At 38.3% G+C, this 72089-nt stretch overlaps 1 long non-coding RNA gene across 1 annotated transcript; it reads left to right on the forward strand.

Annotated features, from left to right (window-relative positions):
* Positions 1–26420: 26420 nt before the first annotated feature.
* On the forward strand, positions 26421–29880 carry LOC134529043 (uncharacterized). Its single transcript, XR_010074448.1, has 2 exons — positions 26421–26903; positions 29618–29880. It is a non-coding gene; the product is annotated as an uncharacterized LOC134529043 (long non-coding RNA).
* The last annotated feature ends 42209 nt before the right edge of the window (positions 29881–72089 follow it).

Raw genomic sequence — 72089 nt, forward strand, 5'->3', positions numbered from 1 at the left:
CACGGATCTAATCAGGCTCATGGCTTCTCCAGGGGTTACTCCAATTGAACCATGTACAGTATGGTTAATAACACATTCCACATAACGCAGTTTATCTCGCCATGATTGCTGCGAGTTGTGGCATAGTGTACCTAGTAGACTCCCTATTGACCCCATGAGTCTTTCTACAGGATTACTTTGTGGATGTCGCACACTGATAGTAGTAGGTATTACACCTAATTTTCTGACTCCTGTTTGCCATAAGTCACTGGTAAACTGGGTTCCTCTGTCTGATAATACCACTTTAGGCATACCAATTTCTTCAATGCAAAATTTTAATTTCTGCAATACTGCTTTTGCAGTTGGGTTCACTATTGCATACAATTTAGTGAATTTTGTGAAAACATCTTGCATCACAAAAATATACTTTAACCTCCCTTTGACTGTGGTAGGGGGCCAAATAAATCTAGATAAAAATTCCAATGGTGCTGTTGGAATAATGGGCTGAAACTCTCCATGCAGGTGTTGTCCAGGTGGCTTCACTTTCTGGCATAGGTCACAGGCACTTGTGACCTTACTCACATAATATGACATGTTAGGCCAATACACTTGCCTCTTTAATGCCTCAATGAGCTTCTTGCTCCCTACATGTCCCAATGCTACATGTATTTCCCAGGTGACTGGCTGTCTCATGTCAACTGGTATCACTGGTTTCCAGTGATCTTCAAATATGCCTTTTATCTTGGACTGGCAAACAAAACATTATCTTTGGATAGGCAGAAGTGCTGATGAATTTTATTGTCAGCTGACTGTTTCTGCAGCTGTGTTATGGTGCTCTTGCAGTATTCATCTGCTTGCTGTTTAATCTGTAGATCCTTCAGGATTCTCGGAGCTTAGAATTGGTTTTAAATACTTCTGTGGATACTGGTGCCACTAGAAATTCCTTCTGACGTTTGGCAGTTGATGTTGAACATTCTTGCAGTTCATGCAGGCTACTTAGGTAATCTGCAGTGGTTTTGACAGATTCCTTAATATGATGTATATGTATATCATATTCCTGCAATAGCAAAAACTATCTGGTAAGGCGGCTCCCAAATAGCTTGCCTGCCTTAAGGCATGTTAACGTTTGGTGATCAGTTAACAGTTTCACCGTTTCTCCAAGTAACTGATCCCTGTACGTCTGGAGTGCCCAAATAATGGCAAGAGCTTCTCGCTCTGTAACTTTATAGTTCCTCTCTGCCTGGTTGAGGGTGCGACGAGCCATAGCAACAGTCTTCTCAACTCCATATTCCTCCTGTGCTAACTTGCATCCTAGGGCTGTGTCTGAGGCATCTGTGTACAACAGAAATTCCTTCCCTTGGGTTGGATGTTAGATGACGTGTTCAGTCAGGAACAAGTTCTTCAGACTGATGAAGGCTTGCTCGTGCTCTTCACTCCACATCCATGATTGACCTTTCTTCAATAGGCTGAACAGAGGAACTGCACACTGTGCAACTTGGTTGGAGTATATCCTGTAAAAAGCAATTATGCCTAGAAATGCTCTCAGCTGTTTCACATTCCTTGGTGTAGGAAATTTTTGGATGTTCTGCAATTTGTCGGGGGCTGTCTTGATGCCTTCAGGAGTGAGGATGTGTCCTAGAAAAGGCAATTTCTCTCTGCAGAAAACAGATTTTCGAATTTTCAATAGTCATGCCTGCCTCTTGCAGTCTGTGCAGTACTGTGGCAACATGTGTATGTGTTCTTCAAAACTTGATGATGTTATCAATATGTCATCGACATATGCCCTTGAAAATCCCTGACACTCGGGTCCTAAGGTTGCGTATAACATATTGTGAAGTCAGCCACTGCGTTACACAGACCAAATGGCATGACTGTTAACCCATACTGTTGATTTCTAAATAGAAATGAGGTATATTGGCAGGAGATAGGCTTTAATGGTATCTGCCAATAGCCTGACACCTGGTCCATGGTAGTGAGATACTTCACACCTTGATACAATCTCAAAATTTCTGCAATTTGTACAGGACTCTCTCTGTTCTTCACTGTAATTTTGTTTAGCTCCCTAGCATCAAGACGGTCTCACTGTTCAGTTTCGTTTACTCACACTTACTATGGGTTTAACATAGGGGCTTGCTTCTCTCCTGATCACATTCCAATCAATCATAAGGTGCAGGTAGGCTGTGGCTTCCTGTACGTACTTCACCAGAATGGGATAACATTTGCAGTGGTACGGTGCCTCCTCATTTATCTTGATTCTAGCCTGGTAAAATTGGTTTCTGCCTGGTTTATCAGAAAATTTTTTTTACTGGAAGTTTGTCAGTACACTAAACAGTTGTTGCAGCTGGCTGGGTGATGCACTTCTCACCTCTTGCAGTGACTGCCTGATATCTTCAAGTGATGCTTGAAGTTGCTCACTTGCTTGAACATTGTATATGTGCCTGCGCATAGGCTCACTGTACAAGATCCCTACAAAATTTTCTCTCACATGCCACTTGCCAGTGAGTGAGACTGGAGTTTCACAGTCACTCGAGTGAATAGCACACAATTTAAAATCTATCACTACACCAAATTGTGATATAAAATCAGTACCTATGCTAAGTGGTTTTGCTAGGCCTTTCACAACTAATGCAGTCATGTCGTTTGGTTTGCCTAGGCCATGTACTGTTATCAGTACTTGTCTATTTACAATAGGGCTTGCCCTTGATGTCACTCTTATAATCTTGAGGGCTGGTACTGGAATCTTGGGTAATCTTATTCCCTGTTGCTCGAGGTAGTTAACCAACTCCTCGCTGATACATGTGACTTTAGCGCCACTGTCTATCAATGCATCTTTATTGCATTCTCCTATTTTTAGTGTCACATGTGGACAAACTGTACATACTTGATGAACTCTGTTTTCATCGTTCTCGTTACAGAAAAAATCCCTTTCACTTTCTCTTAACATTACAGTGCATATAAATTTATCGTAGCTGATGCAACTGTAAACTGGAGTTTTGTCGTCCTGTACCCCTGAGCCTGAATAGTGGGTATCTGTTTGGGGCGATCTCACGGAAACCCGTTCTAGTTTAACGTGCCCTGGTTGGCACGTCCACCTTGGACATGTTGTTGTCCCTGGTGGTTCCATGGTCTTGGTCCTGCTACGCTGGACACTGCAGCCTTCAACTTAGCTGCTACTGGGTTCACTTCCCCTCGGTAGTATGCAGCCTGATGTCCTGCATGTTCCTTGAATGGTGGCGGAAACGTCGCGTTCTGGTATCTTCGGTTGTTTCCAGGGAAATGGCTGTTGTAGGCATGGCCGTCATGGTTCTCTGATGTCTGTGGGGAATAGTGGTGTGGCATTCGGGTTTCTTCGTGCCGACCCTGGTAACGAGGCTCCTTCGTATTGCGGTACTTCCTCGCGTACTCTCGTTCGTCTTCAGACGATGACCTTGGGCGTCGATCACGGAATTCCCTGGGAGGCCGTACTTCTGGCGAGTAGGAACGGCGACGGTTGTCTTTGCGGTCGTCTTGCTTCTTGTGCTGGTATGCTTCCTCGTCGCTATGGTAGTTCCGCGAGCTCGACCACCAGGTCTTCTTCTTGCTGTACGGGCCCTTGCGCTGTCTAGTTGCGTATCTCCCATAGGAGCTCTGCTCCCTCCCCTTCGGTTGCCAGCTCATCATGTGGACAGCCACTTGACTGTTGTCCATGGGGTGGTTGTCCCTGTTCTGCTCCAGCTTGTCGTAGTTCAGGAGCCTCTCCCTGAACTCGGTGATGTCTCTGTATGGTAGGCCGGACAACTACTTTTGATATTTGAGCGGCAGCTGTGTTAATATTGCCGCTACGAATTCCTTGTCCGTCATGGGCAGGTCGAGGTACCGTGTCTTCTCGAACATGGTGGACAGATGGGCTTCCAGCATTGTGCCCTTACTGGGATCATACCTCTCGTTGTGGAGCTGGGAACGCAGATTACTCTGGATGCGCAGACTCCAATACTGCTGGCGGAACATGGCCTGGAAGTGGGTGTAGCTGTTGGTGGTTGCACTTAGCATTCCCCACCAGTTGAACGCCTGCCCTTTCAGCGCGCTGTTGAGGCACTTAAACACCTCAGCCTTGCTGAGATTGAAGCTGGCAGTGTATTCTTCGAATCGCTTCAGGAATCTGATCGGGATCTCGGTCACCCTCCCTGAAAACGTGGGCATGGCTTCTGCCCAATGATTGTACAGGTGGTGCATTATCGTAGCAGGGTCCAAGCTTGACATGTTTACAAACGTCATGGTAACTGGCCTGTGCGTGATGGGGGTAGCCTGTGGTTGTTCATGGGGCTGGTGTTTAGTGTAGCACTCTGTGCCGCCCTGTTACTTGCCTGTGGTGTGAAGTGTGGAAACAGTAGGCTCCTGGCACTCGCTTGCCTGGGCCTGACCTCGGCTACCAGCTGACTCAGCTGTAGGGCTCGGTTGGACAGACATGTTCTCGGACCTGTCCCTCAGGGTTGCTGTGGCCACTTCAATGTCACCTAGCCTACTCTCCAGGTGCTGGATGTGATCACGCACCTTTTCCCTCGCATTGGCCTGCCCTAGGTGCTCATGGGCCATCATGTTTCTGAGCGATGTGACATGGGATCTACTCCGCTGATGTATAGGGAGACCTGTTCTGTAATTTGCTGCATCTCCTCGTGCTGCTGCGTGAGCCTAATCTCGATACTGTGCTCGAGATTTTTGATGCTAGCACTGGTCTGCTCCATGGCGGTATTGGTCTGATCTAATTTTGCCTTCAGACTTGTGTTGTTTTGTTCTAACTTCTCAGTAAGAGCAGTGTTGTTTTGCTCTAACTTCTCAGTAAGAGCAGTGTTGTTTTGCTCTAACTCAGCTTTCAATTCAGACATGTTAGATGCTAGGTGGATACTGGTTTGGTCCATTTTGCATTGTTCAGCAGAAAAATTTGCATTAATGTTTCCAGGGTCACTGGGGGTGCTGGAGTACTGTCCTGGTGTGATTTTGTGTGTAGGACAGTGCTATTCATGTCTGGCCGCTCCATGGCCATGGGAGACATGGGCCGCCCTAACCTTTCCTCACATGTAACTACAGGCGAATTCTCTGCAGATGACGTAGGCTGGGATTCACTGCCTGAACCTTGTGCAGTTAGATATTCATCGTTGCCTACACTGAGAGATCTTTTCCTGATAAAGTATGAGTTTTGTTCGCTGGCCATTGTGGTGTATTATAATGTAGTACTAGACATAAATAACTTAGATACAAATAGTGCACTTGCACACAACACTGGTATTGTACAGGATTTACACACAAAATGTTTAGGTGTCCCTTCCTAACCTCAATATTCGGCCCCACCGTATGGGCTCCAAAATCTCTGTAGGGGAACTTGTCACACTTTGTATACACTTATGTGGATGGCCCCACTTCTATGGAGACTAAAATATAACACGTTGGGCTGTGTTAAACTGTGTAAAATCAGTATTATTTGTGTGGCTCTCCGATGGTATGTGTTGATAGTATCTAGGCCACAGTTAGGTGCTAATTTAGTAAACACACAAATATACATAAACATACACTGGGACAAATGAGATTAGAAAAAAAATATCACAACACTCACAATTAAAAAATATATAATCATTTATTGAAACGAAAAATGGTTCAAAATTTACTCTTATTAATATTATTTAATTACTTATTATATTAAAATTATTAACTGGTCCTTGACATCACATATCACATATAAATTCCAACCATCAGGAGTTACGATGCGCACATTTAAATCACAAGCAATAGTCTTTATTTTGGAGTTCAGCGAAATTACACAATTTTTATTCGTTGTTTTAGGGATCTTAATTATTTTCCTCGGCTAGTAAGGTTCAAAATATAGTCGGTAGAGCTCAGAGTCTCTCTCTCGATAGGACTTCTGAGTTAATGTAGTAGTGTGTAAAAAAAAAATTAAATTCGTATCACAATATCAGTTTTTCCGTAGATAATGTCAAATTACTTCATATATTGGATGTTAAGTTAGTTTAGGCGGCAATGTGACGAATTACGGGAGTTATGTGACGATGTGCATGAAGTGGAGGATACAAATTTTTGCACTTTTTAATTACTCACGTTTTACACTTATAGGCCCTTTATCTTTCTAGATAAAGCCTAAATTAGTATCTAGACTCCCTAAGATACATAATTATCCATCCTCGGTTCGGGATGCCTACCGCTAATTAGCTAATTTGTAGGATTAATTATCGCCGACGTCACAAAGTTCAGCTTTCTTAGCTGGCCATTACAGAACTCTCTCTAGCTTCTTAAATTAAGCCATTTAACTTAATTTCAAATGGCGGGCCGTGATTGGCCGAAAACCAAAATCAGTTAAATTATTTCATAAAACGTGAAATCCGCAAGCAACAATAGCGCGGAATACAAAATTTCACGTAAAATTTAAATAAACAATTATTAAAACAATAATTTATATTACAAAATAACGGTGTTAACTTTACCGTTTGCCGTCTTAAAGCTCAATTATTCCTTAGAGGGGTCTCAAAAATGTTCAATTTCAAATTATCCAAATAATTCCATAGAGTCACATTCTCATAGATATACATAAAAATAATTTACCGTTTCGGAAAATAAATCACATATTAGACATAGAGCAAACATTAAATAAAAATAAAAATAATAATAATTAATCTGTCAAAACAATAACATGTTGCAGTACAATATTTTCGGTATTTCGCTCTATACGTACTAGAATAGGTAGTGCTTAAGTATCCCTTTATGATACCTAGGAAGTTTAATTCATAGAAAATATAATAAACCATCAAAATATACAGATATGGTATCTCATAATATACTAAATCAGATGGTACTGTAATATAGAATATGGCATGGAAAATAATATATGTTCAGAATTGTAGTATATACTGGAATAGGTAGGGCTATAGTATAATTTAGAATACTTTGAATGTTAAATCAATTTAAAAATGAAAAATGAAAATATAAAATGTGTAGGTATTGAAAAATATACTAAACATGAAAAGTTAGTTATATTAGGAAACAGTTTTAGTGCTAAACAAGCAGGTGAATGTAACCAGTGGCGAGGCGTGAGGTTTACGTGAGGGGAAGCATCAATTCCGTTCACACCTAAACGTCGGGGTTGTTGGGTGGTGGGGGGGTGGGGGGGTCCGGGGGCCCTCCTCCGGGAAAATATGGATTTCAAGGTACAAAATGGTGCTATTTCAGCAGTTTTCTTAACTGAACATTGACTATTCCACAGGTAGAAAAATTAACATTTTTTTTTTAAATAAATTATTTTTGTAAAATAAGGTTTGACTTACATTATTCTGATAGTAAAATACCTACTCTACATTACTTAAATACTAATTGGGAGTGTAGTATCATAGATATCTGGTACAACATATATGAACATAAAACACATGGCAGAGTAAGAACTTAAAATAAAGAGAAGAACCTCATAAAAATGTACTAGAATAGTAAATAAAATCTTGGTATTTTTCGTACCAACACAAAAGAACATATCTTCATACGTGATCAGAAACTCTGTTAACTGGTACGTGTGCCAAGAAACTGGCACGTCAATCATTCCTGAAACGCCACGATTTTTTTTCCTAGCCTAAATTATTCTAAGTGTGTAGGGGAGGGTCCAGGTTAGGGGAGGATCTAAGTGTGTCTCAGGCCGAAGCCTATACACTCTACCATGCGGGGTATTAACCATGCAGGACAAGGGCGCGTGCATCGTGTGCTATTGGGGTTTACTGGCCAGCCATGGCAGCGATTGGCGCCATGGCTGACGCCCCATTGGTTGTCTAGCTTAAAAGCTAACTAATGTGACCCAGGTAAAACCTGCATACACAGGGAAAACCCTGGGCCGGGTCATGCGGGGATCAAATAACATGCATTAAGCAAGCAGGTAACTACTGGACAAGAGGGAAGAAGGGTCCAGGTAAGAAGAGTTGGAGGGGCTGAAAAATCAACCATGCTGGAGTTGGGTGCTTGGGCCTTGCGGCCCGCATTTAAATGTTGGGTACTCCTGGGTTATTATTAGCCAGGGGCGCATGCGCCCCCAGGGGCGGGCGACTTCACTCGTCAGCCCAGCCCAGCTGCCCAGGCAGCCGCAGTTAAAACAGATGTGGGCAGACGAGCCAGTAAACCGGCTCGAACTGCGGGCGCACGGGGCGAAAGGCAGCCTGACATTGCGCCATCTTCATCTTCCTTCTTCCAGTCAACAGCCAACAACCTTTCAAGCCAGGGTGGGGGTTAGTCGTTCAGGCGAATGAAGTATCTTGCGAGTCGGACCATCTTGTCCTCCAAAATCCCGGGACGGTTGAAGGTCGCGCCGCCCAGGCTACCACTGGCTCCAACAGGGCCCCGACTTGAAGGCGCCGCCATATCTTCCTTCAGAGTTACGATGCTGTTCAGTTCCGTTCAGTTTCCGCAAGAAAGCGTTACCTTCGTAGCTTCTACCACGTATTTTTACAGCCAATCCCCTCCCTGAACATTTGTACCATGCCACCCCCCTTTCCGAAAGGAAACTACTGCGGCAGCCTTCCTGCTGAAAGCGGTCCTAACCAGCGCTTCTAAACTTAGCAACGCTTATAAAACAGCATGTTTTGTGTGTCAACGAGTTAAGTGGTAATGATATCAGTGGTGCTATGATGGTAACATCATCATTAACATGGTATCTGGATCCACACTACTACAGGCATATTTATTACAAATGTGATCTCTTGAGAAAGTTCGGCCTGGTTAGGTTAGAAACAATAAAAATACTTTATAATTGTGTGGATGGAGTGTTAGGCTATGTTAGCTGAATTAAAATACCTTTAGAGTGTGTTATAGATTAAAAAAAAAGAACTCGATGCTTCCTGGAAAAACTTTAATGCACAATGTTAACATAGTATATTAAAGTAAACATTTTGATTTACAAGCTATTAAAACACATTTGTTCCATTTTTCACAGGTTTATGATGGCTGTATCTCTGTATTACTACACCAGCTTTGATAACTTGAAGCTCTTTTATGAGCTAGGACTAATATGGACTACTTCAGGTGGAGCAGGTGATGGTGTATATTTAACTGAAATGCCCCCTAGGATTGGGAGATTGACGATAGCCGAACACCTGTATGAGAACCCTCAAGATAAATATGCCATGACAGAAGTGTGCTTGGAAACTGTCTCCGTTGCAGTACCCGTTGAAAAGTTACCAGGGCAACCCGAAGAAAACCTTTGGATGGTTTGGATGGCCAAGACTCATATTGGTCTTTCTTCTTTTTCTGTTCTTTACTCTGCGGTTTCAGATACAGATTGGACAAAGATTGAAGTCAAAAGCTTTATTAAAAAGCCGCACTTTTCTTTACATCCAACCACTGAGTCATATATCTCGTGTTTGCAAGAGATGGCTGTAGAATCTTGTATGAAGCCGTTGTACAGAAAATCACCTAATTGCACTCATTTTGTGTCCGAGATTTGCGTACCATCATTGAGTGCAGTAGGTGTGGGCTACACGGAACGAATGGCAAAGTCTGAAGCCGTAAAGCAACTATTTGGTAAGCTAATTCTGGTTTTGAGTGAAAATACATCAGAAATGAGACCGGACGATAAAAATAACATTAGTGAAACGGTAAAAGCAGATGAAAAAGAAACAGCTTTATGTACTGCAGTAGGCAACATGCTGATCACTGAAAAAATCTCAAAAAATTCCGAAAGCACAGGAGAAGTACTGACGAGCAATGAAGCGCTACTTAACCATACATTCACATCAGAGCTGCCTTTGAAGAGCAACAGTGACGATTCTAGTTCTGCTTTAGACACAATCAATCCTGTTGTAACACTGAGAGAGTTGTGTATATACAATAACTTGCCTCTGCCTATTTACGAAGAATATCCACTCTTGGAAAACGAGGACCACAATACTGTCACCATGGTTGTGAAAGTAGGCGTAGTTGTGACCAGAGTAATTTGCTTGACAAAAAGTATGGCAGAGAAGACTGCTGCAAGTATTATGCTGCAAAAGTTGAGCATACTCAACCGTGAAGAGATACTAGGGAATGAGGAACTCTGTCCTAACACACCGTTGTTGACAGACGATGCTGTTGAAGAACAGGGCGAGTGTTTGAGGAGTGAGGTACCCTCAAACCCTGTGGAAAGTCTTCAAGAATTTTGTGCTGCCAGGGGATGGACATTCCCCATCTACTATAATGCAGGTGAACAGGGACCACCTCATGCAAGGGCATTCGTGTTTCACTGCTGCTTCTTCAACTTAACTGTAAGTGGAATGGGTGTAACTAAGAAGGATGCCATGGACGCTGCTGCCTTGAAGATGTGGAGAGCACTTACGAGCAATTGAAATTTTCTGCATATACATTCTTGTTTGTTTTGATGCGTATAAAGATTGGGAAGTTAAGAAAGTTTTACCCCCTTTTTTATAATAAACTTGAGTTCTTTTAAAAATGTTTTAAATTAATTTTTTTTCAATCACAGCTAATAAATAATATAAAAAAAATTTTCAATTTAAATATAAGTTTATACAAATATATCATTCCAAATATTACTAAAATTAAAATTCATTGCATTTTTTAAAAATGTATTACCATAAATGTTAACTTTTGAAAGTATTTAGACAAAAATTGTTTAAATTGGATGTCAAAAAAATTAAGTCATGTAGTGTTTTGATCCATGTTATGTCTTGAAAGAAAAAATTGTTAAAATTTTTGGAATTTTTTGTATTCATTTGATATGTTTGAATAAAATAAAAAATCTCTTTCGGCTTATTGCAATTTAAAACATTTATGATTTTTATAGTTTCAAAGCGTTCAGTTATTTATTAGAATAATTACCTAACCTCTTACATACAATCTTTTTAAAGAAATTTTTTTCTGGAGGTTTTTCTTTCCTTTGTCAAAAACAACTGAAATCATTTTTACCATTTAAAGAGCATTCATCTTTCCTACATTAGTATAAGCTATGTAATAAAGTCTAAATACAAGCAGTAATTTACATTCAGATTTAGTCAAATTTTTTTTAAATAATGGTAACTTGTTCAGACATTTTTCAAGTAGCTATGTATATGATAATTTGTTGACAGTGTATATTTAAAAAATGTTCCTCCTCAGGAGTAAATTTAATAACAAGTTTTTAATTTAATTGTAAATCTCCATGATACTGTTAGTTCGGAATACTGCCATAAATATAGAGAATCCTTAAGCTGAAACATGAAATCATTACAAATTTGCCTTTTTTTGTCGCTGCTGAAAAACTGTAGCCCCTTGCCACAGTGGCCATGAATCCAAGTGATGCTGGCATTATCCAAGTCCAGCATTCCGTACTCTCGAGAAGAAAATAATTCAACACCACAATGTTTTGTTTATATCTTAAAGTACTATGTTTTTGAAAGTAAAGAATATATGCATTAAAATGAATAAATTATATAAATTCTGTGTTGAACGAACTCCTAAATAAAGTTGTTGTTTAAAATTTAAGTGTAATTCCTAAAAAAAAAAAAATTTTAGCTGTTAGTTTTGTTGCATTCTGTTGATGTGTAAAATGCTTTTTAACTTAGATCTTACAACAAAAAGGGAAACTAAACTTTATTATAGCTACTACTATAAATCTCAAAACCATGAAACTAAAATGCTAAATTAAACAAAATTAATGTTTGTAGCTTTTGCACCAACTTGTGAGATTCAGAAAGTGGTTAAATAAAATAGCACATGAGCTATGTAGGACAAACCCTTTTTTACAATTTATTTTTTTTACCACCTGAAATTTTAATAGTTTTCTTCAAATAACAATTTTTTAATTTTTAAGATATTTAAAACAATATATTTCATATCCAAATGGTATTGTGTCATAATTAGGAAGAACCACTCTTTATAATATTGAAATGGACACTGTTTTGTTACATTTTTGCTAACAAAAATTTTGGTTTTATAACATCTTATTTGAATATATTGTGGCGGAAGCCCCTCGGACTCCGTCAAGATCTGCAAAATGTCACTCGAAATAAAAATAATAAAATAACATCTTAAAATTTCAAAATCATTGAAAAAAAATGGGGCCGGGGGGGGGGGGGGGGGGGGGGAAGGGTAGCAATAGAGCTGGTACAGGAATGTCTAACCTCCTTGGGACAGGGGGTGTAGGGTGTTGACTGAAATAAAAGTATTATTCATCCCACATTGTTTCGGGTTTATTTCCGGTAAATTATGACCAACACATAAATAAGTAATGTAATTAATGTCAAACTACTCTGTTCACAATAAATAAATAAATAAATAAATACTCCTTTGAAATAAATAAACAATAATTTATCCTCTTCTTAGTACGAGTATTAACTTTTAAAAAGAAATCAGTAATGTTTGCAAACACCTCGACCCATCCTCCAGCTAAACTAACGAAAGGAATTTAACATTTATGGATACCAAACTGCCTGCCCTCCTGGAAAGAAACAAAAAGTTAAGCCGTCCTAACATGATTAAAATTACACCCACATGCTTTATTTTACTCTAGCTGAAAAGCTAATTATGAGTTCGCCATTACTTACAACACCTTCTCCGAGTGGCAGCACGCAGCTACCAGCCAGGTGGGAGGGACCGACAGTCCTCAAACACCTCACCGAGAAGAACCACCCCCGGGCACACCCAGGGTGGCCCATTTATTAATTCCCCCCCCCCTCAAACATCGTCATCAGTCGAGAACACACCAAGCGAAAGCAGAAATCCTGGCCGCGATTTCACAACACAACCGCCATGCACCAACCGATGCTATCCCCTCTTCACCGGTCGTGCCAGACTCGCATTTCTTCCGCCAGATTGCGACACCAACACCCGCGCGAAAACAACCAGGGCGGCCAATGCTCCCGGAGATTCCAGGCCACGATGTCGAAACCACCCGCATAGCTGGCCAGGCCCTCGGGCGGCGAATCACGCCACGTCCCAGAAAAACAGAGAGCGTTAGCAATCTACCGCGCCGGGAAGACAAAATACAACACCCGAGTGTCGCAAGCAAGAGTCAGGCACTCAAGCGGACTCACAAAGCACTACTTGTGCAAAGCCAAGTTCAATAAACCCTTCACGTAAAAGTTTACCGCGTGACATCACTCCGGACGACGAGGGCTTGTGCCCCACAAGCCAAGAACAACAACTTTAAATTTACATACAATGGATTCAAAGAAAATTTTGCAATGTTAACAATTTAGATTACAAAAGAAGCCTGAGAGGCACGAGCCAATTCCGAAAAGTCATAGCAAGACCGGAAAGAGGAGAATCGATGACATAAAAAACGAAGCAAAGCTTAAAGATGGGTTCGAGGTATCCAAAAATTTATCCTATTGCTCACAAGATAAAATAACAATTGTTGTATCTCCATTTATGAGTATACATAGTCAGGGGCGCAACAACTAAATTTCCAAAGGGGGGCCAATATACCTTTTTATAAAGAATCATCGATCCCTCCCAGGGGTCCAGGGGTCCTCCCGCAGGAAAATTTGTTTTTTCAAGGTGGAAAATGGTGCTATTTAAGCAGTTTTATTATCTAAAATTGATTACACAGCACTTTCTTTGTCCCTGTTTGCCACTACTTTAAGGTTTCGGGTTTTAAGGTTGTTGCGCCCCTGTACATAGTTGTATTGAGTAAAAAGGAATCTTGAGGTTTTTCACTTAAACTGTGTACAAGCACATTCAAGTCTAACTTGACTGGCATACAGCCGAGAGAGGCGGGGCATGGGAGACAGATCAGCTCGAAGTAGAAGCTGGAGCAATGATCCCGGAGAGCGATCCGCAGTTCGTCTCCAAGCCCAGGGTTTAACCATCGGAACAGCGCCCCTCACCTCCAGCCATCTCTACTGCATGTCGCCAGTAGTGCCATCTGTCAATACTGTAAAACTTTCATACCCAGCATCAGATTCACCAACAAAAAAACAAAAAAAAATATTCTTAGGTGATCGAAAACACAAACTCTCATAGGGGTAGCAACATACTTTAACAATAGAAAATAACAAAATTGTAAATTTAACATTTCATTAATGTCATTTAACAGTGTCTAACATAGGCAAATCTCAAACAATGTAGGTATGTGAAACCAAAAAGCCTAACCATTGATGAAGCTAGGTGCCTATTTACCCCACAGATTCAATAATTATGATACAAAATTCATAACCTACAAATAAAGGGTAACCCGAGCAAAACAAGTAATTTGCAACAAATATTCTTCCCCTTCTTAAGAGGATCGAGGACAAAAGAGGATATGCCTCTAGGTAGGAACCAGAAGGTAGTTCGAAGGGGACAAAGGTTAGCTGAAGTCCAAAATCTTCACAGAGTCGTAATGGCAGCAACCAGCTGCAGGATAGAACGTTCACCAAAATCACTAGTACAGAAATACAGCACTGGATTCTCAACATAGCAATGCAATGATAACGACGAACCTCACTGTGACCAAACATTATCTTCTCTTCTAGAAACTGAGAGTCCACACATACATGTCGCAATCAACTGGGGTCATCGGACGAATTCACTTCCACAGGAGTAATGCACAGCTCACAACAATTCCTGGAAGAGAAAACAGTTACTTTTCCCCACCACCAGGTACAGGCTGTATGGTACCAGATCCTCGGTAATGAGGATGAACGCGATGAATGATGCTAATAACAGTTCATCTTCTTCACTAACACCACATGCCGAGTTTGAAGATGGTTCTGGCTCTCCGAGTCCATGGGAATCTGGTTAATATGCACAGTACAAGACACTGGGAGGAGTAGTGATGGAAGGTAAAGGAGATAAGGCACTCCCTCTTAGCTTAACCTCCAACCCAACATAACCTATCAAAATACAAGACACCTAGTGTCATCCCTGGTTAACAAGCAAAATCTAGATCTTTATAAACAATACACCAATTTGCCCAAGTAGTTTGTCGTAACTTACTTTGTTTTAAAATCATAGCTAATTCTTCATTAAACAACAAATACCATCTTTAAATAATTATTACAAACCGCGATAACAATAAGCAAATAGGAAGAGTACATGAATCAAAGAAAATTTACATCATGGTTCGATAAGCGTGATGTTTACAAGAAATTCATCACCAGTGTGTCGGCACAATTTGGCTTTTATTACATTTTCATTACGTAATCTTTCTCGTAAGTCCATAGTCTCTCCTCGTGGATGCCACAACAGGCGTGACTGGGGAAGATATCTCCAAATTTTTCTGCGCACTTCGTTTAAGTTCAATACACTTCCAGATAAGAATAGCCAACATATCAATTACAATTCCTAATATAAAAACCATAACAATAAATTCCACATTTAACATAGTAGTCTCATCCAGAGCAGCTACACGCAGAAATGTTAATACCCACAAGGTATGGATTTCTAAAAATAATCAAAAATAGAGTCCCCCTATCACAAATAATGCAATACTCTGAACAGGTCTGACCATGAAACTTAATACTTCAAACGGTTTATTCAAAGAAATGGGGTCCAATCTAGTGAACCGAGTAACCGTAAAATTCAAATGAGGAATGGTAGAGGGCAAGTCATCATCTAAACAATCCTCCAACGAGGGAAAAACTGTGTGGCTGGAAGCAGTCCGTGGGAAAATCTTTAATTTCTTTAGCTTAGTCCAGTCTGCTGTAATCACATGAAGTAGTTGAAACTTTGACTTAGAACTATAATAACAAGGGTACAATTCATTAATTTTCAATTCACTATTCAAATACAATCGACAGTCACATGGAACTTCTATGTCCACAGCACCTGGTCGTTCTTCGTCATCTATAAACAAAGTTTGGTTAGGATTCTTGGCACACTGTAACTCCACCTTGCCCCTAAGGTGAGTCAAAAAATAGCGTTCCGGTCCAGCCTGCATGATCATGAGGTGAGTTCCGGAACGGCATTGAAAAGTACAAAGTTCTGCAAGTCTTTTGATCGTAACCCCTTGAAACAAAGCTTTGGGACACAACTCACTTCCCAATTCACTTCCTGAAAATCTAGGCACAAAACTCAATTTTTCCTCCAAAGGCCGGCAGTCCAACAAATTACGTCCTTGGATCGTCACTAGGTGGTCACCATCCACCACTAAAAAGTTTGGTTCATGTTCTAGGTGACATGTGTTATTCTTCCAACGAAATGGTATATACCAACGAACTGAAACAACTTCCAATTAGAGTTATAACGTACAATAGGGATTTTGACTGACACATACAAACTTTCTTTAAATGCATTACATCTACAAATAGGCAAATGGAAATAAGCCTGTACTTGAGTACTACTAATTGCTAATCTATAACCATCTTTAGTAAGGATAGCTTCCAAATCCTGCAATTTTTCCTGTAAAAGAGCCGGTGTAATCAAAACAGAAGGAATCTTATGTGAGCGGCATTGATCCAAAACTTCAATACGAGTTAGAGTGTGAGCTTGCTTAGCTAACTGAGATGCTAACAATAATTGTAACTGAAAAGAGTGACCGATTTCTTGTACCATCCCTGAAAAACGAACTGTCGTTGCCTCTTTAAAATTTCTCAGGTAATCAGTAAGGTTAGTGAATTTAGTTTGAACTCGTTTCAAAACACTTAACATGGCTTCATTAACAACACTAATAGGATTACTCAAATTGGCAAGCGCCTCATGGTCATCTATGATTTGTGCTTCCATCTGATCAATATGCAGAGAAATCTGTTGCTGATTTAAAAATAAACTTTCTAATTGACTAGTCACTCCCACATCACAACACCATCTTACATAATCTCCAATAAAGGATAAGCCTCGCTTTTCTCTATTAACCACACTGTCATACTCCAAAACCTCACCAGCTGCATCATTTAGTTTATTCATCAACATATCTGAGTAAAACATAACCTGTTTTAATTCCCGGAAAACTGAACACCGGTCAGAGGATGCATTAGAGGAACTCAAAAGTGTTAAACCTTCATGAATTTCTGACAATTGCAATGGCCAGGGGACCTTAAAATTTAATGGTAGAGATGAGGTATACACCACCTTTGGTAAAGGTTCGAAATGGGCGCCAGCGATGACCCCCACTGTCTCAGGTTGGAACGGCAAATTAGACGCGTCATCCCCTCGAGACAGCACCAGCATGCCCGTCAGTAGCCACCAGCCAGTAGTCTTCATTATGAGGGCCCGAGTGGCTTTGAGGGTATCTGAAACACTCTTACAGGCTACTTGAAAACCAAATATCGAACTGATAAATCACTATTAAACAAAATTACCCAGGACCTAAATGAAATGTATCACACGTTAAAATACACAACAAATGAATCCCAAAACTGCAAAAAAAAAAAACACAAAATAAACTCAGGCAACAAAGAATGGTTTCATTATTTCCACATAAGTTACCTCATAGCTAACTTTATCACATTAACCCTTTTTGAACCGATATAGGTTATCGGATATTTTTTTCTCAACAATAAAAGGACCAAACCACCGATGAAACAACTTCTCCGAAAGCCCCTTTTCCCGGATAGGAGTAAACACCAACACTTCCTGCCCCACCTTATAACTTACTGCTCGTCTTCGCAGTGATGCCAACTCCTACAAAATGTTCCCCCTAGGACCAACTTCAAATACCCCTAACTGTCGATCAAAAACCTTTTAAGTTTTTGTTGTACACTTAGTTTGAGAGGTAATTTCAAATATGAATTAAAAATACCTTGAAGTATTAAAAAATAGCTGTTGTATTTATGTGAGTACATTTTACATATTTATATATGTTAATCAATGATTGATATATGTTAATCAAATCAAACGAGACAGAATTAAAATAAAAAACGAATTGCTTCAATGTCTATTTTTTTCCTTCTAACACAATATTATTAAATGTCATTGGGATAAGCTTCTAATATTTCGTCGAAGGCATCGGCCTGGATATCGCGCTGCGTTTTGCTGTTGCTGATATTTTTGAAATCGTACATATTGACGTTAAATGATTTGATCATACGGTCAGAAGGAACAAATTTGACAAATGAGCCGCCGTCTCTTTGCAAAGTGAATCTCACCATCATTATGCTTTGCAGCAATTCGAGAGATAATCTATTCCGTAATTTATTTTTAATTACGTTATAAGTTGAAAAAGCACGTTCAACACTTGCGTTTGACATTGGAAGTGTGAGAAGAGCCATCGAAAATTTGGCGATATTTTCAAAACGTTTGTGTCCACCAGAATCACAATCTTCGAAAACGTCTGAATAAAATTCCACTGAATTATTCAAATTTGGCCACGATTTCACATATTTACGAATTAAATTTTGATAAAAGGAATACATGTTTACTAACCTTGAAGCTCGGGATCGGTCTCCCAACATTTTGTATATTTTTGTTGATATTTTTTGTTCTTTTCTTTTGTCATTCTGAAAAAGATTCGAACACGAATAATTTATTATTATTCATCTTTTTTGTTATTTCTTTGGACCACAGAAAAACTTAAACGACTTACTTTGCACCTCAATAGAACTCGCCAATAGATAAACGGACACAAGACACAACCTCAACTTGTCAACGTGAAAACGTCGAACAGCGAATAGCAAAAGCGCGGTGAGAGTAAAAAAAATGTTCTCTTGACTTGAGCAGTAAGTTGTTATTGGTACATTCAGCCACCAGCGCCACCTGCGTCTTGCTTAGCACAAGACACGAAGTACGGCATTGGTTTAAACATATTTTCAAGGCAACCGATGATAATTGAGCAAAAAGTGTGTTTGTTGAGAAAAAAATTCTTGAATAAAGTACCCCCTAAAAAATCCCGCTAAATAAATATACCCCCTAAAAAAACCCTGGACATCTTGTTTCCCCCTAAATTTAGGGGGGGGGGGGGGAAACCGCCAAGTTGGCATCACTGCGTCTTCGTTTATCATAGCTGTGTCTCTCTTTACCATCTGGATTGGAATTTTTACGGTAGGACACATCATTAAGCAAAGAAAATTTTTCAGTCCGTCTACCTAATTTTGTGTTATGTCCTGAAAGTTGCCTAACTTCATTGTTCAAAGGTGTTAAACTGGGGTCAGACTGTTGCAGCTTAGTCACCTCAACATCTTGCACAACAAAAACTGGTAATTCTAATGTTTTCTCTTTGCCCCTTAGGGTTTCACTGCTAACTTCAACTGCTAAATCATTACCTTCAAAACACACTGGAATTAGTTGATGCATCCTAGCCTCGTTGCGTGAATGTTCTTTTAACCTGACACAACCTAACCTCAAAGTAGGTTCTGATTCAATTTTGTTTAAACTAAGTGGATCATCTTAGATTACTGATTTTCTAACATGGTTATCACAAGGGGGTAAGTTAACTTTATCATGTCTTCTGTGTCTGTCCTTGGTTTGGTGAATGGGCTTAGCTGCCCTCACTTCTGCAACTTGGATTTGAATGCTCGCAGTGGGATGGTTTATTGTAAATAAAGCATTTCTGTTTCCCTGACATGAAAATGTAGAATGTAATCGCCAAAACCCAGGTTACTGGGGACGTTTTGAGGGAAAGGAGTTGTGTTGTCAGGTTGGTAAAAGGAAAAAGGATGTGTTTTTTTTTTTGGTATTTTTTGGAGGAAAAAAGAGGTGGAGAGTGTGCGGGGGTGAAGGATATAAGATGGAAGTAGTATGCATTTTGTGAAAGGAAATGTGAAAGAAAATTAAGGTGATATAGTTTGAGAAACTGTGGTAGTTATTTGAAATAACAGGATATGGGCCCAGCAGGAAGAGACTACAAAACGAAACAAGGTATTTGACTGAACTCCGTGTGATTGAAAAAAAAATGGCTTCTGCGAACAAAAATGGTCATAATGTGGAGCCATTGAATAGGACTAATTATTTCAATTGGAAGTTAAGGATGAAAGTTTTGATGGTAGAATATGATGTTTTAGAATGTGTTCAAAATAAAATTCCTGAAGACAAAATTAAAACCGAGAAGGAAAGAGATGCATATCGAAAGAAAGAAAACCGCGCAGTATCTTTACTTGTTCAATGTATTGCTGACAGTCAACTTGAAAATATCCGGGACAAGGAAATGGCATACGAAATGTGGACAAGTCTTGAAACCATCTTTGAAAAAAGGGGACTTCCAGGACAGCTATTCTTGAAAAGACAACTACATTTTATGAGATTGAAGGAAGGTGAAGATTTCGATAAATTTATTTACAAATTTGAGGAAATAGTTCGCCAACTTAAATCGACAGGAGCAGAAGCTAAAGAGGAAGATGTAGTGTGTACACTGCTCTTAAGTCTACCAGAATCATTTGAGACTGTTGTAACAGTATTAGAAAACTTGCCTGCGGAAACACTTACTATGGAATTTGTAAAAGGAAAACTACGGGCTGAGGATGAAAAACTAAAAGTCAAGATCTGTGGCACCGACAAAATTGAAGGACCAGATTGCTCGTCTAGCTCAGCCTTTATATCAGTGTCTAAAATAATCTGTCATAAGTGTGGAAAAACTGTACATTTACATAGAAATTGTTCAGAAATTAATGTTGCGGGACCTAGGGTGAGACCCAGAATCGTGTGCTATGGGTGTGGAAAGAGTGGACATATTAGCCGGAACTGTAACCAGTTGGACCCAACTGTTTCTCATTATGGTGGGAACTCCAGTGAACAAGGTCGACCAGGACGTTCTCAGCAACGAAACTTCATCTACAAGCGGGACCATCAGTATAGACATCAGGAAAATGAATTTCAGTTTGTGAATAATGAGAGTAGTGATGACAATGTCAACAGGTGTACAAATGTAAATAATACAGGTAGGCCAAGCAATATAAGTGAGAAAAGTGTGCGTTTTATGGGTAATGAACAATGTGAGGATAGGGGCGTTGAGCCAGGAACTTTAACATTTGTTGTGGACTCGGGGTGTACTAAACATATAGTAAATGACAAAATGTATATTTATAAGTACCTAGAGCTGAAAAACACTTCTAAGATTGCAATAGCAAAAAGTGGAAACTATATGGAGGCTATTGGAGTGGGTAACATTAAAGTTGGTATAAGGGAAGGAAACATGATAGCAAACTGCACAATTAAGAATGTCCTCTTTGTACCTAATCTCAGAAGAAATTTGCTGTCTGTAACATGCTTAGAAAAGGTGGGTATAAGGGTAGTTTTTCAAGACCAGAAGGTAGAATTGTATGATGGGGAAGACAGTTTGATTGCAACAGGAAAAAGACATAATTTGTTTGAAATTAGTTTCAACTTGCAGCAAATAGAATGCTGCCAGGCTGGAAGTGAAAGTAAATCTTCAGAATTGTGGCATAAGAGATTTGGCCATATTAGCTATAGCGGTTTGGAAAAATTGGTCTCTAAAAATATAGTTCATGGTATAAAAGAAGTTATTAACGTGAACAATGTTGGTTTCTGTAAATCATGTGTAGTTAGAAAAATTACTAGGTTACCATTTTCCACTCGGAAAAGAAGTAATAGAATCTTAGGGATAGTCCACTCGGACGTATGTGGTCCTATATCACCAGTAACCTTTGAGTGTTGTCAGTATTTTGTTTATTTATTGATGACTTCTCAAATTTTGTGATAGTGTAAGTAGTATAGGAATGACGGTCCTGAAACAGGGTCCAGGGTGAGGATTGAGGAGTGGGATTGTCGGTCCGCCATATTGGATTGTGACGTCACGGCGGCCATCTTGGATGAGTGTAACGGGACACAGCGTAACGGGACAAGTTTGACCTTGACCTTTGACCCTCAAAATTCGCCAAAATTGGGCAAAAATTGCCCAAAATTCCTCAAAATTCGTCAAAATTTACATTTCTGTGAAAAAAAATTCCGCCAAAAAATCTCAAAAAATTCCACAAATTAAAAATTTCTCTTTTCGAGGGAAAAATTCCCGTTTCGAGGGAAAATTTCTCGTTTTTAGTCCTTAAAAATCCCGGCGGCTAGAAATGTCCATATGTAGGCTTAAGCATCCATGTCGACAGCCTCCGATAAGCCTCACGTCATCATGGAATATGTCATCTTGGATAATGACGTCACCGTTGCAATTTCCGTTACGGTCGCCATCTTTAACTTTTTTATTTATTATCCGATTTTAATGAATTTTTTTTTAAATTAATAAAAAAATTAACTTAATAAAATTAAATGAAAAATATTTAAAAAACATACATTTACGACACGGAGTGACGTCACCGTTGCAATTTCCGTTACGGTCGCCATCTTTAACTTTTTTATTTATTATCCGATTTTAATGAAATTTTTTTTTAAAATTAATAAAAAAATTAACTTAATAAAATTAAATGAAAAATATTTAAAAAACATACATTTACGACACGGAGCTCGGAGTCCTCGGTTCGAACCCGACGAGTGCAAAAAAATAAAAATGACGACCGATCCTTCCCCTGTGGTGGGTGCTGGCATACTGACTCCCACCACTTATATCAAAGCATATATATATATATATTGTCACCTAGTATGACGTCATGTCCGCCATCTTGTCTTCGATGCTGGAAGCCATCATCATTGCATCGTCGGCTAGAGTGCGCTGATGACATGTTAGTTTAGTTCTTATCCGCTAGAGTGCAATAATCAATTATTGCTGTGACACTCGCCATCTTGACATTCGGCCGCCATCTTGAAAATCCGTAATTATTTAGCAAGAAATTCGGGAAAAGTTCCAAAATTCATTAAATAAATCACTCATTAACTTACATATTGATTCGATGGATTCCCGTATTTGGTTCGATACCCGATCGATGCAATAATGTTTGATTTTATGTAAAAAATAATAATTTCAATATACCATGTTCAACATTCGTAAAGAGTCTCTAAATCCTCTACGACCATCATCCTATCAGACATCAAGACCAACATATTGGTAATTCGTAATTGTAATGCTAGAGATTCGGGAAAAAAATTCAAAATTCATTAAATAAATTGACAATAAATATACTGATTGATTAGATCGACTAAGATCCTTGGTTCGATCCCTGGCCGATACAAAACAACATTAATATTTTAAAAAAGTACCACTAAAGTGTAAGGTTTGAGAAAATAAAAAACACCGCAAGTTCTTTTACAAACATAATATTTATTACATAATTTCTATTTTACTACAGGATCACCTGCGAAGGTTAGCAATCTTACAAACATTTAGGTCCACATTGGCGTGAAATGACTAATTCTTAGCTCCAATCGGTTTATACAAGACAGAGTCCAACCAGATCCTTTACAGACATAGTCCTCCTCTTCTTGACAGAGTTTCTGGATACCTTGTTTAACAGTTTGCTTGACATCGTCAGAAATGTAAATTACTGCAGCCGATGTCTTGAATGCACACTTCTTCACTTTGTCATCGAATGGATAAGGCTTTCCATAAATACAGTCCAACCACAAGTTATATTTCAAAGGTCCGTTTGTTGCTACGTCATCAGTAAGCTGATTGATTATGTCCTGTCTGATATCATCAAGAAAATTACAAATGTCCTTCCACTCACTTAACGTACTTGGATAATAGTAGTCTTTCAATGTTCCACGAAATGCAGACTGCGCCAAGTAGAAGCCATTATCGTTCACTTGTAATGCTCCGATCACAGTCTTAGGTTTATTTTCATGTTCAGATGCCACAGTAATCGGTTGCTGCACATCGGTTTTTTTACTTGTACGCTCACGAGTCACCAATCTAAACTCAGGAGTCGTAATTGCTGCAGGTAGTTCTGCAGTAGGCGCACGGACTTCGCCTTTACAGTTTATCACATGTCGGCGCAAATTATCAATTCGGGTAAACCATTTATGACACTCGTCACAGCGAAACTTCATGCGAGAAGGATTCTTCGTACATTTACTCCTCTCATGTCTCCGTACATCATGTGCAAATGCAAACGTCATGTCGCAGTAGCCACAAGGATGCCTAGTTGAAGACAAACCCGAACCAGATGTCGCTGTTACTGCAACTGTACCATTTCCAGGCATACTCTTATGCACATCAATGCATCGTTGTTGTATAGAAACCTTTACTTTCTGCCGCACTGCAGGACCTTTACATGTCTCCAAGTGATGCTGCAAATTAACATTTCTTGTAAATTGCTTGCGACACTTAATACAACCAAACATTTTACGATAAGGGTTCTTGGCACATTCTCTCTTATCGTGTCGACGAGCATTACTGACGTTTGAGAAAATCTTGTCACAGTAACGACATCGATGTTCGTTAGTTGTTGACGATTCGCCATCCATTGAAGTCTCCATCGAGGGCGAAACAGCGTTCGTCGAGGGTTCCTGTACAGCCAGCACTACCGGCATTAAAGTCTCTTCTTTTGGTGGTATCATGTCTGTTGAAATCTCCTCCAGTGTTGTCGTCGTCGTTGCCAACGGGATCTGCAACTTCTCCGTCGTAGCTGTCGTCAAGGTTCCCGTAGTCGACGGTACAACCTCCGAGTTCAACGTTAAAGTCGGTAAAGATGCCATCGAGTTCGCAAGAACAGGTAATTACGCGATTTATGCACCAGAAGAAACAAACTAGGTGATCCTTACACCGCCGACGTCAGTAACAAACTGAGCGTCCTGCTGTCTAGGACTCGCTTATATACATGCACCGTATGGAATAATACACTAGTCAAATCAAGAACCATGTACAATAATACTAGAGTCAAATCTACAAATTAAAAAAGAGAATCATTTGATCGAAAAAAAAATTCGATCTCTCCAATATACACCAGGCTCCAAGAGCTACAATTCACGTCATCAGATCCATCTACATTTTGCTCCTATGCTTCAATTGACCATTAGCTGCAAGTGCTCCAACAGCTCCATCAGCTCCAACACGTAATGTACGCAATGTACGCGCAATACATGCAATTTACACGCAATAAATGTAATGATTACACAGTACACACAGGAAACGGAACGTACACACAGTACACACAGGAAACGGAACGCACACACAGTACACACAGGAAACTAAACGGACACACAGTACACACAGGAAACTAAACGGACACACAGTACACACACAGGAAACGGAACGTACACACAGTACACACAGGAAACTGAACGTACACACAGGAAACTGAACGTACACACAGTACACACAGGAAACGGAACGTACACACAGTACACACACAGGAAACGAAACGTACACACACAGTACACACATGAAACGTAATGATCACACATACAGTAGCGGAAACACACACAGGCTTAGTTGGAAATCAGAATACAAGAAATAAAAACATTAAATTTTTACTTTCAATATTTTATTACTTCTCAACATTACACAAATACAAGTAAAAGAAACCATTATTGTATGTAGCCAGCTTTCCTCAGTTCTTTGAGTATGAAGGATATTTCTTTGATGCACGGATAGTTTCCTGCACAAAGCGAGCCATGTAGAAGTCTTAGCCGGTCAACCAATATGTTTGGATCTTTCCATGATGTGTAATCAATCTCTTCTACCACCATCTTACTTGCTTGTTTATTATAAATACTTTTAATATCACAATCGTCCCAGTGATCATAATAAGCATTATCAGATTTATTTATTATAACACGACGTTTCCATCGTTTCGGTCTCAGGACATCGCCACATTCTTCGATCTTGTCAGCTCTAGGTGCTTCATCACAGTCTATGCCTTTGTCAACAGCCTCAGAGACACTGTAACAATCACTGTAGAAGACATCCTCTTCACCCAGATTACCGTATGAATTCGCTATCGATGATGTCGAAGTGTCTTCATCGTCTTCATGCTTCCTTTTTAGGAGTCCATCATTTTTACAAAGAATGGAGGATCTACTGAAGATATAGGCTTGAATGCATTCTCACTTTTCACGGTGTTGATACTTCCATTAGTTTCAGTCTTCCCGAAGCCATTAGCATCCTTCAATTTATGTTCTTCCTCACGATCGGGTGAGCTAATACCATCACGCTCAGGACAAGGAAAATTATTGTCATAATGCAGATCACTCTTCTTTAGTCTAGTGGATCCATCAGTGTCCTCTATGCCGTAACTAGTCTTGACTTTACATGTTCTACCATGTCTTTTTAAGCTGTCAATTCGTGTTAACAACCTGCTACAACGATTACAGCTTAACATGTTGCGTAGTGGGTTTCTAGCACAATCATTCTTCTCATGACGTCTAGCATTCCTTCTCATGACAAAATCTTTGCCACAGTATCTACAGCGGCTTCCTTCCGATTCAGCTATAGATAACAAACCACGATCCATGGTAGCTTCTGTGACTAATGTTAGATACAAACTGTCAGTTTTCTCCAATTGGAACCATTTCTTAAATAGAGTTTTTGAAATATTTCATCAGTGAGAGTTAAGTTATCTAATGCAAAGCAAATTGATGCAAGTAGTTCCGGCTGTCGTTAACAGATGGCGCCACGTGTTGCTTGCAGGTAAATAAAATATATTTCATTAATGTGGGATGCGGAACGCTCACTATCGATCGCAAAGGGAGGTTGGCTTCGATAGTATCCAAGGAGAAAAAAAGTTCGTCCTTCCTGCTAGTGCTTCTCAGATGGACAGCCTAAGTTTCACCCCCATAGATCGACATGCCCTTCGGGCTGGTTCGTACATGTTCGGGTTTTTTTTATTTGTACGTTCAAAACAAACATTGCATTATTGATCAAAAAATTGTTGACTAATGTTATTTTATATTTTTTTAAGAGTAAAACACATGTACACAAATATTTCCTTGTTACTAATTATGAGATTTTCAGGTAAGTAATTGAGCTATTTCTGTTTGATTTGTTAGGAGATATGTTTTGTCCGTTTACAAGTTAACATTGCTTGTGTTATTCTTGGCAAGTAATCATTTCTTATATAAATTTTTGTACACTTTAGGCTTATCTTTTTTAAATTTTAGGTAGCGTGTGGAGATTTCATCTTATGTTCATGAGCGCACAACGTTTAAAATCATAAGAAATGTTTTCTGGTGGTGTGTAGCAGTTAACCGCATTTAAGTAAAAATATTTTAAATAATTGTTACCAGAGCTGAATTACATTCAGGTGAATGCACTTAATATAATTTGGGGTATTGCAGGAAAAATTATAAATTCCTAAAGTGTTTTTTACTTCCTGACATGTTTAAAATTATTATTCTCTATGAGGGTTGTTTGATACTGCAAGTAGTTTATCATGTTTAACATGCGGATATGTTAGGATTATTTATTACAAATCTGTAATATTGAGATACTGCCCTTGGGTTAGCTGGATTAAAAATACAGTGAAATTTGTTAGGTTAGTAACATTATACGTACACTGATTCTAAGTACAGTGGAATTTACATTTGGTTAGCTTAGGATAGCGCCAATTAAAAATTCTGTAAAATCAATTGAACGGTTGGATGTTACTAACATTATCTAACCAACCAATATACATTTTACAGTGTTTTTTTAGGTTATTATCTCACGTTGCTGCTTTTTGTATGCAAAATAAACTTTGGACACTTTTTTTTTTAACTTTAAATATGTACCTGTATTTACTCTGAAAAAAGTTTTTCTAAATTCAGACTGGTTTTTGAGAAATCACTGTTTATAGGTTACATTACATTACCTGTGCAGTAAAGGGCCTGTAACCATGTTGTTCTTTAATTGAGTTGCAGATCCTGTTGTTTTTCATACACAAATTGTATATTTTTTATTTGGATATTGCAATGCAGTAACGTAAATTAACACTTTAAAAAAGTTATGTGACTCCTTATTGTGCATTCCAAACCCAAAGCATCAGTCCTTGAGAGCGATATTTTTTAGCAGTTGATAGGTGCAAAATTCTGATTTTTTACGTGAGACAACACATAACCTGACATATAAAATAAATTTTCATTTTGTAATAAATGATTCCTTTTATAACGTCAGGTTACATGCTATTGCAGGTAACTAATCTGCACTTTGCGCCTCCATACTGCTATAAAAAATCCCTGTCAAGGGTTGGCGTTTTGGTTTGGATATACATTAGAGACTCGTAACTTTTTTAAAACTATTATTTACGTTTCATCAGGTTATAATATTCAAATAAAAAATATATAAATTCTTATATATATGGAAAACCACAGGATCTGCAATGCAATTAGAGGGAAAAATGGCTACAGCTGCTTCACTGCATAAGCTATCTAGTGTGCAAAATGTGATTTCTTGAAAACCAGTATAAATTAAGAAAAGCTGTTTACAGTTTTAATAGAGGAAGGTTTTTAGTGTCTGAAAAGGTATTTTCAAAATTTTATAATTTTTTTTATGGATAAGCAGCAACAAAAGAAAATTACCTTTTTTTAAATTTAGCTAACCAACCATTCACATGATTTTACAAATTTTGTATTGTTTATACTTACCTGCTTTAACATTAAACTACTGTTAAACAATTTATTTCAATTTTTTAAAAATATCTTTGGGAATTAGCGCAGTATAATCGAAGACGTTTACTGTATTGATGATTGATTTACTTTATTGATGCACAACAAAGTTGTATAATTGTTAGATTGGTTAAGCAAATTCAAGCATCAAGGGTACTGATCAATGGTTTTTAACATTATATTTTCTTAATGAGTGCATTGGTAAAATGTAAAAACACTGGAATGGCTAAATTTTCATCGACTGCTTATGTTTTTTTCCGCATGCTCACTTGAAAACAATTACAGGGTTATACTGTAGTTCACAGTTGCAATACTTGGTTAGGTTAGTTACATAAGTGCTGTTAAATCATGAAAATGGTTAGGGAAAGGTAACTTCTTTATAACTACTGTAAAATGGTGTAAGCTATTATTCTTTAGGTAAGTTTACCTAGACTTTAAAAATAATTTATTTGGCGAAGTACATAGTACTAAGAATTACTATTTATCAAATTTGGTTTGTGTGGAAAAGTTGTTACTCTAGGAAATTTCTGAATCCATCTTTGTAGGAATATAAACTAATATTATTAGAAACAAAAAAAAAAACAATGTGTGGTATATTTTAATTTTCTAACACCCTCTGAACTCTGCAGTTATGCGATTACCGATAATAATTGTAAATCATTGCAATATACATCCAACACATTTTGTAGTGATTTCACAACTGTACTATGAAGTAATGCCATCGACTGCTGCAAAATAACATGCTGACATCTTTTCTCGTGTAGGCATTTTGTTGATACAACTAAAATATGAGCATATAGGATATATATAGAATCTTACAAATTTTGGTACCTACTAATACTCTCCCCAAAGACTTTGGTTTGATACTTAAAAAAAAAAAAAAAAAAAAAAAATGAACTGCTCATGTAACATGCATTACGTGAAATTAATTCTTTTTGTAAACATTTTGCTTGAGTCAAAGCCTAGATTTGCTTAAGCTAATAACAAGCAATTACATCACTTGAGGCCCTGAGAAACATACTTCTAAAATTGTGTAGTTACTTGGATTGTTAAATACCTAGTTTTTCTGCAATAATGGGCACAAGAGCAATAGAATTATGTTTTTCATATAATTTTTTTTCACATAAATGAGTTTTTGTCAAAAAGTATTTGGAAAAAAATTACTGTTTGAAAGGACAAAGAAAAATGTTAATTGTAGTACATAAATGAGAATTTACCAAAATATTGAATGTATCAAATTTCTAACTAAAATGGTTTTGAAATTAATTTATCATTCTGGTATGCATAACTTTTTTCTTTGATACATTTATTTATCAGTTTCATTTCTCTTTAGTACAATATAAATCATTTAACTTTGATTTCTTTTTTGTTTCAGGCTTGTGGAGAACAGCTTTTTTTTTATCTACTCTGTGGCTGGCCAATGTAAATAAGCAATGATTTCATGAATGCAGCGAGAGAGTTTATTTGATGTATTTTAAAATCACTGATAATATTTATTGATGTATTTTAAAATCACTGATAATATTTATTGATGTATTTTAAAATTACTGATAATATTTGTTTTGTGGCTGGAAGATGGTAACCATGGTGACTTGTGAATTTTTATGAAGATTAATAAAAAGCAGTAAAAATTATTAATGGTTGTCAGAAGGAATTTTTTTTTCAATGATCAATCAATCATCTACATTCTACAGTAACAATTTTCCTTAACTCAAATAATATTTCAATACATATCTTATAAAGTATTCATATATGTACAATATAGACCAATTTTGAGCTAGTCTGATATCAGTATATTAGTTATTATGAACATATACTATCAGAACTACCATTTGCATATAGTGCACGTACATACATAACACTAGCCAACAACCATTAAAAAAAACACTACTATATACACTTACATAAAAAAAAATCATAGACAAGTAAAGATTATTCACTATTATATTCTAGAGCCAATTCCAATAAGTGTATTATCAATAAAAGAAAATAATTTTTTTAAAGAACAATATTTCGATATGAAGGAAAATCTGTATTCTGAAGTTCTTGTATATGTTTGGTACCAATCAATGTAAATTAATCAATCTTTGATAAAAAAAAAAATCCCGAAAATGATTTATAAATTAAAAAAATTATTGCCTACCAGCTCTGGGTTTTGCATGAAGGTTCAACTTCTCTGACTTCTGAGATTACACACAAGATTTTAATTAATAATACTATTGGCTTCATTACTAGATTATCTTTCAACCTGTAATTTATTATTTGAATCAGTTCATTGAACTGAAATATTTGCAGCAATTTCTTTAAATGTTTATGAACTTGGATTATTTAAAATACAAATGTAGGTAGGCTTACTAGACCTTTAATGCCATAAGATTGTAATCACATAGGCCTGATTTACATTAATATTTGTGCTAGACTTTGTAATTATTAAAATTTTATTTTCTGCAATGTTCCAAAGAGCATTGCTCTATTTTGGAACAAAACAATTTAATATGACAGTTTGTTACAACACTATTCTTCATAAAACAATGCACATTAGCCTGTATAATATGAATTAGATCTAACATAAGAACTACAAACTGCACATTTGCACTTAAAATATTCATCAAACAGTTAGGGAAAGAGAGTAAACATAACATTTAACTCTTAAATCGTCATACTTCATTTTAGTTATCACACTTATGCTTGTATGTGAACGGGATCAGAAATTAGCACTGCAAATGCACTTTTAACACTAATAATTAATTATATCAAACACAAATGATATCAGTAACATAATACTTCATTTTTGGTGTTACAGTAAGCTTCCATAAATGTTTATTTTTCTCAGAAAACTTTTTCATCAGAAAACTTTTCTTGAATTTAAACATTACAATAAATTTTTAAATACCTAATGATTTGTTACATAGCAAACCTTCAAAATATGATTTACTTCCAATTTTTGGATAAATGCTATTGAAGTTTTGCATTGTTTGCCCTGGAAAACTATGGAAATAAATAAACAAATAAATAATTAAAAATATAAAGACAACTGTATCAGCTGTAGTTGAACATACAGAACCAGTGAGGAGAATAAAAATATAATAAAATATAATATGTTAATATGTTCACTAAAGGTATGCAATGGATGGAGGATGCCCTACATTAATAATAATTAGTAACAGAGAACAAAGCAAATTTCTAGAGAAGAGACTTTTAACAGTAGTAGAATAATAAAATTCTGAAAAGGGCTGTTTCAAAAATTGCAAACATTCCTACACATAAGAAGCCCTTAATCTCAAAGACTTCATTCAATATACTGGTCATTACCTGCTGCTCACGATCTGTAAAGGTAAGGTAATTAAATTAATGGTGGAAAAGGTAATAAGCATTTGGTTTGTGGTCTTATAAATGTGGTCATTAGAGGCAAACATTAGGTCTCTGTGTTTAAGTGCTCACTTTTCTGTCACCAAAGTGATCTGAGTTTGATTCTCAGCAGGGTCATTAATGGATCTTTTGATAGTGGGGGACATAGCAAACATTGCAGTGGTTAGTTGGTTTTCTCAGAGTTCTTACGTTACTTCACCCATACATTCTGTCATATCATTAGCATTTTATAGCCCTTCATTTTTTTGTAATGATCTAGAGGTCACCAAGCTGAAAGCTCAATTAATTTCCTTCATTGACAGATATAAGGGTTGAGGATTTGAAGCAAGCAAGATAAACATTTTAATGTTGCTTGCTTCGTCTTCTATAGAAAATTAAATCTAATATTTTGAATTGCTCCTGTGCTGCACTACTTCTAACTGAGAACGAGTAACCTGCACTTTTTAAGGCATCAAAGAAATTGTTATAACTGATTTCACTGTCTACATATCCCGGAATAGTGTTATCTTTATCACTTTTGGTACAATTTTGCAATTTATATCTTGCTAGATCAAAAAACGATATCGTTCACGTTTTAAAGCTGTAGCTATAGCCCGCGCTTTTCTACTACCGAAGTTACCCGATCGAGCGACGTACTTCGGAACTGTTCGGGCATGTCGATCTATGGGGGTGAAACTTAGGCTGTCCTTCTCAGATTTCTCACGGTCCGCCATCTTGGACTACGACGTCACGGCGGCCATCTTGGATGGGTGTGACCTTGACCTTTGACCGAAACCGCAGGAATGATCACAAGCACACGGATTAACCATCAAAATATTGGCAAGAATAATCAGGAGCACACGGAGAAAACCGCCACAAGTTTTCTTTGTGTGCTCCTGATTATTCTTGCCAATATTTTGATGGTTAATCCGTGTGCTTGTGATCATTCCTGCGGTTTCGGTCAAAGGTCAAGGTCACACCCATCCAAGATGGCCGCCGTGACTTCGCAGTCCAAGATGGCGGACCGTGAGAAATCTGAGAAGCACTAGCAGGAAGGACGAACTTTTTTTCTCCTTGGATACTATCGAAGCTAATCTCCCTTTGCGATCGATAGTGAGCGTTCCACATCCCACATTAATGAAATATATATTATTTACCTGCAAGCAACACGTGGCGCCATCTGTTAACGACAGCCGGAACTACTTGCATCAATTTGCTTTGCATTAGATAACTTAACTCTCACTGATGAAATATTTCAAAAACTCTATTTAAGAAATGGTTCCAATTGGAGAAAACTGACAGTTTGTATCTAACATTAGTCACAGAAGCTACCATGGATCGTGGTTTTTTATCTATAGCTGAATCGGAAGGAAGCCGCTGTAGATACTGTGGCAAAGATTTTGTCATGAGAAGGAATGCTAGACGTCATGAGAAGAATGATTGTGCTAGAAACCCACTACGCAACATGTTAAGCTGTAATCGTTGTAGCAGGTTGTTAACACGAATTGACAGCTTAAAAAGACATGGTAGAACATGTAAAGTCAAGACTAGTTACGGCATAGAGGACACTGATGGATCCACTAGACTAAAGAAGAGTGATCTGCATTATGACAATAATTTTCCTTGTCCTGAGCGTGATGGTATTAGCTCACCCGATCGTGAGGAAGAACATAAATTGAAGGATGCTAATGGCTTCGGGAAGACTGAAACTAATGGAAGTATCAACACCGTGAAAAGTGAGAATGCATTCAAGCCTATATATTCAGTAGATCCTCCATTCTTTGTAAAAATGATGGACACCTAAAAAGGAAGCATGAAGACGATGAAGACACTTCGACATCATCGATAGCGAATTCATACGGTAATCTGGGTGAAGAGGATGTCTTCTACAGTGATTGTTACAGTGACTCTGAGGCTGTTGACAAAGGCATAGACTGCGATGAAGCACCTAGAGCTGACAAGATCGAAGAATGTGGCGATGTCCTTAGACCGAAACGATGGAAACGTCGTGTTATAATAAATAAATCTGATAATGCTTATTATGATCACTGGGACGATTGTGATATTAAAAGTATTTATAATAAACAAGCAAGTAAGATGGTGGTAGAAGAGATTGATTACACATCATGGAAAGATCCAAACATATTGGTTGACCGGCTAAGATTTCTACATGGCTCGCTTTGTGCAGGAAACTATCCGTGCATCAAAGAAATATCCTTCATACTCAAAGAACTGAGGAAAGCTGGCTACATACAATAATGGCTTCTTTTATTTGTATTTGTGTAATGTTGAGAAGTAATAAAATATTGAAAGTAAAAATTTAATGTTTTTATTTCTTGTATTCTGATTTCCAACTAAGCCTGTGTGTGTTTCCGCTACTGTATGTGTGATCATTACGTTTCATGTGTGTACTGTGTGTGTACGTTTCGTTTCCTGTGTGTGTACTGTGTGTACGTTCCGTTTCCTGTGTGTACTGTGTGTACGTTCAGTTTCCTGTGTGTACGTTCAGTTTCCTGTGTGTACTGTGTGTACGTTCCGTTTCCTGTGTGTGTACTGTGTGTCCGTTTAGTTTCCTGTGTGTACTGTGTGTCCGTTTAGTTTCCTGTGTGTACTGTGTGTGCGTTCCGTTTCCTGTGTGTACTGTGTGTACGTTCCGTTTCCTGTGTGTACTGTGTAATCATTACATTTATTGCGTGTAAATTGCATGTATTGCGCGTACATTGCGTACATTACGTGTTGGAGCTGATGGAGCTGTTGGAGCACTTGCAGCTAATGGTCAATTGAAGCATAGGAGCAAAATGTAGATGGATCTGATGACGTGAATTGTAGCTCTTGGAGCCTGGTGTATATTGGAGAGATCGAATTTTTTTTTCGATCAAATGATTCTCTTTTTTAATTTGTAGATTTGACTCTAGTATTATTGTACATGGTTCTTGATTTGACTAGTGTATTATTCCATACGGTGCATGTATATAAGCGAGTCCTAGACAGCAGGACGCTCAGTTTGTTACTGACGTCGGCGGTGTAAGGATCACCTAGTTTGTTTCTTCTGGTGCATAAATCGCGTAATTACCTGTTCTTGCGAACTCGATGGCATCTTTACCGACTTTAACGTTGAACTCGGAGGTTGTACCGTCGACTACGGGAACCTTGACGACAGCTACGACGGAGAAGTTGCAGATCCCGTTGGCAACGACGACGACAACACTGGAGGAGATTTCAACAGACATGATACCACCAAAAGAAGAGACTTTAATGCCGGTAGTGCTGGCTGTACAGGAACCCTCGACGAACGCTGTTTCGCCCTCGATGGAGACTTCAATGGATGGCGAATCGTCAACAACTAACGAACATCGATGTCGTTACTGTGACAAGATTTTCTCAAACGTCAGTAATGCTCGTCGACACGATAAGAGAGAATGTGCCAAGAACCCTTATCGTAAAATGTTTGGTTGTATTAAGTGTCGCAAGCAATTTACAAGAAATGTTAATTTGCAGCATCACTTGGAGACATGTAAAGGTCCTGCAGTGCGGCAGAAAGTAAAGGTTTCTATACAACAACGATGCATTGATGTGCATAAGAGTATGCCTGGAAATGGTACAGTTGCAGTAACAGCGACATCTGGTTCGGGTTTGTCTTCAACTAGGCATCCTTGTGGCTACTGCGACATGACGTTTGCATTTGCACATGATGTACGGAGACATGAGAGGAGTAAATGTACGAAGAATCCTTCTCGCATGAAGTTTCGCTGTGACGAGTGTCATAAATGGTTTACCCGAATTGATAATTTGCGCCGACATGTGATAAACTGTAAAGGCGAAGTCCGTGCGCCTACTGCAGAACTACCTGCAGCAATTACGACTCCTGAGTTTAGATTGGTGACTCGTGAGCGTACAAGTAAAAAAACCGATGTGCAGCAACCGATTACTGTGGCATCTGAACATGAAAATAAACCTAAGACTGTGATCGGAGCATTACAAGTGAACGATAATGGCTTCTACTTGGCGCAGTCTGCATTTCGTGGAACATTGAAAGACTACTATTATCCAAGTACGTTAAGTGAGTGGAAGGACATTTGTAATTTTCTTGATGATATCAGACAGGACATAATCAATCAGCTTACTGATGACGTAGCAACAAACGGACCTTTGAAATATAACTTGTGGTTGGACTGTATATATGGAAAGCCTTATCCATTCGATGACAAAGTGAAGAAGTTGCATTCAAGACATCGGCTGCAGTAATTTACAGTTCTGACGATGTCAAGCAAACTGTTAAACAAGGTATCCAGAAACTCTGTCAAGAAGAGGAGGACTATGTCTGTAAAGGATCTGGTTGGACTCTGTCTTGTATAAACCGATTGGAGCTAAGAATTAGTCATTTCACGCCAATGCGGACCTAAATGTTTGTAAGATTGCTAACCTTCGCAGGTGATCCTGTAGTAAAATAGAAATTATGTAATAAATATTATGTTTGTAAAAGAACTTGCGGTGTTTTTTATTTTCTCAAACCTTACACTTTAGTGGTACTTTTTTAAAATATTAATGTTGTTTTGTATCGGCCAGGGATCGAACCAAGGATCTTAGTCGATCTAATCAATCAGTATATTTATTGTCAATTTATTTAATGAATTTTGAATTTTTTCCCGAATCTCTAGCATTACAATTACGAATTACCAATATGTTGGTCTTGATGTCTGATAGGATGATGGTCGTAGAGGATTTAGAGACTCTTTACGAATGTTGAACATGGTATATTGAAATTATTATTTTTTACATAAAATCAAACATTATTGCATCGATCGGTTATCGAACCAAATACGGGAATCCATCGAATCAATATGTAAGTTAATGAGTGATTTATTTAATGAATTTTGGAACTTTTCCCGAATTTCTTGCTAAATAATTACGGATTTTCAAGATGGCGGCCGAATGTCAAGATGGCGAGTGTCACAGCAATAATTGATTATTGCACTCTAGCGGATAAGAACTAAACTAACATGTCATCAGCGCACTCTAGCCGACGATACAATGATGATGGCTTCCAGCATCGAAGACAAGATGGCGGACATGACGTCATACTAGGTGACAATATATATATATATATATATATGCTTTGAAATAAGTGGTGGGAGTCAGTATGCCAGCACCCACCACAGGGGAAGGATCGGTCGTCATTTTTATTTTTTTGCACTCGTCGGGTTCGAACCGAGGACTCCGAGCTCCGTGTCGTAAATGTATGTTTTTTAAATATTTTTCATTTAATTTTATTAAGTTAATTTTTTTATTAATTTTAAAAAAAATTTCATTAAAATCGGATAATAAATAAAAAAGTTAAAGATGGCGACCGTAACGGAAATTGCAACGGTGACGTCACTCCGTGTCGTAAATGTATGTTTTTTAAATATTTTTCATTTAATTTTATTAAGTTAATTTTTTTATTAATTTTAAAAAAAAATTCATTAAAATCGGATAATAAATAAAAAAGTTAAAGATGGCGACCGTAACGGAAATTGCAACGGTGACGTCATTATCCAAGATGACATATTCCATGATGACGTGAGGCTTATCGGAGGCTGTCGACATGGATGCTTAAGCCTACATATGGACATTTCTAGCCGCCGGGATTTTTAAGGACTAAAAACGAGAAATTTTCCCTCGAAACGGGAATTTTTCCCTCGAAAAGAGAAATTTTTAATTTGTGGAATTTTTTGAGATTTTTTGGCGGAATTTTTTTTCACAGAAATGTAAATTTTGACGAATTTTGAGGAATTTTGGGCAATTTTTGCCCAATTTTGGCGAATTTTGAGGGTCAAAGGTCAAGGTCAAACTTGTCCCGTTACGCTGTGTCCCGTTACACTCATCCAAGATGGCCGCCGTGACGTCACAATCCAATATGGCGGACCGACAATCCCACTCCTCAATCCTCACCCTGGACCCTGTTTCAGGACCGTCATTCCTATACTACTAGTGTATTTAGTAAAGAACAAGAGTGAAGTTGAAAATTGTTTCATGGACTATTTCAGATTCACACAATCCTTGTTTGGTCAGTCAGTATCAAAACTAAGATGTGATAATGGAAGGGAATATAGTTCACTGCGATTAAAGGAGTTTTGCAGGGAAAATGGAGTGGTATTAGATTATAGTGTTCCCTATACCCCAGAGCTAATGGGAAAGTGGAAAGAATGAACAGAAGCCTAGTGGATCGTACTCGTGCTATGCTTCACGACTCAGGATTACCGAAAAATTTATGGGGGGAGGCAATAAAAACATCAGCATACTTACTGAACAGGGGACCTACTGAGAGCGTGTTGGGAGCTACTGCAGCAGAGATGTGGCATTGAGAAAAACCGGATCTAAGTAACTTAAGAGTTTTCGGATGTGTAGCTTACAGTCATATTCCTAAAGATACACGTTCAAAACTAGACTCTAAAGCTGAGAAACTTGTAATGGTAGGGTATGCACAAAATGGCTAGGGATTGTGGAATGGTGAAAAGGGTAAAACGATAGTATCACGTGATGGTAAGTTTGATGAACAAACTTTTCTTTTCAAAGACGGACGGGAAGTAGGATAAGAAGAAAGCGAAGACAAGCCTGGGGTAGAGAAGGCAGAATATAGATTAGCTGATGGGCCAGACTTAAATAATCAAAATGATGAGAGAAACAGATGAAACAACTAAATGTAAAGTTACCATCAAGGTTTAAAGATTACGAAATGTACATGGCTTTCAATGCGATAAACTTTGTAGAAGATGTTCCCTTGAGCTATGGAGAATTGGAAGGGAGGGATGACAAATGAAGATGGGAGGGAGCTGTTGAGAGGGATATCATGTCCATTAAAGAAAATGAGACTTTGGAAGAGGTGAAACCACCCTCTCATGTTCAAGTTCTAGACACGAAATGGGTTTTTTCTCTTAAACCATACGAGTCAAGTGAGGTTGACAGATACAAGGCGAGATTAGTTGTGAGGGGATTTGCACAGAATAAAATGTCGGATACCAGTGAAATCTATTCACCTATAGTAAAATTGACAACTATTAGAACATTGTTGGCTGTGGAGAATTAAAGGTCATTTTATTTTGAGCAAATGGATGTTAAAACGGCTTCTCTAAATGGTGTTTTGGAAGATGATGTATACATTTATCCGCCTGAAGGTATGTTAGTGTCTGACCCTGAATGTGTACTTAAGCTAAAAAAAAATCATTATATGGTTTGAAACAAGCTCCCAAGTGCTGGAACGCAATGTTCAACCAACTAATGGTAGATTTAAAATTTGTTAGATCTGAGAATGATTATTGTTTGTATTCAATGCCAAATGATAATGGAGTAATGTATTTGCTTGTGTATGTGGATGACAATTGTAACAAGTGCCAGTAAAGGTTTGAGCGATGATGTCAAGAAAAAATTATGAATGAATTTGCAGTTAAAGACAAGGGTGAGTTAAAATACTTTATAGGCCATGAAATTCATCATGACAGAAGAAATAAAATTATGAAAATCAGCCAAACTAGGTACATACAGAATCTTTTGGAGAAATTTGAATTTAAGAATTATAAATCATCTCTAATCCTAATATACAGCTTTATGTACTGCAGTAGGCAAGTAGTGTGTAAATGGGGCTACTGGCACAGGCTTCAGGCTGTGGAGCCGGGAGCCGAGGCACATATCTGATTGTGATGTCACGGCGGCCATCTTGGATGACCATGACATTTACCTTGACCCCGGCAGCCATTTTGGATTCACCATCTTGGAATGTGACATCACGGTGACCATCTTGAATGAGCGTAATGTGACACAGCGTAACGGGACACATCGTAATGGGACAAGTAGATCACGGTGGCCATCTTTGATCCGCCATCTTTAAATCGAGCTCCCAACTCATTATGATGAAATTTTCGTCTCTGTCGCCATATTAATTTTTTCTGTTCCGCTGGAGGCCGACATCTTGGATACCGTCGACTTTGTTTCTGTTGTTTGTTCCTAGACAGCGCCAGCGTCGCTCTTGATTTTTTTTGTTCCACTGGAGGCTGCCATCTTGGATACCGACCACTTTGTTTCTGTTGTTTGTTCCTAGATAGCGACAGCATCGCTCTTGATTTTTTTTCTGTTCCACTGGAGGCCACCATCTTGGATACCATCGACTTTGTTTCTGTTTTTTGTTCCTAGATAGCGCCAGCGTTGCTCTGTCTCATCACATAAGGTCAATGTTCCATTACCTACCATAGCTATTATGATCCTTATCGACATATTAAATTTATTTTTTTATGCAAAATACATTGGAAGCATTGTAATTCGAACCAGCGCAGATCTGATCTCTAGGTTGGAAAACATATGCCTTTAACCGCTCGGCTATCGAGACATTTACCAGACTAAGAATTTAATAAGGTATATAAAAAAATAACGTGCATATTCGGACTTGAAATTTTTTTTAAATTTTAAGAAATAATAGCACTACCTGTTCGAGACAAAACCGCCATCTTGGATGATGAGGTTTCCGTTGCAATTTCCGTTAAGCCAGCAATCTTTAAAATCAGCATTTTTTATGTTAGAAAATCGGGAAAAATTTAAAAATCTATAAAAGAAATTAATCAACCGAATTAAATAATAAAAATATTTAATGTTTCGGCCGCCATCTTGAAAATCCGTAATTTTAATGCTAGAGATTCGGGAAAAATTCCAAAATTCATCAAAAAATTAACTCATTAAGGAAATTATTGATTCCTGTCCTTGGTTCGATCCCTGGACGATACAAAACAACTTTAGTTTTAAAAAATACCACAAAAGTGACAGGTTTGAGAAAATAAAAAACACAAGTACTTTTATAAAATTTTATTACATAAATTATACACTACTACAAGTACAAAAAAAACACAAAGTACTAAAGTCTTGTGGATTTCTCGATTCAAACAGTCTTCTTATTGTACGGACTAAGTCCTTTACATGTTCGTAAATGTCTATTAAGTTTATCAGGTCGACATAATGGTACACCACAATTTTCACACAAAGACTAATTATCGATTTCATTAAAAGGACAGTGATATATTTCATGTCGTTTAGCACTTTGAATATTTGCTAATGTTTTATTACAAAATATACGGCTTGATTCTGAGGAATGTACAGCTAGTCTATCACAATTCCTGAGGTGTCGTTTTAATCTTCCATAGTGTATAAACTTGCTTAAACACCTGTTGCACTGATATTTAATGCGTTCAGAGTTATTACTACAGTTGTGTATTACATAATCCCGTAATTTACAGTTTTTGATCTTCTCACAGTACGTACAGTTGGGCGACGGAACACCGTTGGTCGTTCCTTCCTTCATCAATGACACCGGAAATGTTGACAACCATTGTAACACTGCTGACATGTTAACTTCTGAAGCCTTTGAGGTCTGCTCTGCGGAAGATGTTACACGCGTCGAAATCTCCTGCTGTGCTGAGAGCAGGTGTAGCTGTAGACCACGTTGTCATCGTGCTCTGCACATATGATGGTAGACCTTCGATCCAGGTCGGTGTTGATACTGGTAATGATGCCATCGAGTTCTCAAGAATAGCTAGATACTGGTCTATCACGTTAGTCAAGTCTGACTATCCGATCCGTTCATCACCGCAGCCAGAGACGGACTGAAGTTCATATCACCAGGGTCTCACTTATATATTCTCATTAGCTGGTACAACACATGAGTCAAAACAATAACCATGTTCATTATACTTGCACTTAACTTTCTCGGAGCATTTTTTATAATGAAGATGTAAGCTATCAAGACGTGAAATTAGTTTATTGCACTTATTGCACTGAAATTGTATTCTTTTAACATTATTAGAACAACTGCTTCTTTCATGTCTGCGAGCATTTGAGGTGATAGTAAATGATGCGTCACAGTATTTGCACTGATGCAATGTACGCTCTTCATTAGTTGAAGTATCCATTGCTGATGATGAAACTTCGGCTGATGGTGGTATGACATCTTTTGAAATCTCCAATTTTGACGTCGACGTTGCCGACGGGATCTGCTCCTTCTCCGTCGTAGCTGTCAAGGTTCCCGTAGACGATGGTACATCCTTCATCGAGTTAGACGTTAAAGTCGGTAAAGATGCCATCGAGTTTGCAAGAATAGGTAATTACGCGATTTATGCACCAGATTAAACAAACTAGATGATCCTTACACCATCGACGTCAGTAACAAACTGAGCGTCCTGCTGTCTAGGACTCGCTTATATACATGCACTGGATGGAATAATACGCTAGTTAAATCAAGAACAATTTACTATAATACTAGAGTCAAAACAACATTAAAATAGAAGTACTATCATCGAATAGGCAGCACATTTTTCATTGGCTCCAAATTTCATTTGGTTCCAATATTCATTGGCTACAATATTCATTGGTTCCATCAGTCTATTGATTCCATCAGTCTAGTGACTCCATCAGTCATTGGCTCCAACCGTCTTTTGTTTCATCAACTCCAAATATATTTGGCTAGATTTATACGAGTCTAAGAGACTATGAGGCCACAAGGCTACGAGTCTAAAAGGATCTAGCTGGTTACGAGCTATACATGGCTACGAGACTGCATGGCTAAAAGAACGCGAGGCTACGAAACTACATGTCTTTGAAGCTACAAGAATACAAGTCTACTCGGCTCCAACTACTCCGGCAGCATTACGTTATTAGATTGCATGACTACTTGTTTACGTAGCTACAAGTCTACGAGGCTACTTGGCTATATAGCTACAATTCTACGAGGTCCCAAGACATCATGACTACAAGACTACGAACCATGAGGTTACGAGACTACGCTACTACGAATCTTCAAGTTTACGAGACTGCAAGGCTACAGAGCTACGAAGCTTCTAGAACACAAGTTTACGTGACTGCGTGGATACAGGACTACAAGTTTGCATGTGTTCTTGACTACGAAGCTACTAGTCTACAAGGCTCCAATTGCCGCATCTGTCTTCAACGGAATTTTCTCTTTTTCTCCAACTGCACCATCAGCATTATGTTATAAGATTACAAGGCTACTGGCTTACGAAGATTCAAGTCTACGAGGCTCCAATGCATCATGACTACGAGACTACGAGCCATGAGGTTACGAGACTATGCGATTGCAAGTCTTCAAGGTTACGTGATCGCGAGGCTATAGGACTACGAAGTTTCCAGAACGCATGGTTACGAGACTGCTTGACTAATTGGCCGCGTGGCAACGAAACTTCATGTCTCTAACTGACTAAAATAGCAACATTCAGTGGTGAGAGTTAATTTATCTCATGCAAAAGTACTTGTTGCAAGTAGTTACGCTTTTCAACAACAGATGACGTCACATGTTGCTCGCAGGTAAATATTATTTCTTTCTTTTATGCGGAATGCGGGATGCTCACTATCGATCGCATAAGAAGGATGGCTTCGCTAGTCTCCAAGGAGAAGGAAGTTCGTCCTTCCTGTTAGTGCTTCTCAGATTTCTTACGGTCCACCATCTTGGATTGTGACGTCACGGCGGCCATCTTGGATGGGTGTGACCTTGACCTTTGACCGAAACCACAGGTATGATCGCAATCACACGGAAAAAACCATCTAAATATTCATAAGAATAATCAGGAGCACTCGGAGAAAACCATCACAAGTATAGCCAGGAATAATCAATAGCATTTGGAGAAAACTATCAAAATATTAACAAGAATAATCGGGAGCACACGGAAAAAACCACAATATTATTGACCAGGTTAATCAGAAGCACTCGGAGAAAACCGTCACATGTTTTATTAGATATCATAAAATAAAAAAAAATTAAAAACTAAAAATTAATTAATAAAAAATTTAAAACAAAAAAAATCACAAAAATACATAAATAAATTCTGGCTTGTACTAGAACACTATCTTTGCTCAACAATGAGAAGTTCACCAGCTAGTAGAATCAGTTTTAATTTTTTTTCTGTAATTTTATGATATCAAAGAAAACTTGTGGCGGTTTTCTCCGTGTGCTCCCGATTATTCTTGTCATTGTATTATGGTGGTTTTCTCCGTGGCTCCTGATTATACTTGACAATATTTTGATGGTTTTCTGCAAGTGCTTCTGGTTACAGATGAGCAATTGATCTCTGCATGAAGGATTTTTTTACTTAATAAGTCATGTTAATTTATTCAAGGTTACATTTAATTAGTGAATTTCTGCTACTTAATCAACACTTGCAATATTTTTTATCAGGTGGAATTAAAAAAATAAAAACAACCATTACTCAGTCAAATAATAATAAGCTCTAAGAAATCTGTGAAACACTAACTGGAAGGACGAACTTCCTTCTCCTTGGTGTCTAGCGAAGCCCTCCTTCTTTTTCGATCGTTAGTGAGCATCCCGCATCCCGCATTAAAGAACTAAATAATTTTTGCTGTAAGCAACATGTGGTGTCATCTGTTGACAATAATCGACACTACTTTAAACAGGTTATTTTGCATGAGATAAATTAACTCGCACCACTGAATGGTGCTATTGTAATCAGTTATAGTCATGTAGTCTCGTAGCCATGTAGCCTCGTGTCCTGGAAGCTTCCTAAACATGATACATTGGAACATCGTAGACTTGTAACTACGTAAAAAAGTAGCCATGAAAGATTATAACATAATGCTGTTGAAGCAGTTGGAGCAAAAGAGAAAATGCCGTCGAAGACAGATGCGACATTTGGAGACTTGTAGATGTGTAGCTTCGTAAACAAGTAGCCTTGTTATATTATAACATAATGCTGCTGTAGCAGTTGGAGCCAAAGAGAAAATTCAGCCGAAGACCGATGCCGCAATTGGAGCCATGTAGACTTGTAGCTTCGTAGTCAAGTACTCGTGTAGACTTGTAGTCATGTATCCTCGCAGTCTCGTAAACTTATGTTCTAGAAGCTTCGTAGCTCTAAAGACTCGCAGTCTCGTAAACTTGAAGACTCGTAGTCACATAGTTTCGTAACCTCATGGGTCGTAGTCGCGTAGACATGATGTCTTGGAGCCGCGTTGATTTGTAGCTACGTAAACAAGTTGTCTTGTAATCTTATAACATAAAGCTGCTGGAGTAGTTGGAGCTTCGTAGACTCGTAGGCAGTTGGAGGAGTCTTGTAGACTCGTAGAATTGTAGCCTCATGGTCTCTTAGACTCGCAGCATTCTAGCCAAATATCATTGGAGCTGATGAAGCAAAAGACCGTTGTAGCCAATGGCTGTTGGAGCCAATGACTTTTGGTGCCAAAAGACTGTTGGAGTCAATGACTGATGGAGCCAATGACTATTGGAGCCAATGACTAATGGAAATAAAAACTGTTGGATTCATAGACTGTTGGAGAAATTATATCCTAACTTATCATTGACGATCGCATCCTACCGAGTTGAATGAACGAGAGAGAATGTGCCTCCTTTTTGTTAAATGAGCTTTCGTTTTATAGAATTTCCGTCCAAACGTGCTTCGTTTTCATTAAATGCTTGTCCTGCGCAAACGAAGCGTAGTCATTGTGTGTACATTGCGTATATTGCGTACATTGCATACATTGCGTGTACTTTGCGTACATTGCATACATTGCGTGTACATTGCGTACATTTCGTGTACTTTGCGTGTACTGTGCGTCAATTGCGAGAACATTACGTGTTCGTTCCGTTTCCTGTGTGTACTGTGTGTATGTTCCGTTTCCTGTGTGTACGTTCCGTTTCCTGTGTGTAGTATTTCTTCATTTAGTTTCCTGCGTGTACTGTGTGTTCATTACATTTATTAGGTGTAAATTGCATGTATTGCGCGTACATTGCGTACGTTGCGTGTTGGAGATTTGGATCTGATGGCGCGAATTGTAGCTCTTGGAGCCTAGCGTATATTGGAGCCTAGCGTATATTGGTGAGATCGAATTCATGAGACGAGAACAGTAGTATAGGTTAGTATGTTCTGGCACAGGCTTCCAGGCTGTGGTGCTGTGTGTCCTTTCCGCCATATTGGATTGTGACGTCACGGCGGCCATCTTGGATGACCTTGACCTTGACCTTTGACCTTGACCTTTAATTTGATCCTCAAAAATCGCCAAAATCCGCCAAAATTGGGCAAAATTTGCCCAAAATTCCTCAAAATTCGCCAAAATTTCCATTTATGTGGAAAAAAATTCCGCCAAAAAATCTCAAATAATTCCACAGTTCAAAAATTAGGATTTCGAAAATCCTCAAAAGTCGCTTTGCCCTAGAAAAAACGAAAACTCCTAAAAGCGGCTTAAAACTCCTAAGAGCTAGCCGCTTATAAGCCGCCGACCTTGAAAATAAGGATGTCATGGCAGCCATATTGGATGATGACGTCACCGTTGCAAATTTTGTTACGGCCGCCATCTTTAACTTTTTTATTTATTATCCGATTTTAATGAAAAAAAATTTAAAAATTATAAAAAAAATCCATTTATTAATATTTTAATAAAAGATTTATAAAAATTATATTTTTACGACACGGAGTTCGGAGTCCTCGGTTCGAACCCGGCGAGGGCAAAAAAATTAAAAATGGCGACCGATCCTTCCCCCCGTGGTGTGTGCTAGCAGACTGACTCCCACCACTTTTTTTCAAAGCATATAGATCGTCATCTAGTATGACGTCATGTCCGCCATCTTGTCTTTGATGCTGGAAGCCATCATCAATGTATCGTCGGCGAGAGTGCGCTCACGCCATGTTAGTTTAGTTCTTATCCGATAGAGTGCAGTAATCATTTATTACTGTGACACCCGCCATCTTGAAATTTGGCCGCCATCTTGAAAATCCGTAATTATTTAGCTAGAAATTCGGGAAAAGTTCCAAAATTCATTAAATAAATCACTCATTAATTTACATATTGATTCGATCGATTCACGACCTCGGTTCGATACCCGATCGATGCAATAATGTTTAATTTTATGAAAAAATAATAATTTCAATAAACCATGTTAAACTTTCGTAAAGAGACTTTAAATCCTCTACTACCATCATCCTATCAGACGTCAAGACTACCATATTGGAAATTAGTAATTTTAATGCTAGAGATTCGGGAAAAAGTTCAAAATTCATTAAATAAATTTGTAATCAATATACTGATTGATTGGATCGACTAAGGTCCGTGGTTCGATCCCTTGTCGATACAAAACAACATTAATATTTTAAAAAAGTACCACTAAAGTGTAAGGTTTGAGAAAATAAAAAACACCGCAAGTTCTTTTAAAAAAACTTTTATTTCATACATACTACACTACTACAAGTACAAAAAAAAAACACTGACAAATTACTAAAGTTTTGTGGATTTCTCGATTCAAACAGTCTTCTTATTGTACGGACTAAGCCTTTTACATGACTTTAAATGTCTATGCGATCCGTTCATCACCACAGCCAGAGACGGACTGAAGTTCATATCACTTATATAGTCTCATTAGCCGGTACAACACATGAGTCGAAACAATAACCATGTTCATTATACGTCTCGGAGCATTTTTTATAATGACGATGTAAGCTATCGAGACGTGAAATTAGTTTATTACATTTTATACGCTGAAATTGTATTCTTTGAACATTATTAGAACAACCGCTCCTTTCATGTCTGCACGCATTTGAAGTTCTAGTAAATGATGCGTCACAATATTTGCACTGATGCGATGCACGCTCTTCATGAATTGAAGTCTGGAATGCAGATGGTGAAACTTCAGCTGATGGTGGAACAGCACATATCGAAGTCTCCTCCAGCATTGTCAGAGGCGTTGCCAACGGGATCTGCTCCAACATCGTCGGCGCCGACGTCATGGTTCTCGTAGTCGATGGTACATCCTCCATCGAGTACGACGTTAAAGTCGGTAAAGATGCCATCGAAGTCTCAAAAACAGGCAATTACGCGACTTATACACCAGAAGAAACAAACTAGGTGATCCGTACACCGTCAACGGCAGTAACAAAATAAGCGTCCTGCTGTATAGGACTCGTTTATATACATTAACCGGTTTGAATAATACGCTAGTCAAATCAAGAACAATTTACTAAAATACTAGAGTCAAAACAACATTAAAAAATAGAAGCACCATCAACAAAAAAGGAAGCACATTTGGAAGCACCTTCAAAAAAGGTAAAACAATAGGAAGCACCGACTACGAAAAAACAGCACATTTGGAAGCACCGACAACGAAAAGACAGCACATTTGGAAGCACCGTCATCGAAAAGGCAGCACATTTGGAAGCACCGACTACCAAAAGGCAGCACATTTGTAAGCACCGACTACGAACAGACAGCACATTTGACAGCACCGACAACGAAAAGGCAGCACATTTGGAAGCACCGACTACGAAAAGGCAGCACATTTGACAGCACCGACAACGAAAAGGCAGCACATTTGGAAGCACCAACTACGAAAAGGCAGCACATTTGGAAGCACCGACAACGAAAAGGCAGCACATTTGACAGCACCGACAACGAAAAGGCAGCACATTTGGAAGCACCGACTACGAAAAGGCAGCACATTTGACAGCACCGACAACGAAAAGGCAGCACATTTGGAAGCACCAACTACGAAAAGGCAGCGCATTTGGAAGCACCAACTACGAAAAGACAGCACATTTGGAAGCACCGACAACGAAAAGGCAGCACATTTGGAAGCACCGACTACGAAAAGGCAGCACATTTGGCAGCACCGACAACGAAAAGTCAGCACATTTGGAAGCACCGACTACGAAAAGGCAGCACATTTGGAAGCACCGACTACGAAAAGGCAGCACATTTGGCAGCACCGACAACGAAAAGGCAGCACATTTGGAAGCACCGACTACGAAAAGGCAGCACATTCTTAAGCACCGACTACGAAAAGGCAGCACATTTGGAAGCACCGACAACGAAAAGGCAGCACATTTGGAAGCACCGAAAACGAAAAGGCAGCACATTTGGTAGCACCGACAACGAAAAGGCAGCACATTTGGAAGCACCGACAACGAAAAGGCAGCTCATTTTGGATGCACTATCATAAAGGCAGCACATTTGGAAGCTCCATCAACAAAAAAAAAAACAAAAAAAAGGCAAAAAGGTTGCAAAATTTACGAGATCTAAGTCTTAGTTAGAAATCAGAATACAAGAAATAAAAACATTAAATTCTTATAACTTAAATTATTTATTTTATTCCTTTCATTATACAAATGCAAGTAAAACAAGCCATTATTGTATGTAGCCAGCTTCCCTCAGTTCCTTGAGTATGAAGGATATTTCTTTGATGCACGAATAGTTTCCTGCACAAAGCGAACCATGTAGAATTCTTAACCGGTCAACCAATATGTTTTGATCTTTCCATGATGTGTAATCATTCTCTTCTATCACCATCTTCCTTGCACCTTTATAATAAATATTATGGTCTCTGGTGTCTTCCGTTTTACCACCAACCTCAGGGTAACTTTCATGTTTGAGACGGTGATCATCACAAGCTTGATCAGATTTATTTAATATATCACGTCGTTTCCAACGTTTCGGTCTCAGGACACCGCCACATTCTTCGATCTTGGCAGCTTTAGGTGCTTCATCATAGGCTATGTCTTTGTCAGCAGCCTCAGAGTCACTGTAACAATCACCGTAGAAGGAATCGTCTTCACCCAATTTACCATAATAATTCGATGTTGATGATGTTGAAGTGTCTTCATCGTCTTCATGCTTCCTTTTTAGGAGTCCATCATTTTTACAAAGTAGGAAAGAACTACTTGAATTCGGCTGGAATATATTCTCACTTTTCACGTTAAGGATTCTTCCATTGTCTTCATTCTTCCGTAAATCATCATCCTCCTTCAATTTTAGTTCTTTGTCGAGATCGGAAGAGCCAAGAAAATTATTGTCGTAATGCAGATCACTCTTCCTTAGGCTAGTAGATTCATCGTTGTCCTCTAGCTTGTACGCAGGCTTGGCGCTACAAGTTCTGCCATGTCTTTTTAGGCTCTCTCTCCGCGTAAACGACTTGCTACATCGAACACAACTTATCATATTGCGCAGTGGATTTTTAACACAGTCATTCTTCTCGTGTTGTCTTTTATTCTTTCTCAAGATAAACTCTTTACTGCAAAACTTACACCTATGTTCTTTCGATACAGCGTCAGATCCCAAATCGGAATTCATATTAGTTACTGACACTAATGTCAGATGCAAACTAAGAGTTTTAAATTAGATATATTACTTAAATATAATTTTTTAATTATTTCATCAGCGATAATTAATATATCTCATGCAAAAGTACTTTATGCATGTAGTTCTGCTTTTCAACAACAGATGTCGACACATGTTGCTTGCAGGTAAATAATATTTAGTTCTTTTATGCGGGATGCCTGATGCTCACTAACGATCGCAAAAGAAGGATGGCTCCGATAGACTCCAAGGAAAAGGAAGTTCGTCTTGCATGTTGGTGCTCCACAGATGTCTCATGGCGTAATATTAATTTGACTGAGTAATGATATTTGACAATTCCACCTGATAAAAAAAAATTGCAAGTTTTGATTTAGTAGCAGAAATGATCGAATTAAATGTAACTCCAATTAAAATGACATGTCTCATTAGAGAAAAAAAAAAAATCCATGCAGAGAGCGGTTCCTCAGAATAGTCAGAAACACTTGAAGAAACCACAGGAATGATTGCAATAACACGGGAAAAACCATCAAAATATTGACATTAATAATCAGGAGCACACGGAGAAAACCATCATAATATTGGCAAGAATAATCAGGAGCACACGGAGAAAACCATCATAATATTGACCAGATTAATCAGAAGTACTCGGAGAAAACCACCACATGTTTTCCTTGATATCATAAAATTACAGGAAAAAATATTTAAAAATAAAAAAAAATTAAAAAAAAATAAAAAAAAAATGCATAAATTTCTGGCTTGTACAAGAACTCTATCTTTGCTCATCAATGATAAGTTTACAAGCTATCAGAAACTGTTTATGCATTTTTTTTTATTTTTTTTAAATTTTTTTTTATTTTTAAATATTTTTTCCTGTAATTTTATGATATCAAGGAAAACATGTGGTGGTTTTCTCCGAGTACTTCTGATTAATCTGGTCAATATTATGATGGTTTTCTCCGTGTGCTCCTGATTATTCTTGCCAATATTATGATGGTTTTCTCCGTGTGCTCCTGATTATTAATGTCAATATTTTGATGGTTTTTCCCGTGTTCTTGCAATCATTCCTGTGGTTTCTTCAAGTGTTTCTGACTATTCTGAGGAACCGCTCTCTGCATGGATTTTTTTTTTTCTCTAATGAGACATGTCATTTTAATTGGAGTTACATTTAATTCGATCATTTCTGCTACTAAATCAAAACTTGCAATTTTTTTTATCAGGTGGAATTGTCAAATATCATTACTCAGTCAAATTAATATTACGCCATGAGACATCTGTGGAGCACCAACATGCAAGACGAACTTCCTTTTCCTTGGAGTCTATCGGAGCCATCCTTCTTTTGCGATCGTTAGTGAGCATCAGGCATCCCGCATAAAAGAACTAAATATTATTTACCTGCAAGCAACATGTGTCGACATCTGTTGTTGAAAAGCAGAACTACATGCATAAAGTACTTTTGCATGAGATATATTAATTATCGCTGATGAAATAATTAAAAAATTATATTTAAGTAATATATCTAATTTAAAACTCTTAGTTTGCATCTGACATTAGTGTCAGTAACTAATATGAATTCCGATTTGGGATCTGACGCTGTATCGAAAGAACATAGGTGTAAGTTTTGCAGTAAAGAGTTTATCTTGAGAAAGAATAAAAGACAACACGAGAAGAATGACTGTGTTAAAAATCTACTGCGCAATATGATAAGTTGTGTTCGATGTAGCAAGTCGTTTACGCGGAGAGAGAGCCTAAAAAGACATGGCAGAACTTGTAGCGCCAAGCCTGCGTACAAGCTAGAGGACAACGATGAATCTACTAGCCTAAGGAAGAGTGATCTGCATTACGACAATAATTTTCTTGGCTCTTCCGATCTCGACAAAGAACTAAAATTGAAGGAGGATGATGATTTACGGAAGAATGAAGACAATGGAAGAATCCTTAACGTGAAAAGTGAGAATATATTCCAGCCGAATTCAAGTAGTTCTTTCCTACTTTGTAAAAATGATGGACTCCTAAAAAGGAAGCATGAAGACGATGAAGACACTTCAACATCATCAACATCGAATTATTATGGTAAATTGGGTGAAGACGATTCCTTCTACGGTGATTGTTACAGTGACTCTGAGGCTGCTGACAAAGACATAGCCTATGATGAAGCACCTAAAGCTGCCAAGATCGAAGAATGTGGCGGTGTCCTGAGACCGAAACGTTGGAAACGACGTGATATATTAAATAAATCTGATCAAGTTTGTGATGATCACCGTCTCAAACATGAAAGTTACCCTGAGGTTGGTGGTAAAACGGAAGACACCAGAGACCATAATATTTATTATAAAGGTGCAAGGAAGATGGTGATAGAAGAGAATGATTACACATCATGGAAAGATCCAAACATATTGGTTGACCGGTTAAGAATTCTACATGGTTCGCTTTGTGCAGGAAACTATTCGTGCATCAAAGAAATATCCTTCATACTCAAGGAACTGAGGGAAGCTGGCTACATACAATAATGGCTTGTTTTACTTGCATTTGTATAATGAAAAGAAATAAAATAAATAATTTAAGTTATAAGAATTTAATGTTTTTATTTCTTGTATTCTGATTTCTAACTAAGACTTAGATCTCGTAAATTTTGCAACCTTTTTGCCTTTTTTTTGTTTTTTTTTTTTGTTGATGGAGCTTCCAAATGTGCTTCCTTATTCGATGGTGCTTCCAAAATGTGCTGCCTTTATGATAGTGCATCCAAAATGAGCTGCCTTTTCGTTGTCGGTGCTTCCAAATGTGCTGCCTTTTCGTTGTCGGTGCTACCAAATGTGCTGCCTTTTCGTAGTCGGTGCTTCCAAATGTGCTGCCTTTTCGTAGTCGGTGCTTCCAAATGTGCTGACTTTTCGTTGTCGGTGCTGCCAAATGTGCTGCCTTTTCGTAGTCGGTGCTTCCAAATGTGCTGCCTTTTCGTTGTCGGTGCTTCCAAATGTGCTGTCTTTTCGTAGTTGGTGCTTCCAAATGCGCTGCCTTTTCGTAGTTGGTGCTTCCAAATGTGCTGCCTTTTCGTTGTCGGTGCTGTCAAATGTGCTGCCTTTTCGTAGTCGGTGCTTCCAAATGTGCTGCCTTTTCGTTGTCGGTGCTGTCAAATGTGCTGCCTTTTCGTTGTCGGTGCTTCCAAATGTGCTGCCTTTTCGTAGTTGGTGCTTCCAAATGTGCTGCCTTTTCGTTGTCGGTGCTGTCAAATGTGCTGTTTTTCGTAGTCGGTGCTTCCAAATGTGCTGCCTTTTCGTTGTCGGTGCTGTCAAATGTGCTGTCTGTTCGTAGTCGGTGCTTACAAATGTGCTGCCTTTTGGTAGTCGGTGCTTCCAAATGTGCTGCCTTTTCGATGACGGTGCTTCCAAATGTGCTGTCTTTTCGTTGTCGGTGCTTCCAAATGTGCTGTTTTTTCGTAGTCGGTGCTTCCTATTGTTTTACCTTTTTTGAAGGTGCTTCCAAATGTGCTTCCTTTTTTGTTGATGGTGCTTCTATTTTTTAATGTTGTTTTGACTCTAGTATTTTAGTAAATTGTTCTTGATTTGACTAGCGTATTATTCAAACCGGTTAATGTATATAAACGAGTCCTATACAGCAGGACGCTTATTTTGTTACTGCCGTTGACGGTGTACGGATCACCTAGTTTGTTTCTTCTGGTGTATAAGTCGCGTAATTGCCTGTTCTTGAGACTTCGATGGCATCTTTACCGACTTTAACGTCGTACTCGATGGAGGATGTACCATCGACTACGAGAACCATGACGTCGGCGCCGACGATGTTGGAGCAGATCCCGTTGGCAACGCCTCTGACAATGCTGGAGGAGACTTCGATATGTGCTGTTCCACCATCAGCTGAAGTTTCACCATCTGCATTCCAGACTTCAATTCATGAAGAGCGTGCATCGCATCAGTGCAAATATTGTGACGCATCATTTACTAGAACTTCAAATGCGCGCAGACATGAAAGGAGCGGTTGTTCTAATAATGTTCAAAGAATACAATTTCAGCGTATAAAATGTAATAAACTAATTTCACGTCTCGATAGCTTACATCGTCATTATAAAAAATGCTCCGAGACGTATAATGAACATGGTTATTGTTTCGACTCATGTGTTGTACCGGCTAATGAGACTATATAAGTGATATGAACTTCAGTCCGTCTCTGGCTGTGGTGATGAACGGATCGTATAGACATTTAAAGTCATGTAAAAGGCTTAGTCCGTACAATAAGAAGACTGTTTGAATCGAGAAATCCACAAAACTTTAGTAATTTGTCAGTGTTTTTTTTTGTACTTGTAGTAGTGTAGTATGTATGAAATAAAAGTTTTTTTAAAAGAACTTGCGGTGTTTTTTATTTTCTCAAACCTTACACTTTAGTGGTACTTTTTTAAAATATTAATGTTGTTTTGTATCGACAAGGGATCGAACCACGGACCTTAGTCGATCAAATCAATCAGTATATTGATTACAAATTTATTTAATGAATTTTGAACTTTTTCCCGAATCTCTAGCATTAAAATTACGAATTTCCAATATGGTAGTCTTGACGTCTGATAGGATGATGGTAGTAGAGGATTTAAAGTCTCTTTACGAAAGTTTAACATGGTTTATTGAAATTATTATTTTTTCATAAAATTAAACATTATTGCATCGATCGGGTATCGAACCGAGGTCGTGAATCGATCGAATCAATATGTAAATTAATGAGTGATTTATTTAATGAATTTTGGAACTTTTCCCGAATTTCTAGCTAAATAATTACGGATTTTCAAGATGGCGGCCAAATTTCAAGATGGCGGGTGTCACAGTAATAAATGATTACTGCACTCTATCGGATAAGAACTAAACTAACATGGCATGAGCGCACTCTCGCCGACGATACATTGATGATGGCTTCCAGCATCAAAGACAAGATGGCGGACATGACGTCATACTAGATGACGATCTATATGCTTTGAAAAAAAGTGGTGGGAGTCAGTCTGCTAGCACACACCACGGGGGGAAGGATCGGTCGCCATTTTTAATTTTTTTGCCCTCGCCGGGTTCGAACCGAGGACTCCGAACTCCGTGTCGTAAAAATATAATTTTTATAAATCTTTTATTAAAATATTAATAAATGGATTTTTTTTATAATTTTAAATTTTTTTTCATTAAAATCGGATAATAAATAAAAAAGTTAAAGATGGCGGCCGTAACAAAATTTGCAACGGTGACGTCATAATCCAATATGGCTGCCATGACATCCTTATTTTCAAGGTCGGCGGCTTATAAGCGGCTAGCTCTTAGGAGTTTTAAGCCGCTTTTAGGAGTTTTCGTTTTTTCTAGGGCAAAGCGACTTTTGAGGATTTTCGAAATCCTAATTTTTGAACTGTTGAATTATTTGAGATTTTTTGGCGGAATTTTTTTCCACATAAATGGAAATTTTGGCGAATTTTGAGGAATTTTGGGCAAATTTTGCCCAATTTTGGCGGATTTTGGCGATTTTTGAGGATCAAATTAAAGGTCAAGGTCAAAGGTCAAGGTCAAGGTCATCCAAGATGGCCGCCGTGACGTCACAATCCAATATGGCGGAAAGGACACACAGCACCACAGCCTGGAAGCCTGTGCCAGAACATACTAACCTATACTACTGAGAACGTATCACACCTCATCGAATTTTTTCGTACATATGATCCTCTTTTTTAATTGTTGTTTTGACTCTAGTATTATAGTAAATTGTTCTTGATTTGACTAGCGTATTATTCCATCCGGTGCATGCATATAAGCAAGTCCTTGACAGAAGACCGTTAAGTTTGTTACTGACGACGACGGTGTAAGGATCACCTAGTTTGTTTCTTCTGGTGCATAAGTCGCGTAATTACCTGTTCTTGCGAACTCGATGGCATCTTTACCGACTTTAACGACGAACTCGATGGAGGATGTACCATCGTCTACGGGAACCTTGACGACAGCTACGACGGAGAAGGAGCAGATCCCATTGGCAACGACGACGACAACACTGGAGGAGACATCATCAGACGTGATACCACCAGCAGAAGAGACTTTAATGCCGGTAGTGCTGGCTGTGCAGGAAACCTCGATGAACGATGTTTTGCCCTCAATGGAGACTTCTATGGATGGAGAATCGTCAACAACTAACGAACATCGGTGCCGTTACTGCGACAAAATTTTCTGCAATGCTCGACGACACGAGAAGAGAGAATGTGCCAAGAACCTATATCGTAAAATGTTTGTTTGTGAGAAATGTCATAAGCAGTTTGCCAGAAAAGATCATATGAAAACGCACATGAAGACATGCAAAGGACCAGCTGTTCGGCAGAAAGTAAAGGTTTCGGTGCAACAACGAATGATTGATGTGCATAAGAGTATGCCTGGAAATGGTAGAATTGCAGTAACATCGTCATCTGGTTCGGGTCTGGAAGGTTCGTCTACATCAGAACGGTATCCTTGCAGCTACTGTGATATGTCGTTCACATTTTCCCATGATGCACGAAGACATGAGCGGAGCAAATGCAAGAAGAATCCGTCTCGTATAAAGTTTCGCTGCGATGAGTGTCATGAATGGTTTACTCGAATTGATAGTCTGCGACGACATACGAAAAAAATGCAACGGTAAAGTCCGTGCACCTACTGCTGAACTACCTGCAGAAATTTCGACTCCTCGGTTTAGGTTGAAGGCTCGTGAACGTACAGGCAGAAAAACGGACGAGCAGCAACCGATTGGTATGGCGTCTGGACATGGAACTAAACCTAAGACTGTTATCGGTACTCTACAGGTGAATGATAATGGCTTCTACTTGGCGCAGTCTGCATTTCGTGGAACATTGAAGGACTACTATTATCTAAATACATTAAGTGAGTCGAAAGACATTTGTAATTTTTTGACGATGTCAGGGAGGACATAATCAATCAGCTTACTGATGACGTAGCAACAAACGGTCCATTAAAATATAACTTGTGGTTGGACTGTATATATGGAACGCCGTATCCATTCGAAGACGAAGTGAAGAAGTGTGCATATAAGACATCGGCTGCAGTAATTTACAATTCTGACGATGTGAAGCAAACTGTTAAAAACGGTATCCAGATACTCTGTCAAGAAGAGGAGGACTATGTCTGTAAAGGTTCTGGTTGGACTCTGTCAAGAAGAGGAGGACTATGTCTGTAAAGGTTCTGGTTGGACTCTGTCTAGTATAAGCCGATTGGAGCTAAGAATTAGTCATTTCACGCCTATGCGGACCTAGATGTTTATAAGATTGCTGGCTTTCCCAAGTGTTCGTGTAGTAGAATATGTATTATGTAATAAAGTTTATTTTGTGAAAGAATCTGTGTTGCTTTATTTTTTGAACCTGTCACTATTATGTTTAATTTTTATTTTCATCTTCATTCCGAATCGTACCAAGGACCTAAGTCGATCTAATTAATCATTTTATAGGTTGCAAATTTATTTAATGAATTTTGAACATTTCCCGAGTTATAGCTAAATAATTACGAATTTCCAAGATGGAGGACATGATGACTTTTAGGATGATGGTAGTAGAGGATTTTTAGCCTCTTTAAGAATTTTGATCATGATTTATTGAAATTATTATTTTTTAAATTATATTAATATGTTTTGCATCAACCAAAGATAAAACCAAGGACAGGAAACGATCGAATCAATCAGTATATTGCTTACAAATTTATCTGATGAATTTTGGAATTTTTCTCGAATCTCTAGCATTAAAATTACGGATTTTCAAGATGGTGGTCGTAACGAAAAGTGCAACGGTATTTCTAAAGATTTTTATTATTTAATTCGATTGATTAATTTTTTTAATGATTTTTAAATTTTTTCCCCTTTTTCTAACATAAAATTCCGGATTTTCAAGATGGTGGGCATGATGTCTTATTGGGTGACGATATATATACTTTGACATAAGTGGTGGGGGTCAGTATGCCAGCAGCCACTGTGAGGGAAGGATCGGTCGCCATTTATTTATTTTTTTGCCCTCGCCGGGTTCGAACCGAGGACTCCGAACTCCGTGTCGTAAAGGTAATTTTTTTAAATTTTTTTATTAAAATTTTTTAATTGAATTTTTTATAATAATTTTAAATTTTTTTATTAAAATCTGATAGTAAGTAAAGATTTTAAATATGGCGACCGTAACGATAATTGCAACTGTGACATCATGATTCAAAATGGCTGCATTGGCACCCTAATTTTCAAGGTCATGACCTCGGCGGCTTAGAGCGGCTAGCTCTAAGGATGCTTAAGCCGCTTTTAGGATTTTGAGTACTTTCTAAAACAAAACGACTTTTGAGGTTTTTCGAAATCCTAAATTTTGAATTAAGGAATTTTTTGAGATTTTTTTCTAAAAAAATTGAAATTTTGACGAATTTTGAGGAGTTTTGGGCAAATTTTGCCCAATTTTGGAGCATTTTGGCACATTTGAAGGACAAATTTCAAGGTTAAGGTCACAACCATCCAAGATGGCCGCCGTGACGTCACAATCCAATATGGCGGTCGGCACCTCGGCACCTCACCCTGGAGCCTGGCACCGGAGGAACATTTACATACTACTAACTGTCCAATTTCGTCATTTCGAATTAACAATTTACTGACATTAATTTGATTTCAGTTTATTTCTATAACTAATTGTTCGTGATTATATTTGAACAAATTATTTAAATTAAATTTGCAAAAACTGTAAATAATACATGAAAATTAAAAAGTATGCGAGTTTTCATCAATGTTTTTTTTATGACATTATCATGTAAAATTCTCGTTCGTAAACCGACTTTACAGACAACCCTTTTTTTATTAAGAAATACATGATTTTGATATAATTAATTGATAATCAGCAATTAAAGCAAAACACAATAAAATGTGAAAACTATATTTAGCAGAATGACATATGATATTCCTGCGAGGGAACAATTATATATTGCGTGATAGTCGCATGTGCAGATATCGATATATCGGCCGTGGGTACGCTCAACCCGCTGCACTTTCATACACCGCAGTGGCGTTTATGGCGCGCAATCCACTGCAGGACAGGCATAGACGTGGCACAACAACCTAACCAATCAAGAAGCAGCAATGGTTGGCGTCAGCCTTTTGGAAACAATTTGTATATGTCAAAAAATCTCCAGTAAATTATTTTTTGTACACATATCTGCGTGTATGGCAGAAAAGTTGGCTAAGTTTGCACGATAGAGGTAGAAAGGAAATTGCTTTATTTTCACAATATAATGTAATTGAACGAAACTCATATTGAAAATTGACTCATTTCGAGTGCATTTCAATCCCGGATTACATTTACTTTCTTCAAATAAATGTGTATAGCCTACAAGTAGTATATGAATGACGGAGCTGGCCCAGGCGCCAGGCGGTGGTGCCGGTGCCGGTGTCCGCCATCTTGGATTGTGACGTCACGGCGGCCATTTTTGACCCAAAATTCCTCAAAATTCCTCAAAAATGACTCAAAATGACTCAAAATTTCCCGTTTTCGAGGGAAAAATTCCCGTTTCGAGGGAAAATTTCCCGTTTTATTCCGTAAAAATCCCAGCGGCTAGAAATGTCCTGATAGAGGCTTAAGCATCCTTAACTCAAGCTTCAGTTAAGCCTCTACCAGGATGTGACCTTGACCTTTGACCTTGACCCCGACGGCCATCTTGGATCCACCATCTTGGATGACGTCATTTCGTTTTCTCGAACATTCCGGCATTGTGTTATCCGCCATTTTGAATTATGATGTCACCGTTGCAATTTTCGTTACGGCCGCCATCTTTAACTTTTTTATTTATTATCCGATTTTAATGAAAAAAAAATTTTAAAATTATAAAAAATTAAATAATAAAATTTTAATAAAAAATATTTAAAAAACAAACATTTACGGCATGGAGCTCGGAGTCCTCGGTTCAAACCCGTCGAGTGCAAAAAAAAATGGCGACCGATCCTTCCCCCCGCGGTGGCTGCAGGCATACTGACTCCCACCACATTTTTTTTTAAAGCATATATATCGTCAGGTAGTATGACGTCATGTCTGCCATCTTGTCCTCGTCTGCTGGAAGCCATCATCAGTGTATCGTCGGCGTGAGTGCGCTGACGCCATGTTAGTTTAATTCTTATCCGCTAGAGTGCAGTAATCATTTATTATTGCTGTGACACCCGACATCTTGTCATTTGGCCGCCATCTTGAAAATCCGTAATTATTTAGCTAGAAATTCGGGAAAAATTAGAAATTCATTAAATAAATCACCCATTAATTTACATATTGATTCGATCCGCTCCTATCCTTGGTTCGATACCTGACCGATGCAATAATGTTTAATTTTATGTAAAATAATAAAAATTTCAATATACCATGTTCAACATTCTTAAAGAGACTTTAAAACCTCTACTACCATCATCCTATAAGCCATCAAGACCAACATATTGGTAATTCGTAATTGTAATGCTAGAGATTCGGGAAAAAGTTCAAAATTCATTAAATAAATTGGCAATACATATACTGATTGATTAGATCGACTTAGGTCCTTGGTTCGATCCCTGACCGATACCAAACAACTTTAATACTTTAAAAAAGTACCACTAAAGTGACAGGTTTGAGAAAATAAAAACACCACAAGTTCTTTTAAAATACTTTTATTACATACTACAAGTACAAAAAAAATACACAGACAAATGACTAAAGTCTTGTGGATTTCTCGATGTCTGCATCTGCCACCCACGAATTAAAGCGAGGTGGAAAGCCCCACCACTTGACGTAGGACAGTCCATTTCTTCGTTTTATAATCTTCTCCACCAAGTACATATCGGGATACAACGTAGGCTGAATCTCTTCGGCATAGAAGCCGCCATGGATAGGTTTGCGGTCCAAATCTTCGAGGTAGTAGGTCCTAGGCTCTGATTCACGAACATGTGTCACACGGAAAAGTTCGGGACTCCAGTTCGCAGTGAAACCTTTCTCGAAGATACCTTTCTGCTTGGAGATTCGCACAATGTCACCGACGTTAGCTTTACGCTTTCGTGGATCTTTCTTCTTCGTGTTGGAAAACACTGTTTGAAGCAGGCGATTGTCCGTTACGTCCTTTGGCTTCATTTTCGTGGTAGAATGCACCGTGGAATTATACTCGCACTTAACTTTCTCGATAGCATTTTTTATAATGATGATGTAAGCTATCGATACGTGAAATTAGTTTATTACATTTTATACACTGAAATTGTATTCTTTGAGCATTATTCTGACAGCTGCTTCTTTCATGTCTGCGCGCATTCGTAGGTTTAGTAAAAGATGCGTCACAATATTTGCATTGATGCGCTGTACGCTCTTCATTAATTGATGTCTGGAATGCAGATGGTGAAACTTCAGCTGATGGTGGAACAGCACGTATCGTTGTCTCCTCTGCAGCAGGTATCGGGATCTCCGACGCCATCATCGTTGCTGCCATCGAGGTCCCCGCTGCTGATGGTAAACAGTCTATCCCGGACGACATTGGAGCAGTAACTAAATCTCACGAAACTTACTGGAGAGAGCACGTCCGTACTGCACCGCGGCCAGAGGTGAACTGCGGGTCCAGTCGTCCGAACCTCGCTTATATACCCACGGTCTACTAGTATGCTACATGAGTCAAAATAATGTCTGTATTTAAAATTATTTTTTTATTAGGTACCTAAAAATTGTAGAAATAAAAAACACACGAGTTCAAGTTTTACACATTTATTTATAAAAAGTACACAAATACATATTAGGTTAAGGAATCAAGCATTTTCACAAGCAAAGTCTTTAATGCCGCACGAACTGACTCGTCGACTCCGGTTCCAACTGGTTTGTTGACTCCGGTTCCAACTGGTTCGCCGGTCACGCGATCAGGAACACAGGTTTCCAGCTGGTCATCTTCTGCAACGTCGACCACTCCGACAAGACATGGTCGGTGACGTCTGTGACCACGTCTACGCCTGGGCTTAGGCTCAGTGCTAGTTGGGACAGATTCACTGCCTGAACTGCGACGACGAGACGCACACCGTTTGGACGTCTGCGTAGAAGCATCACAGGTCGCAACAGGTTGCAACACGTCCATGTTTGGTGTTGCACGGGCAGACGAGGCGACTACCTCAGCGATGCTAGCAGGAAGGATTGTGTGTGGTCTCATGTGATAGACGGCGCAGTTTCCAGGTTCGCAACAATCTACCAGCTGCTGGGTCGGTTCGTAGGACACAGGAAAGTGCGCAAACCGACAATGCTGAGCGCCTCCATCACAGGTTTCTGTATATGTACGTAGATACCCGGAATCCCAGTAGCTGTACTCGACACTGCTGAAGCTAGGTCTTGCGCTCACATACACGTTAGCAGGATGAAACGTAAACATCTTCTTGCGGGTAGAACATCAACTGAAGGCACGTACGTAGGTACGCCATTTATATATATGCAGGCTCCTACTAACATTGAGTGTGCCATTTCTGCATTAGCCGCGAGTTTGTACAGGCACAGGCACGTTCAAACTTGTCACGTAGCTGCACGGCGTGTATTGCACTAAGCTTGCGCAGGGAAGGACAGCCGTAGTCGGTCTGTATATCTACGATTTCAGCTGCTCCAACGTCACACAGTTCTCGTAGCCATTTCTTCTGTTCAGGTCCGGCAACGTAGATTATTTCGTTTTGCAGTAGTAAATCTTCAATAGTGTTTTTCACTTGGTGGTACGGAATTTTTCCTTCGTCCCACTCTAGTCCGTGATAATATTTACATAGCCATTCATTCGACCGTTTACTTTTTTCGTCTAGTAGTTTCCACGGATACGGAGGTCGGAAAGTGCGTGTTCGAGTCCGGCCGTCGTGAGTGACGCCAATTTCCTTGAGCACGAATCCGTTTTGGCTCTGGAAACCTTGCAGGTTGCATTACATCTTGTGGCTAGCAATGCTCGGTCGTAACTAAATTATCATAGAAAACGAAACGGTATTTATGTCAGAATTTTCACAAGTTTGTCTCGACAATTGTACGATGCAAGCCGATCGTGAAGTATCAGACAAAAAGCATAGGTGTTTGGCGGAATATTTCCGCTAGTCGTTATCTCGATCCTACAGTCGATGATGTTTGAATTTATACGATCATCCTGTTTGGAAACGTCAAACACCATTAACGGTGCCTTGTTCTTGAAACTGTCGGGGCTCAGTATCGGTGACTGTATCCGCCCGTAGTAAGCTTGCTGAAACTTGGCATACATTTGATATGCTAGAAGAAATCTTCCACTTTCAAAATCCATGTTCATGTCAACGTACGGATAACTTTCGCTGTTTAAAAATATTTTTACATTACGTATTTGACAGTTATCGAATACGGAGCGACTTACTCCTGCATTGAGCTGTCTTCCGGTCTGAAGTCCGACGATGATGTATCTTGGTTTTTCCATAGCGAAGCTGGACTTTACTATCCAATTGATACGCTGACTATGAGGCAAGCCAGGATAGGTTTCCAGGCTCCAGGATCGGAATGGCACATCGAAGTTCTTGCCATTTTCTATGTTCTTCAACATCTTGACTCGTTCAACGGTGCTCACTTGGATGTGGGGCAGCATCCACTCGATAGACTGTAGTGTTAGCGAGACATCTTGAGGGTTTTCTGCAGTGGCGACAATTGCATTAATGTGCGTGTTGGCTAGAAGCAGTACGAGCTCTTGTTTCGAATTAATGATTATATGCTTGTAGTCCTCAGCGAATCCAAGAAGCATGGACAGAGGAACACAAACTTCGAACTTCCCTTCGGCATAAACCGGAAGCTTATATTCATCCTCGAGAGCCCAACCGGCCATCTTTGCAGCAGACAGTTCATTTGGCGTGAGCGAAAGGTAATTTTTCATAGCAGATGTTATGCCTACATCTCTCGTCTGGTCTACCTCGACGCCATTGAGTACATATGTAATGCGCTCAATTAGGTGAAGAATACCATTGCAGGATATTGATGTCGTTGTCGGGTGCGTACCATCCGCTTTTGTCAGCGTGCCTCTTATACGTAGAAATGACTGCGAAGGTAAAGTACAAATATCTTGGTGCTGTACAGCAATGCGTACTTCCGATGGTAGTGCGTACGGTCCGAGCAGGAAAGGCTGGTACTCGTGCAATTCCATTTTCGTAATGCTGTCATCAAAAATGACCGGATCTTCCACGTTGAGGATTTCGTCTTCCATATTTATTCGGCACTTGTCCAATACTAAGGAGATACTTTATGTTGTCAGGTGTTAACGCACCGATGTCTGGTAGAGAACTGTTTTTATTCACGACATTACGATTTCTTTTATAATTGTTCGGTGTTACGAACTTTATGCTGCACCACACCTTACCTCCATTCATAAAATTTTGAGGTTATGTACAGAGGCAGGCGGATGCTGAAAGCTCGTGGACCAAGGCTCATGAAGTGTTTTGATGTGCGGAGGGGTTAGTTAGAGTATCAACAGGGCTGACTGGTCATGCACACTCACAATAAACTATAAGAGTATTATTCAATGATTAAATAAAAAGGACAATTTCAGATAAATAATTTATTTTTTATGTAAATTATTTTTTAAATCTCAACACCCTGACCATATTATATTACCATATTATATTATCACTAGTATTTTAAATTATTTCTTACATGATACTGATTTTACTATGTTTAAGTTTTATCTTATCTGGGGCCCCTTACAAAAACGAATAAATTTTTTTTTGTTTACTATTAAAACAAATTAATAATTACATGATGAATTTCTTACAAAACAAAAATTCTTTTGTTTATCAAAATATCTTTAGTCCATGTTACATTGTTTCGTTGCTTGTAAATTACATATTTTAAATAAGACTTTACATTGGTTCAAAAAAAATTCTTTAAGATAGAAGAGAAGACAAAGTTTGACGAGAAGTCCGATGAGGTTAAGTCCACGAAATTTTCACATTATGTAGAGTTGATAAAAAAGGTTAGTAGTTCATGCCAAAATAATGAAATAGTCGTCGGCTTTCCTGAATTAGGTGCGGTCACATCATTTTGCTTCCGGGCTGCCGGGGACAGGCCCCCAACACCACAGCACAAGTTGGTTCAAGTGTACCGCATGACCGGTATCGTGGATTACCGCATGACCGGTATCGTGGATTACCGCATGACCGGTATCGTGGAACCGCTAATTAACATAAAAATAACAAAGAATATTAACACGCCCGGTGTTACAAACATTTCCCTACGTTCTTGAGAAATAATACAACAAAACTTACCACTAAGTGCGGTTGTAGATGCTTAATGCATCTTGAAAACTTTAAATCACACAAGAACGAATTTTTGAGTTACTACATCATGGCGTCAAAGTGCTGGAAAAGACCGTTTGTGGTCAGTAAGTGCAAGACGAAGAAGGACATTGAACATGGCACTCGTAGAGAGTACTTTTTTTTAAAACATATCGATTATTAATGGAGCATTAATTCTATTACAAAAGATTGACTTATAATGTCTTAAACATACCTTCACATATTAACCATAATAATTAAATTGTAAACACATTATTCATAATAGATTCAAAAAAAAATTACATTGACACAATAAAAAAAAACTTGATGTTCAAATATTTAAATTACACATAATTAAAATTATTACAACTTCCTTTAGAATTAACTTTGAAATATTTAAATAACATATTACCATTAACAAATACCAATATAGAACACTGAAAACGTGTGGAAACCAGTTCGCCCAAAAAAAAGAAAAAAAATAATTATAAATAAATAAGTTGAGCAAGTGCCACCAACATTACAACGGCACATACTCCCCCCCTCAAAGCAGACGCTACCGGGAGACAACAACAAACTACACCATATATCCCACAAAAATTAAAACTAAATCCTTGACCACAAAAAAAAAACCATTACATACATATCATAATAAAAAAAATTACAAACTATTCCACATTGGAGGATGAAGCTACGGGTATTAAGATGGTTCCCGAAGGGATAGGAGGTGAGGGATTAGAAGGGGTGGTCGAGATGGACCTAAACTTGAACCATAGAGTAATACATAGGATAAAAATGCAAAGAAAAACGAAGACTGACAAAATCAAAGCAATGACATTAAAATGAGAATAATTTTCGACATACTGGTGAGGACGTAAAAGCTTAACAATGTCGTGGAATGGAGCACCTCTAGGCTGAGAAATCAAAAGTTTGTTAATATCTTCCACAATTGAAGAATTGAAGGATACATTAGGTAACTTGGAAAATGTCAGCTGACTTAAATTGACATTAAATTTAGGTACATGTACAATAGGTAGAGACATATTAAAAGTGATAGAGGAACTGACTGAACCAAAGGTTTTAAGGAAAGGACTAACAATGTCACAACGTACGACGAACAAGTGGTAAAGACGGAGTTAGTGGTAGAAACGAATGACCACGAATATGTTTTTGTCAACCAGATTATGGTAGACCAAGATCCAAGAGCCAAGATCTTGAACTGGATGCTAGAATACCGGGAAAATGTTTTGGTGCAGTTCATAGATTATAGTAGACCTTGATTTTGTTTTGAGAAAAGTATGAGTAAAAGTACTCTTTTTGTTCCTAGGAATTTTTTGAAGAACTACAGAATCAAATTTCCTGCCTGGTGTCAAGAAACAGCGCTGGAACAACAGTCAGAGATTTATCCAGTTGATACTGTTTCCACCTTGACACTACTTAGGCGAGCGTACGATGACCACATACCTCCGAGAAACCAAACTCGAAGCTAAAGTGGGAATTAAACCCGACGACGAAGACGAAGAAGACGAATACGAAGACGAATAAGACGAAGAATGAATGAATAATTGTTTATGATCTGTAGGCTACAAAACTTTCCTTGAGTTGATGAATAACGACGAAGACGAAGAAGAATACGAAGGCGAATGAATGATTTCAAGAGCTGTTTTCACTAAGAATGACATTGTTGACCTGAATTACCTTATTTAAATCTGATTCTAAGTCCTTGTTTGCATGTTCCAACTGAAGCAAATTGAAATTCAATACAATAGAATAAAAATTGTCTGAAAACAGAAGATCATCTTCCTTTTCAAAGAGAACACCAGTATGAGTTGTTGTTACCGTAATGTTAGCTGAAGTTAAGGTGAAGACACAGAGAAGAATACCAAGTGGTCCAAACATGGCGTACAGACATCAATCAACGGAGTGGACCAAGAGAGCGGACCGCTGCACTAAAACATAAAACATAAAGAACAAGTGCGGATAGCATTGCATTAGGACAAAAAATTCTAACATCCTCCTCTACCAATGATTCAAAATAGAAACCTATAAACAAATGAATACTTGAACATAACACTTCAAACTAGGAAAACCCTACAACCAAACTTATTCCCCAAAACTAACATACAAATAATTAAGACTTGTCGCGACAACTTAAAACTAGGTACCATGGTTTTTTATATTTTTATATTTTATGTGCACATACATGTTATTACATTACTTTTACTTTTCTTTATTCATTTTCTTGTGTTGTTATGTATATTATGTATATATAGATATAGATATATTGATATAGTGATATAGGCCTATATTGATTTATTAAAAAAAAGTTTCTTGGGACTCAAAGACTAGGATCGGTGGGTGATCAGGCCACGATCGACTGAGCCAAAGGCCCAAACAAAACTGGGGTGCAATTTCCCCTAACTTACTGAAGACGATGAATGATATTTCTTTAAATGAGAAATGTGGGCTCTGGTAACATAGGATCCAGTGTCTGGATCGCACAAACTTGCCGTAACTGGGGTTAGAAAACGCTGTATCTGGTAAGGACCTGACCAGCGAAACGATAACTTTGCCATTCTTTTATCTACTTTTTTACTGATTGGGTGTGCTCTGCACAAGACGAGATCACCTCGTCGAAAAGGATTATCAATTCTGTTCCTGTTATATTTGACTCTATATCTCTCATGAGAGCGCTTGAGATTTCTAAGGGCGGCTGCCCAAACTTCCTTTATGTTTTTTGGGTCATCTGGTAACAATTCATTTAAAGACCAAAGATTTGCTAATGGATTATTAGGAGTGAAAGTGAACATCAAATTATATGGTGTAGACTTATGTGATTCATGTCGTGAGTAATTAAAAGCCATCTGAAGCCAAACTAAATGTTTGTCCCAACTATTCTGATCTTCGGCATGAAAATCGATTAACGCTGATCGGAGGTTTCGATTAAACCTTTCCGCATGCGAAGGTGGCGGATAGTACGGAGACAGACAAATGTGACGTATACCATGGGTGAAACACATATTCTTAAATGCTTTAGAAGTGAATTGAGATCCGTTATCTGAAACAATTGAAACAGGTATACCAAAATTTTGAAAGATATTGGTTTGAAGAGCTTGTATTGTTGAGGGTGCATCAGCTTTCTTTAACGGGATCAGCCAAACAAATTTCGAAAATGCATCTACACAAACTAGCAACATATTATTTCCTTTTCTACTTCTTGGTAATGGTCCCACAAAATCAATGAATAATTTCTGCATTGGTTTATCCGAAACTTCTGAAGACAACAAACCTAAATGTGTATTTTGAGCTGGCTTACTAAGGGCACAAAGTTGGCACTGCTTAACTCTCTCTGCAATTTCACCATACATGCCTTTCCAAACAAATTTTCTTCTGATAGCCTCAATTGTTTTATAGGTACCCAAATGTGCACCAATGGGTGATGAATGAAAATACTGGAAAACAACAGGTTTCAAGACTTGAGGTAACACAATACGTTTCTGATGATTTCGAATTCTAGAATATAAGACACCATTAGATAAAAAATAAGATTTTTGGGGTATTCCAGATTTTAAATTTTGAACAATCTTCCGTAATTCTTGATCCTCTTCTTGATGCAATTGAATGTTTTTGAATGTTAAAGGAAAATCTGTTAGAAGAACTTTACATTTGTTTTCCTCCAATGAGGGATTATGTTGTGTCTTATCAAACATACGTGAAAGAGCATCTGCAACAACATTTTGAGATCCTCGGATATGTTGAACCTTAAATTTTAGTGAAGAAATCCTCATTACCCAACGACCAATTTTGCCTAACTGGCGGGGATGTGCAAGAAGCCATGATAATGCCTGATTGTCCGTTTCTAAAAGAAATTCAGCATGTTCTAGATAGGGCCTAAATTTGTCAATACCGAAAACTACTGCCAAACATTCTAATTCATAAATTGATGATTTCTGTTCTTGCTGAGTGAGGGTTCTAGATGCGAATGCTATAGGTTGTCTAACACCGTCAAATTCCTGGGCCAAAACGGCTCCTATTGCTGAACCAGATGCATCTGTTTGCAAAATGAAAGTTTTAGAAAAATCCGCCATACGAAGAACTGGTGGACTTATTATGTCTTGTTTTAATGATTCAAAAGCCTTTTGTTGGTCATCACCCCATTCAAACTTTGTGTTTTTCTTACGTAGCTTATTAAGTGGAATTGCTTTTTCCGCTAGGTTGGGAATGAATTTGCCAAAAAATTGTATCATACCAATAAATCGTGCAACACCTTTTACATCTCGTGGAGGAGGAAACTCTCTAATAGCTTTTGTTCGTTCAGGATCAATGGATATTCCACATGAAGAAATTTTATGTCCTAAAAATGAGATTTCTTGTACTGCAAACTTAACTTTCTGTGGATTAACAGTAAGACCAGCTTTTTCAAGTCGAGACAGAACTTCCTTTATGTGTTGGAGATGGTCATCAAAATTTTCAGAGTAGATGACGAGATCGTCTAGATAATTATATACGAACTTGAATTTAACGTCATGAAAAATTTGGTCGAGTAAACGGGTGAGAACTTGTGCGCCTGTTGCAAGACCAAAGGGCACACGAGTGAACTGATATAGGTTCCATGGTACACAGAAACTTGTAATAGGTTTAGATTCATGTTTTAGAGGTATTTGGTGATAAGCTGAATTTAAGTCTATAGTAGTGAAGAATTTGGCCTTGGAAAACCAGTGAAAGGCTGAATGTAAATCTGGTAATGGAACTGATTCAATTTCGATTTTTTGATTCACACGGCGGAAATCAACTACCATGCGTTGTTTACCATTGGGTTTTGGTACTAAAAATGCAGGACTTGCATACTGAGATGTAGATTGTTCAATTACTCCTTTATCTAACAATTGTTGTACCTCTTTTCGTAGAAGGTTCATCTGGGGTGGTGCTAAACGATAAGGATGACTTTTAACGTATCCATTGTCATGGAGTTTAATTTCATACTCGAGAAGATTTGTAAGTCCTAAATCAGAAGTGAGAACTTTAGGAAATTTTTCACACAAATTTTTGATTGCATTACGTTGATGCTCAGGTAGATGACTCAAAGAATCAGAATTTTCATCAGAACTTTGTTTAACACTAATTTCAGCAAGGCTATTATCCAACTGGGATGCACCTACAAAAGAAACTTTGAGGTTAGGTTGAAATTTAAAGAAAATATGTTTCTCCTGCATATCAAGAATAAGACCGGATTTTGTCATGAAGTCAGCGCCGAGGATGAAGTCCAAACCAACATTTTTTGAAACTAAACAAGGGAACATCCACGTGAAATGTGCTATTTTCAACTTTATGACAGCACAACAAACGATAGGCAAAATTTCATTAGATGCAGTGTAACACTTAAATTGACCATTATCAATAGATTTAACAAGATTAGCTTCTTTCAGTTTATTCAACAATTGATAAGAGATAATAGACCGTGTGGAACCTGAATCCACAAGAGCTTGTTCTACAAACGTACCAAAAGAAACACTGACACGAGGAACTGGAACAACATTGGATCCTACTAAATTAGGTGAACTAGAATGATTAACCTGATATGGAACTTTTCTCCTTTTTATCGAGGTACCAAAATACTTTTGAAAACCACGTGCTACTTTCATCTGCTGAAAAATGTGAGCATTATATTGAGAATTTTTGGGCTGGCCAAATTTGCAGGGGGAACCGCTCACCTTGAATCCCTGCTCCAGGCGTTTTTTTGTTGCAAAAATCTACAATTACTAACAACATGATTATTTCTTTTACAATTTGTGCAAAACAAGTTCTGAGGTGAACCTCTTGAGTTTGCTGGCCACTGAGCTCTGTTATGTGAATTCACATTACTGTTAGGGTAGTATCGGTTAGGTTGTGTGGTGTTGCAGGTATTAGTGAAATGTCTAGCTGGTTTGTAACCTGAAAAATGAGGAGATTGCATATCTCTATTTCTGTCAGCAAATCTTATGTTCTGTGAGTGAATACACATCCTGTCAAGTTCAGCGAAAGAACATGGCTTATTCAAAAAAACTAAACGTGATCTTTCTTCAGGGGAAATTCCATCAAGGATATTGTTTACTATTTCTTGTTCAGTGACTTTAAGACGAAAAATAGCCGCGGCTTCCTTAACATCATTAACATAAACAGAAAGGGTTTCACCAGGCTTCTGTAGACGACTGAAATGTGTTTGTTGAAGTTGTGTGAGCAATCGTGATGGAATGAAGAATGTAAGAATGTCATCATGATAACTATCAAACGAAAGATTTTGAGAAATAGCCGCTCGAGTTCGTTCGGCCAAAGGACCCAAAGTAAAAGGGTAAATTACCTCCAAAAGTTGTGTTTCGTGCACACAATGACTCTGTCGCAACCTGACAATGTTCTTTAGAAAATTTAACAGGGGTGGAACATTAAGACCATCTGTGACTGGTAGTTCCTTCAACATATTTTCAAGAGGGTGAGTAATCTTGCCAAAAACATTAGGAAGAGAAAAGCTACTTGGTGTCGTTACCGGCTGTGACGTTCCAGGTGCTGTACCAAATACTACACGAGAATTAGAGCTCGTGGGTGGTAATGATGTTGTGTTGGTTAGGTTCGTGAAATCTACAACTTGATTAGTGGTACTTGGAACAGGATCCACATTCAACATGGAAGGCCCTGGGATGGGTTTGTAAGGAAGGTTTTCATTACTGGGAGTGGGCAATGCTAAACCCGCGAATTGGTCACAAACTTGTGCCATAGTGGCTGAAGGGGTAAGATCTCGCAATAGTGAAAATTCTGTTTCTGACTTGTTTACAATATCTAACAGTCTCTTAACCTCAATTATAACATTTTGTAAGGAGGCAACTTGGACCTCAGACAATACAGGGGCATGAACCTCTAAAAGCAATTGAACACGTCTGTGCAAATGAGATAAACGATTTCTGACTCTGGGCAAGGTTAGGGCAAAGTTTTCATCATCAGTCAAATTAGTGACTATCTCCTGTAAAACTAGAATTTTACTCGAGCACACATTGAATTCATGATTGGGGTCAATACTCTTTAAATTGTCTTGAACAATAGGTACATCATTATTAATTGCTGTGCGAAGTTTCTTACGCAAAACGGCTGCTGTGGTTTCTTGGTGCTGAACACCACGCAACTGA

Source organism: Bacillus rossius, chromosome 2 (genome assembly GCF_032445375.1).
Source record: "Bacillus rossius redtenbacheri isolate Brsri chromosome 2, Brsri_v3, whole genome shotgun sequence".
NCBI classification, from domain to species: domain Eukaryota; kingdom Metazoa; phylum Arthropoda; class Insecta; order Phasmatodea; family Bacillidae; genus Bacillus; species Bacillus rossius.